Consider the following 72,089-nt stretch of genomic DNA (forward strand, 5'->3'; position numbering starts at 1 on the left):
ATAAAGAAAACTCTTTAAAAATATTAGAAAGTTTTTTAGGAAAATATTTGAAAATTTTCAAAATGATTTTACAAGGATTTTGAAAAATCTGAGAATGTTTTCAAAGATGATTTTTTATGATTTTCTTAATTTTTTGGGTGGGTGCGTCCTAATGATTTCAAAAAAGGTAAAGAGATATTTTAAACCTCACATGTATCAGCTTTAATGAGAGGTTTATTTAACAAGATTCCCTCATTTGAAGCTCTTATTAGACATTTCTAAATCTCATTTTGATTTTATTTATTTGTTTATTTTAAAGGAGTTAATTAAAGACCATCAAAATTCAATTTAGGGATAATTCATAGTTAATTAGGTATCGTTTGTAGAACAGGTGTGTAGGGGGTGTTAGTACCTTCCTCTCGCATAACCGAACTCTCGATCCCTATTCTGGTAAAACGGCCTAAAATTAGGTATTCTAACCATACCAAGATAAAGAATAAGTTAGTGGCGACTCCATTTCAAAACTCAAAATCTATTATCCCTTGTCATTCCGGACCCTTCTCGGGGACGTTGCGATAATAATTTTAATTTTTTTAAAAATATATATATTTAGGACTAATTTAAAGCATTTACAAATGTAAGTGGATGGAGAGGATAGCTTCAAATGGGTAAATATTTGATTTCATAAACATTTTTTTTCAAATTACTTGTATATTAACCTTATTTTGAATGTTCAATTTTGAGTGTCAATATGTGAACTACGCTCAAAATATAATGACCCAAAAAATATAAATTAAAAGTTACCTTCACTTATTTTAATTAATAGTAGGAATACATCCAAATATCTAGAGAAAAACTTAGGATGAGGCCCAATGTTACAAAATTAATTTATCTCTTAACGAGGAAATTCCTTCTACAATTCTAAACAATTTTAAATCCATAGTAACTCAACTATTAAACAAAAAGGTATTCTAATGTCTATTTAAATACCTAGAGGCAAGTTAGTGCATCATTTTCTTCTTTTATTCTTTTCTCTGCATTCATTTCTTCTTAAATTACTTAATGTGCAAAAATTTGTGTAATGTAAATAAAAATTTTCTTTATTTTGGAAGACTGAGTTTTATTTATCAACTCCCCTTAAAATATTGTCAAAAAAGCTTTAGCATTAGGAAAGTTGTATGAACTTGACAGACATAATTTGCTTGACCCAGTTTTCAAATGCACGTTGGATGATAATCCAGTCGGCCCACATATTCTAGATGCACTTTGGAGATATAAGCTTGCTTTTTGCTGTGAATTGGCATGCTGAGCTGCCGCTAGCCTATATATATATATATAGTGCTCTCTCTCTCTCTCTCTCTCTCTCTCTCTCTCTCTCTCTCTCTCTCTCTCTCTCTCTCTCTCTCATGCAAGAGAAATTGTTTTATCTGCCTTTTCTTGATTGCTGGTTGACTTTAGGACCTACTGATTGGACGTTCACCAACACGTCAGTCCCTGTCCACGGGTGATATAAATATGTATTGGTAGTTTAGTAGTAGGCAGCAGTGGGCACCAAGTGTTCTACAAAGTTCCCACAGAAGAGTGGGTGCTTTTCTTACCAACCAAACAGGAACCCCAGGATTTCTGCCCGGAAAAAGCAGATTTAATGGTACATGTGAATAGATGACCCATCCGTTCCTCGTTGTGTAAGCCAACCTTTTTGGACCCAAAAAAAGACAACGAACTTTTCCAAATTGCCGCCCATGTAATTCTCATATGGATGGCAAAACACAACAATACTACTTCCCATTCAAAACTAAAAATTTAATTATTGATTCTCAAGTTTAGTATGCTAAAATAAAAGGAATGAAGGATGTGATAAAAATATTTAAAATTATAAAAATCAATTTTATTTTTTTTTATTTTTTTTTTACACAGAACAAATCATCAAATTATATATCACATATTTCAAATCACCTAGATGATTGTTTACAAAAATGTAAATAAATGAAAAAGAAGTCTCACTGGCTAAAAAAAAAAAAATACAATTTAAAATGGGAGGAAAATAGTTCTAACGTCTTATGCTCAAAAACTAGATTTTTTTTTTTCTAAACAGGAGTTGTCGAGATTCCTAGAAAGACTTTACCAAAATCAGAAGTATGATCTCCATTGCTCGATTGACCTTTCCTTTTTCTTTTTTCTTTTTTCTTTTTTTTTTCTTTTTTGATTTCTTTGGAGACTCATTACACAATGGAAAATAGATTTCACCTCATACTTCTTTTCCATTTTCAAGTCTAAAACTAACAAAATAAAAACCTCAAACCCTAACCACTAAAATATTTTTGGGACACCGATCTGCATCATTTTCTTGTATACTAGGCAATCTGATTGAAATATCATCCCATAGATTTGTGAGAAATATTGACAAATAGATGATTTATCAAATCTATAAACAAAATTTCTATTTTACACATCATTAATATTTAGTTTTTCTTAATTTTTAATAATATTAAAGTAAATTTTATTTTTGATAATATTTAATTGACAAAGTAAAATATAAGGGAAAATGAGTTTCCTCCTTATTTTCCTTTCCTTTCTTTTTTTCAAGTAAAATTTTTTTATCCAAATGGACCCATATGCTACTCTGGAAGATATTAAGGAAGAAAAGAAAAATATCAAGAAATCCATATTTTCATGTTTGGTTGTCGAGGAAAGTAAGAAAGAAAATAAAAAATTCACCAAGTTCATGAACAAAATTTTGATGTTACACATTACTAATATTTAGTTTTTTTTTTTTTTCAATTTTAATCATATGAAAACAAACTTTCATTTTAATAGAATATAATATAGAAGAAAAATATAATAAAAATATAAATTTCCTCATTATTTCCTTTCCTTTTCATTTCCGAAATAAAGTCCTGGATATGAACAGGAATAGAGAACGTGAAAATGACCACCAAGCGCACAATCCGGCCCAATCCAAGGTTTAATAATCATAATTAATTTAGTCATATAAAATTAGTGGCATAATATTAGTTATATCTTCTTAATACTACCATACATCACACAAGTCTTTATATATATATATATATATATATATATATATATTCACTTATTTATTTATCAATTCAAATATGATAAGGCTATCTAACGTGCAATAGGCATCTATACTTATTTGACTTTTGATGGGAGAAAAATATTACACGCAACAAAGTTTTTTGACGCCGACTTTGATGAGATCAAATGCAAATCTTTTGATGCCGACTTCATTCTCTTAAGTTGTTTCAAATTCTTTGGTCAGCCAGTGATGCCTATAGCCTTATCGTCACTTTTGTAGAACATCATTGACTCTTGCTGGTGCTGTATTTCAACACCGGACTTAATATTCATAATATTGGTGTTAGGAATTAAGAATAAATTTTCAAAAATGCGAGAAATAAAATAGAGAAAGAATACGCGTCAAAGAAAAATCAATCACATGCATAAGACAGTACTTACGTGATTCGACAATTTTACTTACGTCCATAGAGTTGTAGGGATTTCACTATTATTATGAAGAAAATATAGAGAGTACGGTGGTACAATGCTCTCCCTCTCACTCTCTCGCGAAGTATGACCGCATCCCCTAATCACCAAAAAATAATCATTTTACATGTTACATACAGGGTTCTGAATGAGTTACAAACTAAGCCCAAAAAATTTTCCCGAGGGCACCCCCACGAGTACGGCTTGGGCCGCTTAGTCCATGGAGCGAAAAATTAGAAAATAGAAATCTCTCATTAAAGAAAGGTCGGGTCATCATCCAAATTTAACGCAACTAGGCTCCACAAAAGGCTAACAATTAGTAAACTATATGGTATACAAAGAATGGGAAAAAGACGTTAAAGTTTGGATCATGAATTTTACTTGAAAAAAAAAATTAAGAAGAAAATTCATTTTTCATTATATTTTCTCTCTATATAAATATCTAAGAAAATATAACTATTAAAGATACGTAAAATTAAAATTTTGTTTATTGATTTGGCATATTTTTATTTTCTTTCTCACTTTATTTGATAATCAAGCATGAAAAAGTGAAATCATTCTTATTTTCCTTTCCTTTCTCCAATATCTTCCAAGTTCCAAATAGACATTAACTTTTTTTGAGATTTGACAGGAAGATAGAGATCTTCTCTAGGTTTCAAAATTTTCATTAATCTCTCTTGAAATTTTAAAAATGTTACAAACATCCCCAAAGGTTTATCAAAAAGATACAAAGATCCTCTCAAAAGATTTGCTTTTTTGTAAAAAAAAAAAAAAAAGTTGTTTTTTGACAAACTTCGGGGAAGGGTTTTTGAGTTTTTGAAACCTCTTATGATAGTTTACCAATATTGCGAATATTTACAGCTTGGTGTCGATGAACAAGTATAGTGTAAATAATTTATCTAGGAAAGGTAAAGTTTTTGAAGCATTTAAAAACATGACAATTAGAAAGAAGGCAACATGTTGATTTTGGAACTCCCATTTTCATCGCATATGCCCTTTTCACCCCTCCGAAATTCGAACACAATATTTCTTAACGTAAAAGTTTCAAATTCAAGCAATTGAAATGCCATTATAACTATTGTGACTCCCATCTTGATGCAGGACGAGATGGTAACACCCCCAAGATATGATGGGGATCGGTGACCTAGTCCTACCAATTTCAACTCTCACAAACAAGCATACACACACTAGACACTTTAAAGTACGAATTCAGTTAATCAATATAAACACAATAAAGCATGCTATTTCACATATTTCAGGATTTTGAAAAGGTGTATGATGTTGTTCAAAAATAAGTCCCAAGAGTTCTTTCACAAAGGTGTTAAATTAAAATGCAGAAAGATGCTACTTCAATATTTTAAGAATAAAAGTTCTATGATTAACACAACAATATTCCCAGAATTGACTTAAAGCTAGCAAGTATCAATAATAAAATATAATGGCTCAAATGCAATTTTAAACATGGAAGTTTAGAATTTCAAGCATGGATTACACAAGGTTAAGCAAAGACTCAAACAATGTGAAATAATATTGAAAGTTCATATTTTGGGTGACTATAATCAACTGTGGATCAGGGTCAGTCGCCTATAGAATTCTAAGAATAGATTTCTGGAGTGGTAGTGTTGGGTTTGTCAATTGATGTAAGGGCCTCAGTCGACTACCTGAGATTTTAGACAAAATACCGAGTGTTAGTAGCAGGTTAGTCGACCGACCATCAGGGTGAGTTGACTGACCATCAGGGTAGTCTACTGACCTGCTACTGGTTTGAATAAAAATGCAAGGATTCAAGGCAATTTCTCACCCAAACCTTATGGGGCTTCGAGCAAGGGTTCTCAAGCAATTCAAGGGTTAAATAAAGAACAATCTTACCAAAAAAAATCGTTGAATAACTCAATTTGATTCACCACAAATCAAAACACACCTTGGAATTTCTTAACCAAGCTATACGTTGCAATTGGAACTGTTGTGCACTTGTAATGGTCCAAGAAAATAACGAAATTACCATTAACTATGAAGGATGTTGTTAACTCTATGAGTTCAATCCTGTTTTGATAATAACAAATCATTTGATATTTGACCTGTGCAATTGAGTTTGTGAACATGATAACAATTTAGAATGCACGAACGATAAACTTGATATGGAAGCCACGAGGAAACTAAAGTACATATCACTTATCTCAATCCATGGAACTAGAGAAATAAAAGGATGAAGAAGCAAGCTTGAAATTCAAGATCTTCAATGGGAATGAGTATTTAGAATTGAATGTATTTACATATGTCATATGATATAATTCGAAGTTCAAATATTCCCTAGACTAACCTTAGGACTCATGCATTTCATTAAAGATACATTTACATTAGTTTTAGGTTGAATAAATTTTCAGAGACAAAATTTTAGAGGCCTCGTCGACAAACCCCATGGCCTCGTTGACGAACGCATGAAGGCCACTCGGCGATGAACAATTTTTTTCTCGTCAACGAAAAATTATCGAAAGTCCAAAAAGTTCAAACAGTGCTCTCGTTGACGAACGAGTGTTGTACACTCGTCAACGAAAGTACCCATTCGTCGACAAAGGTCACGGCTCTGAACAGCATCTCAGCGAGGATACGCACGGAAATTACTTAATCAAATTGATCCAACGGCCAGAACTAATCTAAAGTCGAGAACACTTATAAAAATAATCTATAAACCCTAGAAGAATACATTTTAGCATATTTTTTAGAGCTTCGAATCCTACTGCTAAGAATCTTGGCTTGCATTCCGAAGAATACACATCTATCTGGGCATTCTCGTCATCAAGATTCCAACGAATACACGTACAACTTCTGCTAACAAACAAGTGGAACTTAACATATTTGGTTAAGTGATGACATTTCAGGACTCAACTATGAGAAAGCAAGGTTAAGTGTTCAGAAGGATTCATGAAAGCTTATATTTCAAAGAAGGATGATCATATGAAGGTTAAGGCATGAATTCAAAGATGATTTAATAAAGTTTGAAGAACATGAGAGCATGGATGTTACAAAAGGACTTGCTAAAAATTCAAAATATATCAAAGCTTGAAGACAAATAAGAGAACCAAAGAAAAGCAAAGCAAGAGAGCTTAAAGAAAAACAAGCATGAAGACTCAAGCACTTAGAATGTCAAATGTCCTAAGAAGTCTTTATGTAAGTACTTCATATTTTAAATATCTCTCGAAATATGTTGAAGCTCATTAGATAAGAGACCTAATTTTTAATCTTGGAAAATATTTTTTTAGTAAACAAAACAAAATTTCATGATTTGAGAAGCAAAGAGAGTTTTTAAAAAGAAATCTTAAAAACAGCATTTTTGAACTAGATAGAAGCCTGACTGAAAACCCTCAGTAGGCTGACATATTTAATGTTTTTAAGATGGACTTACAGAAGGTCGTCAGGTGATTGACCAAACCTTTATAAAAGTCTGACGAGGTAAACTAAGAAGCTTGACTGCATTTTGCCAGCTGACTGCCACCCTACTAATTTTCAAATTAAACTGAGATTTAAAGTGATAGGCGCCTGACCTAAAGTGATAGGCTCCTGCCCCACGGTAAAATTTAAATTTTTATAACAGGAAAGTTTTTAAAATTTGATTGCTTGAGGCTCAAACTTATTTAAAACTTGGGCACTACTCCAAGTAAACTTGGGGACCAGGTAAATTACTTTTTAAAATCTATAAATAGCCTCCAAGGCCATTGATTTTATACACCAAGAAATAGAAAATCTGATTGTAAGCTAAAAAGACTTGTTGTTCTCTCTTGCTCAAATCTTTGCTCATCTGATAATGCTGAATTTCTGAAAGAGTTGATCCATCCTAATCTGTTCTTACTACTTATTCTCATCTAAGAAGGAATCTTGATGAAATCTAATCTTGAGCTTCATCTTATTTCATATTGATATTTAAATTTTAAGTGCATAGTGATTGAAATTGTACTAATCTGCTTTGTATGAAAGCATCATTGTATGCAGCTCTTGTTTCTTGTTTTTGACGATTCCAAGTTGTTGGATCATTGACCAAGCATGGGGTATCGCTTGGAGAGGTGACTACTCTAGCCTATTGAAGGAGTGCCCAAGCGTGGGGTATCGCTTGGAGAGGTGATTACTCTAGACTACTGAAGGAGTGTGTGATGGTTTTGTTCCGCCCGGAAAGGAACTTGTATAGTGGAATCCTTAGGTTGCTTACCTAAGGCGAGGACGTAGGCTGGGGATAAGCCGAACCTCGTAAAAAAATGTGGTGTCACTCTCTTTCCCTTACTCTCTTTATTTTCAGCATAGATTAATTGCGTGGATGATTTATATTTCTTAATCATAAAAACTACGTGGATTGGATTTTAAATAAGCTGAAGTTTAATTTGTTTTTGGGATTGCGGAAACCGAAAGGGAATATGTTGGTTGATCGATAATTTGTGGAAACCTTAAGGGAGTACGTTGATTGGTTAACAACCCAAAACCTATTAACGGAAGGTTTATTTGAAATATGAATTTTGGAAAGAGTGTGGATGTTATATTGATTATCATATTGAAAGATCAATTACATTAACCACAAGGCTTGAATCAAATAATCATATATACAGGGCAGCATACAACTCAATATCTTGAATTCTTGAAAAGCTGTAAATTGCAAAAAGAAGTTGCATAGTATATCTTAATTTGAATATTGATTGGTTTGATTGGTTGATTAAGTTTTGTTGGGTGATTGTGGATTGAATAAAAAGAACTAAGTTTTTGTGTGATTGTTAAATCAAAAAAAAGGTCAAGAATTCATTAAAAGAATTAAAAGAGGTTAAGAATCTTAAAAAGAATTAAAATAAAATTTTAAATAACCCAATTCACCCCTCCCCCCTTTTGAGACTACACCTTAGTTTTCAATTGGTATCAGAGAAAGGTTGTAGCAAATCCTAACTAGAAGCTACATAAAGATCTATAAGGCACACTTAGACGTGACTCCCTTTGGAGATGGTCAATCCTCAACTAGGCCTCCCATCTTTTGTGGTTTAAATTATACATTTTGGAAACAAAGGATTAGAATCTACCTTCAAACAATGGATTGGAAAGCATGGAAGGTTGTCACACATGGTGACTTAATTTCTACTAAAATCGTAGATGGCAAGGAAATATCCAAAGAAGAAAAACAGATGACCGACAATGACCATAAGATGCTTCAAGTAAATTCGAGTGCTATGAATGCATTATGTTGTGCTCTTGACATAAATGAATTTACTAGGGTCGTGGCTTGCAAATTAGCCAAGGAAATATGGGATAAATTAGAAGTTACTTATGAAAGAACCATTGATGTTAGAGATAGTAGAATAGACATGCTCATAACCGAGTATGAAGCCTTCAAGATGAACTCAGATGAATCAATTACAAACATGTATACAAGGTTCGCACATATTATAAACTCTTTCAATGCTTTAGGAAAAACATACTCAACCTATGAGATTATCCGTAAAATTCTTAAAGGGCTGCCACCTATATGGGAACCAAAAGCCAAAGGAAGAAATTTGAAAAACACATCCCTAGATGAACTCATAGGATCCCTTCTTACATATGAAATGTCTATGAATGAAAGAAATGGAAAATCTAAAGCCCAGGAATCAATTGTTTTCAAAACTTCAAACAAAAACTTTAGTGATGAAGATGAAGATGAGATGGATATAAGTGAAATAGCCTACATATCGAAGAAGCTTGCAAAAATCCTTAGAAATAAGAATAAATTCACAAGAAAAATCCGGAACTCAAAATCCGAATCAGATGAAGAAGAAACTAGAAAGAAAAAATTAAGGGCTGATCCCCCAACCTGTTATAATTGTAAGAAAGATGGACACATAAAACCAGACTATCCACAACTTAAGAAGGACTCCAAAAAAAAAAAGAAAAAAGCAATGAAAGTCACTACTTGAGACAACATGAGTACAAGTAGTTCACAAAGTGAATCAAGTGACCCAAGAAGTTACTTATACTTGCTTTATGACATGGGACGATGATGAAGAACAAAGCTCTTCATCCAAATTGGTTAATGAATATAATAGTGATTCGGCTAATGAATCCAATGATGAGAGTATGTCATCTTATAATGAGTTACAAAATGAATTATTCAAGGTTCATAAGATTCTAGTCAAAGTAATTAGACGATATATTTCATTGAAAAATAAAAATAAAGCTATAATGAAGGAGTTAGAATCCCTTAAATTTACTAAAAGAGAAAAAGATTTAAAAATCAAGAAAATAAAAAAATAAGAATGAAGTTGTGATAAAAGAGTTAGAATCTAAAAATCTTTTCGAAAAAGAAAAAGATTTGAAAATCAAGAGATTAGAAAGCAAGAATGAAAAGTTGATGAAGGAATTAGAAGACTTAAGATCCCAATACTCTATGGAAAATGAGAAAGATCAATATATTTCTGAATTAGAGAATAAAATCAGAAAAATATCTCAAATCAAAAGAGGGCAAAAATATACAAAATTCAGAAATTTATGATCTTAAGAGAGAAATTGAGGATCAAGCCAAAATCATCTATAACTTCACAAAAGGAAAAGTAAATTTTGACAAAATGATTAGCTCACAAAGAATTTCTTTCAATGAAGAAGGCATAGATTCAATGGAATTGAGAATACAAAGAGAAAGAATATTTACACGAAATACTTTACAAAAGCCTCTAAAGATTATGCTAGCACCTCTTCAAATGTTTACACTCACACCACATACTTCCTATGTAAGAAGAATAGGCATATAAAGTTTGAATGTCCATTAAAGAGAAAGGGTATAAAAACTAAACAAATTTGGAAAGTAAAAGAAACATCCCTTGTTAAACCATCCGAAACCAAAAAAGTATGGGTACCAAGATAAGAAACTAGTTCTCTTGTTTGGAATTAAGAAAGCTAAAAACATGATAAAAATGGATTAGTAATAACTCAAAAAGAAAATTCTCGTTCAAATCTATGGAAAATTATTTCTTAATACAAGGATATTAAACTAATTGAAAATCTCAAAGAAGAGTCTAAGAGCTTATTGACAACTATAACATTGAGACAAATAAAAACAAAAATAATATTGTTAGCCTTAATCAATGAATGAATCATACAAGGCTTAACTTAGAAAGTATTAAGATTTGAAACGCAATATGAATTTTGGGTGTTCATATGAAATTAAAAGAAAAGAAAATCTGAAGTAAATTGAGTTTATTGCACGAGTATTTTAATGAAGAAGAAAGCTTGGCAGAGAAATTGTGAAAGAAACAAACTTTAAAAGAAAACAAAGGTCAGCTGACTGACCATAAGCTCAGCCAATTGACTGAAGGTAAAATTTTTAAACAAGTTTTAATAGAACTTAAATTTAATATGAAATATATTTGAGAATAAGAGATACTTGTGCAACATAAGAACAATTAAAGAAAAAGTGTAGTTCAATGCACATGATAATGATATACTTCATGCTTATATAAAATGTTGATATGCTATATACTTCTATGCTACATACTTACATGCTGATATCTTGATAGTTCCAAAGATATGAAAATGATTTGACTTATATTAATGATTTATGGCTCACTATATATTGAAAATTTGAGCATGAAGTTATTGAGCATGATTTTGAAGCATGAATTTTGATATGATATTGATATATGAATATGAAATTAATTCTTGATCATACATGCTAATGATGGATCACATGGATAAACTTATTTGTCTTGTACTAGACTACATGTGCTTATTCATAATCTTCTTTATGTTACTAATGTCAAAAAGGAGAGAAAGTTGAATTGAAAAATTGGCATCTAAATAATCTGGTATCCATGAGCAGAACATGATATGACATTAGCATTGGTATCTATGAAGTATATTGGTATCCATGAATATATCAATTGGTATTTGAGCAAGACAGCATAATTATATCCATGAGCATGTTATGATATTGATGATATTGACATGATATTGGTATTAGTATTCATGAGCACATGCATGATATGAATAAATATTTGAAGCATGGGATGATAAACTTAAAAGTATAATTGGTATCAAATCTAAATGTATTAAATTCAGGGGGAGTATTATGACTCATTACTTATATTATGATTTTTCCCTAATATTTGAAGCATGGGATGATAAGGTTTCATTTAATAAGAGATAAGAGAGAAGATGGAGATTAGATGGATGAGATAGGGACAGCCACATGATGATAATCATCTATTTATAACATAAAAGAAATTATTAGTCAAGCATGTGAACCTCAAAGGCAATTTAGATAGCTTTTCAAATCCAAGAGAAGCACTGCTACTGTTCTTAAAGTGTTGGAATATTTCTCCATTTAAGATATATATATATATATATGCATTTGGATAACTTGGCCATATAGCTCTCATGTCAAAATTAACAAAAAAAATAGTTAATTAGAATCAGGTTAACACTGTAAAACAAGTAATAGATAACATTAATAGCCCAAAAGAAATAGTGAGAGAGAGAGAGAGAGAGAGAGAGAGAGAGAGAGAGAGAGAGAGAGAGAGATTAAGAAAAGTCAAATATTAAGAAAGGCAAATGGTGATTCTGCACAAGTTCTCATTCCGAGACAATTGCCAGACATTTTTCCAAGTTGCAACTTGGATGCACATCTAGTGATGGCACTTTGTTTCTTGGATCACCACATATCGTTTCTAGTCATAGAAAATAAAAGGGCTATTAAAAAAAAAAGGAAAGACTTTGACTATAGACTTTTATCTATATAAAATTCTTAAACCTTCATATCTTCCTAGATACTTCCTCCTAGGAACTCTGACCCATTCTTTTCAATCTTCTTGTAACCAAACCTTGTGCAAAAGGGTCACGTTTATTATGGAAGTACTCTTATCTTCCATCACACAAAATCTTCATAAATAGCCTTCTATGCCTTACACTTCTCATTCCCACAAACCAGCCATGGCTGCATTGTCATTTGCTACCTTGCTATTATGCCTCTTCTCTCTGCTTCTCAGCCATGCTGTTGTTGAACTTGAGGCTTCCCACCATGTCTACAGAAACTTACAATCTCTTCCGTCCAACTCATCTGCCTATCAACCTTACAGGACCTCCTATCACTTCCAGCCTCCCAAGAACTGGATCAATGGTATTTCTTCACCAGCTGTTCTGTTTTTCTATTGTTAATGTTTTTTTCCTTCCTAAACTTATCGATTTCTTTTTATGTTATGTTAATATGTTATTGTCTCTAAATGCTTGTTTTCCTCTTGTTTGTGTCATTTGTCATGTCTGCTTGTGGAATGGACCAATGGGTGCGTGGTGACATTCACAGATCCTAATGGTGAGTTCTTTTCAGCTTTTAAGACTGTTTTATGGCTTTCTGCAATCAGATCATATGCCTGTCTCAATTCACATCATGAAATTAAAGAAAATTTAATAAATAAATAAATAAAAAGGAAATTCAGTCCCAATTACATGTAGAATAACCCAAGGTCTACAATGCAGCATATATGAACTTAGAATTAGAAATGAACATAAACACACTGGCCAATGGTATGTTTGGGTTTTCCATGACCTAATGGTTGGTTCTTTCATGTTTCTTAACCCTGCAGGAGTAATGATCTATAAGGGAATTTACCATTTGTTCTACCAGTACAATCCACTTGGAGCAGTTTGGGGCAACATTGTTTGGGCCCACTCAACATCCAAGGATCTCATCAACTGGATCCCTCATGATCCTGCAATCAGCCCATCGCAGCCGTCCGATATCAACGGCTGCTGGTCGGGCTCCACTACTATCCTCCCGGGGGACAAACCAGTCATTCTCTACACTGGAATTAACCCACAGAATCAGCAGGTCCAAAATTTGGCCATGCCCAAGAACCTATCTGATCCATACCTCAGAGAATGGATCAAGTCTCCTCATAACCCATTAATGGCACCAACTCCCATTAACAAGATCAATGCAAGCTCATTTAGAGACCCAACCACAGCCTGGAAAGGCCCTGATGGGAGATGGAGGGTAATTGTCGGCAACAAGAGGCGTAAGAGAGGAATGGCTATTTTATATAGAAGCAAGGATTTTGTTAATTGGGCTAAAGCCCAGCACCCACTCCATTCTTCCAATGACAATGGAATGTGGGAGTGCCCGGACTTCTATCCGGTTCAGATGAACAGCAGCAAAGGTGTTGATACATCCATGATTGGTTCAAACATTAAACATGTGCTCAAAGTTAGCCTTGATGATACTAAGCATGAGTACTACACAATTGGGACTTATTACCATGACAAGGATAACTATGTTCCTGATAAGGGATCAGTGGACAACGATTCGGGCTTGAGGTATGATTATGGGAAATTTTATGCTTCGAAGACTTTCTTCGACAGCTCCACAGGCCGGAGGATCTTGTGGGGTTGGATTAATGAATCGTCGAGTGAGAAAGAAGATATCAAGAAGGGGTGGTCTGGAGTTCAGGTAACTTGCGAATTCCACTCCCAAAAAAAATGAACATGCACATAAAATTACTGCTTGGATAACTGAAAAGAATTGTTCCATGATTAAGTTATAGAAAAAATAAATAAATGTTAGCTTGTTCAATTCTTAATTGTCATTTTACAGGCAATTCCAAGGAGCATCTGGCTTGATAAATCTGGGAAACAATTGGTGCAATGGCCGGTTGCAGAAATCGAAAAGCTTCATGAGAATCAAGCGAAGATGAGAAGCATTGAGCTTAAAGGAGGGTCAACCCGTGAAATCTCTGGTGTTAAGGCAATACAGGTGAGTTTGTTCATGAGTTCACAAATTAGCCAGTGGTGGATTTTACCAAAATATCCACAAAGAAAAAAATGAAATAAAGTAAAAGATTTCCACAGATGCCATCATTCAAAGCATGTCTAAAAAACCCATGTAAAAGATTGTAAGTCAACTGTCTTCTGTAAAAAATTCTTTGATAAGTAACAATGAAATGGAATTGGTTTTTTTACTTTTATTACACTCTCAATTCATTCTAATTCAACATAACAAATATTACGTAATGATATGCGTGTCTTTTGCATACTTTAAAAATTGGTTTGTTTATTTGTTTGGTTTTGCAGGCAGATGTGGAGATTTCATTTAAGATAACAGATTTTAAGGAAGCAGAGTTTTTGGACCCAAGTTGGAAAAATCCACAAGAGCTTTGTGGTCAGAAAGGTGCATCAGTGAAAGGTGGACTAGGACCCTTTGGGTTGCTGGTCCTGGCTTCTAAGGGCTTGCAAGAGCACACGGCTGTGTTTTTTAGAATATTCAGAGCTCAAAAGGGTTATGTGGTGCTCATGTGCAGTGACCAAAGCAGGTCCCTCTCTCTCTCTCTCTCTCTCTCTCTCTCTCTTTCTCTCTCAAGCTATCGGGTCATACCAAACTTAGGGAATTTTTTCATGTTGACAGGTCCTCACTAAATGAACAAAATGACAAAACCACCTATGGAGCTTTTGTGGACTTGAACCCAGTGCTCGAGGAAGTGTCACTAAGGAGCTTGGTGAGTTGATCTAAATATTATTTATATAATACAATATGTTTACGTGCTATATATATATATGCTTATTAAATGATCACAAGTTTTCAAGTCATTCTCACAGGATGGTCATGACCTTCCTTTGTCATTGCATTCATGTGATCAAATAAATAGAAAGGGGAAAGAAGATCGGCCAAGTGTGACCAAAGAAAACTCCCCAAACCAAACACCTATTGCCAATTTTTATTAGCCAATAACCTTGCACACTCTATCTAATTAAACTACAATAGTTTTCAATTTAACAACATGCCCAAGTGCAATGCTTAAAAATAATAATAATAATAAAAATAATAATTTTTACAATTTTTCAAATTAAATTATAAAATGATGCCGTCTGGAATCTGCTATGATGCCGTCTGAATGGAAAGTGGTTTGACTTTAGGGTAAAAGAATATTATTTCTGTCTTTGGTGAAGGACTGGCAGCCAAACTCCTAAGTACTGGTTGTTCTTGATGAGTTTGGGCCTCTGCAATATATCTTTCAAGATCTGCCCTGTGTCTTTTGCGTGGTTTTACTTATTAGCTTTGTATCTTCTAGAGCCAAAAAAGAGTCATCACCAGTGTGTATGGAGCCTGCAGTGTGGTAGAGAAGGTCATCACAGCTTTTTCTTTACCACTAAAAGTTTTGTGTTTGTTGAATTGCTGAAAATGGTGGTATTTCAATTTCCCACAGCCAAAAGCATTTTACTTGTCCTTATCCAATAAAAGAAGAAGAGATATAAGTGGACATTTGCACATGCAAATGCAAAAGTCCTTGGACCATGGTTAATTTACTGCCTTTGTGGGCTATCTTGACAAGGTCAATTTCCAACATTTGTGAAGGGCATGATTCGTGCTCCACTTTATAGGGTTTTTTATCTAATGGGTGAAGGGCTGATTCCGTGTGCAGGTAGACCACTCCATAGTGGAGAGCTTCGGAGGAGGGGGGAAGAGTTGCATCACTGCTAGGGTTTATCCCCTATTGGCTGTTGAAGATGAAGCCCACTTGCATGCCTTCAATAATGGGACCGCAGCTGTAACCATTTCAAGGCTTAGTGCTTCAAGCATGAAGAAAGCTCAGATCTCTTGAATTAATTAGGAAAGTGGGGGGTTGATGGATTTGTATTGAGTAAAAATGAGTCAGCATATTATCACCATTATTTACACTAATTAACAGATTTGAAAGTTACGGTCAACATTGTATAATGAATGCTTTCAGCATTATCCCTTTTTTGTTTAAGTTTCTTTTTAAAAAAACAATTTGGTCAATGCTTAAGTGCATTCATAGTTGAGTTTAGCAGTCTCTTAGTAGACACATTTAGAACTAAAATTTTCATGTTAAAACTCTCCCGTTGAATCTTAAAATGAGTGGGAAGAAGGGTATAAGATGGATAGTGTGAGCTTTCAATCAAAAGAATACTTGAGTTAACCCCAACAGAAGAGTGAGTCCTACCCAATGAGTGGGAAGGGCATAAGAAGGAAAATGTGAGCTTTCAATCAAAACAATAGTTGGGTTTAACCCGAATATAAGTGTGTAGACAGGCCAAATTGCTCCTGCAAACCTCTTGACTCACTGTCACCATCAAGAGATACATTTAATTAAGAGCGACAAATTTGATTCTTCAATTTCAAACAGTAAAAACCTAACAAAACGTAGTACAGAATATCTCGAGCTAATGGCAAATTCCCTAAGAGTTGGTTTATAGTCTTAAGTGAGTTCAACCAGAGTGCTTCCTCCCCTCCACCACCACCACTCAACCAAACCAAAGCTTTCGTGCTACAAAAACCTTTAAAGATTTGTTGGGTTGTTGTAATTAGTAAAAATTTTGGAAAATGTGCATTCTGAAGATTACAAGGAACCTAAAATTTCCACAAAATGCCCTTTTGTTTTTTTTTTTTTTTTTTAAGTAATTCAAATTCTTGTAAAAAAAATAAATATATAAAAACATAAAAATCCAACTTTCTACGCAACGATTTTCCAAATGTGCACAAGGGACCAAGTGTAACGGTCCTGGGTTCAACTCCGGTGAGGTATTGTCCGTGCCTCACGGGATTGCTTTATAAAAGGCACCTCATATAGATGGAGTCAAAATCATCTTTATAAACCCAAGATCTCCCTAATACATCCGACGTGGGACCCTAACACGCTCTCTTGTCCAATCTCTGGTGCCCTCGTTAGAATGGCTTACACCTCTATGTAAGATATGATTTTAAATCACAGTAGCAGGTAGCGTAATGCAACGGTAACAGGTGCACCGAGAAGCAGGAGTTGTGGATGTCACATAACGGGAAGCGGATGTAACAATAGTGATTTTTTTTCAAGCACTCACAACCTTGTGCATATACTTGCATCTTTTAAGTTTTTAACTCTTCTTAAAAAGAGTTTTAGTGTAGTTTGACCATTTATTTCAACTAAGTTATTTGATCAAGGCAAAAAGTTTATATTTGTTTTAAACCACCATTTATAGGAAAAATGTGTATGTGTGTGTGTGTGTATCTTTTTATACTTTTCATTTTTCTTATGTGTGATAAATTCTTATGTGTGCTAAATTAATTAATAAAAAAATACATTATACACTCCATTAATCTATTAGACACATAAGATATTCAAATAATACAACTATTAAATAAATAGAAAAAGATAAAAGGGTTGAAGCTTGAACATATAGAACATAAATATCAACTTACTAATATAATCAAAATAAAACATTTTTCTAACAAGTTAATATTTTCAAATTGTTAATTAATGCAACTCTTAAGTGTTTAAAAAAATAGTACATTTTGCATCATCATCATCCTTATTACAATTTTTTTCCCTTCTTGCCACATAATATATTGAGAATGATCTATGAAAGACGAGGAAAAAAGTAAGAAGAAAGTTAAAAATAAAATATATTTTTTTTGGCATAACAAAGCGATGCAGTACATAACAACTGCTACGACCGTGATTTTTCTTCCCATCGATTTCACGATGTGTAACAATATTAATAACCAAAAATTATTTAAAACCATAACATAAAATCCATCCACATGATAGCAAGAGATTGCTTCCCAAAATATTTGACGAGTATAAACTTCACGCCTCAATTTTGAGTCGTGTAGGATTGAGCAAAATTTAGTAGAAATAAGAAATAAGAAATAAGAAATGCACACAACCAAGAACACATCTCCAAACAGGAACGTATCACAAGGGCACAAAGGATAACCCACAACCAAAAAATAGACATATATTACATTAGAGCACAAAACAATTCCAGTTTCACAATTACGTGAGAACACACTTTCGAACCCATCATAAACTGGATTGACTGATCATCTAAAACCCAAAAAAGAGAAGTATAAATAGTTCCGCTGTAAATCCATGGCTCCGAGGAACTGAAGACACCACCAAAAGAATCCCAACAAATTTAGAGCTCCCGCAAAGAGAGAGAGAGAGAGAGAGAGAGAGAGAGAGAGAGAGAGAGAGAGAGAGGGAGACGAGGGAAAAAACAAATAAACAGGCTATGAATTATATTAATAACAGGGTGAGGACCCAAAACCCTGAACCAGGACACTGCTAATACCATCATAATTTTCATAAACCAGTGTGTTCTGAAATCATTTTAACACTACTGCTGCTTGCACTCTGGAGGACGCTCGCCTGTCTGACCTTCCCCAGTTTGAACCCTTCCACTCCTCTGCAGTTTGCGGAATCAAAATTCAAATTATATATTACATTATACAATAGAAAAGGGGATTTATAAATTCTGTGCATGAACCAACACCAACACTGAAACATCATCTCACCTTGGGTCCAGCAGAGGACTGCAAAAAAAGTATAAAAAGAAATAACCGCAAAGGAAAAGAAACATCAGGCACTTGAAGCACTACAAATTTCAATTCAAATAAAAGGAGAGAAGGAAATTTAAGAATCTTTCTAATAAATTCACCTTCTTCTTGCTCTTGCCTTCCTCCTCGACTTCATCCTCGTCGTCCTCATCATCCTCGTCATCCTCCTCATCCTCATCGTCCTCATCTTCATTTTCATCACCATCTTCATCTTCTTCTATATCTTCATATTCATCCCCTTGGACAGCCTCCCCCGTGAACCATGAAACTGCATGAGGAATAATTTTGTCCCTGATGGTCGAGCTGCATAATGCAAGTTTTATGTCAATTGAATATAAAAGCATAAATGACACCAGTGAAGTTGGATATAAAATTCCCCTTCCAATTAAAGTTACAAAGAACGTGTAGTTCAACCCTGCATTACACGAGGTTGTACAATTCATCTTTGCTTTGCAAACACTTGCGTTTATTTAATTTTGAAACTGGAACCTTATTTTCCCAAGAAAGTGCTACTAAAATTTCTTTCATTTCTCTGACTTTGTCACTAACCTCATTTCATAGAGTGCATTTATAGAGAGAAGTGGAAAGAATTTTATCCCAGGTCAAGGGCCTTATGGCTAAAGAAGATTACAGGAATATGAAATTATATTTTCATAACCTAGCTAAGGGTCAAAAAAGGGATAGGTAATGCACATGTTCAAATCAAACCTTAATATATCCTTAATCGCACTTATTCCCCAGGATATGTGGAACTAAGAATATGTAGGACCACCATCCAAACTAGTTGGTAGTGCTTATAAATTGTTGTCAAAGGTGTTGGTGAATAGGTTGAAAGAGGTGGTTGGGGAAACAACAACAACCACAAACCTTAAGTCCCACTAGGTGGGGCCGGCTACATGAATCCTTTTCCGCCAATTCACCTGATCCAGAACATTTTCCTCTATTAGATTTAAGGACTATTAAATCCTTCTTCACTACCTCCTTCCAAATTATTTTAGGCAATCATAACTAATTCATTCCTCCTCACCGGGGCTCTACTAAGTCTACGTTTCAAATGCTCAAACCATCAAACTCGCCCCTCCCTCTTCTTGTTTTCAACTGATGCTATTCCTATATTATTACGTATATGTTCATTTCTTACTTTATCTTTTGAAGTTAAACCACTCAATCACCTTAGCATACATATCCCAGCAACTTTCTTTTTCTGTACATGTTTCTTAGTTGCCCAGGATTCTGAACCATAAAGTAGAGCTAATCTTATAACTGTCTTTTTAATATTAAGGTTATTCTACAATCACACAACATACCTGATGCACTCCTCACTTTTATCAGGTGGTTGGGAAAGTGATAAGCAATTATATCAACATGCTTTTGTGAAAGGTAAGACACATGTTACATGCAATACTCTTGACAAATTTAGTAGTCACGACAAATTGAATGAGGACAAAAGGGGAGTTATTTCAAAGCAACATGTACAGAGCCTGCAACTGCGCAAAATGGGAGTAACTCTTCGGCGTTTGCTATGAAGTATGGGTTTTGGAGTGTTGGAGATCCTAGACATGAAGATTGCATTTCCAAAGTTAGGTTTTCAAGTATGGTGAATGGGGCTATGGCATATTGGCATGCCATTTTCCTCAAACCCATTGGTGTTAAATTGCAATCTCGCAACCCTATGATCCTACTTTAAAATGATCCTGATCCTAAATAGAATTGCAAATTGATAGGAAAGAATTAGGATCGTAATCAAATCATTATAGGATTGCAAGATTCTACATACATTTATATTTAAAAATCTTTACTGAATTGCATATCTTATGGGATTGGTTTTTGTCTGGTATACCTTGTACATGAAATGAATTACTTAGGTAGTGATTTGGCCTATGTTAGATTACCATAACCATGACCTGAAAATTTTATTTTTGGTTCTTTATTGATTATTAAGCAGTGCTAACATTAAAAATGAAGAATAAAGATAAATAATACATTGATGCAAGTGACAATAATAATGATAATAAAGGCATATTTTATTTTTGGTTCATTAGTTATTATTAAGTGGTGCTAACATTAAAAATTAAGGATATATAATACATTGATGCATATGGCAATAATGTTAATAAAGGTGATGATTTTAAGGATGCACTTGATGATGTCACTAATGATGATCTTAGTGATACTAATGAGACAAATTGTGGCTTGGATGCTAACATTAATGATAGAAGCTAGCTCAATAATTTAGCTTTTGTATTTTTAATACTACTTGAAAAAACAAAACTACTCATGTTGAATCGTTGTTTGTTGGTGATTGTATTAAAAAATTATGCTCTTGTTTTTTAATCCATACTTTTTATAAAAGTATCTTTAATCACAAGTAACTTTTCAGTTTTCATTCATCATTTGTATTTTTGAAAAGAAAAATCATGATCTTGTTTTTTAAAGTACTATATTTGTTTTCATTATAAGCCAGTTTGATTTAAGAAAGCAATAGTATGAGCTATCATCTTTTGTTGTAATATGAGGGATCTACCATAGGCTTAATTGTGATGTTTTGAGTCTTAAACATTTGCTAAAAAAAATTGTAGGTTTGTAATATAGAAAAACAAGAAAAAAATAACATATAGATGTGTTTTCCATATTTATTTATATAGTTAGCAGAATTTTACAATCCTCACTCCAATCCTACAATCCCCAAAAATGCTTACCATCCTAGCGATCTCACCTAGGATCGCAATTTTAATAACCTAGCTCAAACCCTAAAAGAGGATCCTTCATCCCCAACCCCCCTAAATTTTGGCTATGTAGATCCTTGGTTTAATGTTGAGAAATACAGAAGATCATGGGTCATTTCAGGGTTTCAAGGCAGAATATCAAGCGCCCAGGGGAGGGTAGGGAGAGGGGGTGAGGAATTATATAAGAGAAAAGAAATATATTAACAAAAAGCCAGAAAGTACAATGAGAGGAGAACAAAAAGTCCTCCCACAAAGGGCATATAACCAAAAACAATTACGAAAGCGCTGCCTGCCAATCCTTAACAAGATCAGGCAGTGTCAAACCCCTAAAGAGCCCAAAAGAATGGGCCAAACACAAGGCAAAAAAATACAGCTCTATCTCAAAACAAAATCAGGAGGTTATGGGATCATTGAATGTGTTCTTTTATTACTTGCAGATAATACTGCAATACTTAGTAATACTGTTGAAAAACAAATTTTAAACATGAGGTGTCAACCTATGGTTTTTTATGCAGCTTCAGTGCTGAAAATGAATTCAAGAGAACAAACTATCATTCAACTTGGAGAGTGGTTAATAGGCAGACAGTAGCTGTTGAGGTGCAAGTTGGACTCCCCCTTGGGTTGGCCTTGGCAGACAAGGTCATGTAGAATAGCAGATTGGAAAGGACAGTTTTTGTCTTCCTTTTTTTTGCACGGGTGTATGTTGAGGATTTTTTGTTTTAAGAGGGAGGATGAATTTGTTAAAGAGCACCCCATCAAACTTACACAATTATCATTATCTACTTTTCCAGTTCCAGCTTTGGTGCCTAAAAGGCGGTAAAGCATACAATGAAGATTTCTTTTGATTCAACAGTGAGTGGCTCATTCTGATTGGTTAGATGGTAAGGGGGCTGGGGGGCTGGAAATTTGCATCATGAACAAGGCTCTCCTTGAGAGGTAGCTCAGGAAGTTCATGGAGGAAAAGAATAATCTGCGGAAGGTGGTGGTGAATCACAAATTTTAGAGAGTTATGATGGGCAGACTGTTAAAAAACCAAGAGACCTCATGCCATGGGCCTCTAGAAGAATACAAGGATCAGGTCGGAGTTTTTTTTCCCTACCTTGCTTTTGTAGCAGAAGACGTAAGATTAGCACCTTTTTGGCATGATGTGTGGTATGAGGAAGACCTCTCTCAAAGAGCAGGTTTCCTATAATGTTCATGCTGGCTTTAAAATTTGAAAACTGCCAGCAGCTGGCTTTAGAGGAAGCCACGGCATAGCTGGGATTTCAGATTTAGAAGGGGTTTCATCAATGAGGAAATAAAAATTTGTCTAGGCCTTTTGAAGTTCCTCCAGGACAGATGAATGGGCGCAGGAGCGGTATATTTTACTTGGAAAGCAATTTTGACAAGCTAAGGTCCTTCCAATATGGACTTTTTCACTTGGGAGGCAGCATATAAAAAATATTACTCCAGATAATTTGATGAGAAGAGGATCACATACAGCTAAAAGCCATTTTTGGAGAAAAGAGCAAGCATTGACAGTCAACCATTTGCTTTCAACTGCAAGTGGATGAAGGCTATATGGATTTTGTTATGCGTGAGTGTGGCCTTGGGAAACAGATGAACGGCAGCTAAAATGGCGCAGCAGCTACAAGCTTGGAGGGCTTTTTATTGCAGGACAAGGGACAGTCTCTGGGATGCAGTTTCTTTGGCTGTATTCTAGCTGGAAACGAAGAAATTCCAAAGCCTTCAATGGAGCTGAAACTTCCTTGCAGAGATTAAGAAGTATATGGTTTGTCTTACAATTCAGACCAAGTGGTATTTTTCGTAGTACCTCTAATTTCTTTGTAGATTAAAACAGAGGATGTGATTTGTGGTTTATGAAGTGTTAAGCTTCTTACTCTTGTAGTTGTTTGAACACCTCCCCTGGAGACCTTTAGAAACATGACTATAAATACTTGCTTAAAAAAGCACCACATGGTTAATGGAAATAATTTTCCTCCAAACCAGTGCCACGTATTTGAAAAACTAATGACTTTATCTCCACATTTGGAGAATAGGATGGCCTCTCTCTATAATAAAAGGAATCAATGTCATCTCCACATTTGGAGAATAGGATGGCCTCTCTCTATACTAAAAGGAATCATTGTTTTGGCTTACCCAATGTCATAGTCTTGCTCCATTTGATTCTGAAGTTCTTCAGCCTGTTGCATACATTAAAACATAGAATACATCAGTTAAAAAATAACACTAGATGGCTTTGGTTGGAATATTAGTATATAGTGAAGCTAAGTGCTGAACTTACCGTGTCCTCATCAATATCGTCATCGTCTTCAGGAACCTGAGGAGGATTGAAGAAATTAAAGAAACTTTCACAATTTTCAGTCTTCATGATGGGTTTGGCATTCTTTGATCCCTTCTTTGGCTTCTTCTTTAGAAGCTTCAGCGTCAAGCTTTTCCCTGGATACCAATCAATCTCCGTCCTACAATGCACCCAACATTAAGAAAGCTGCGAATAAACGGAGCTAGAAATCCTCTTTAAAAAAATAAAAATAAAAATAAAAAATAAAAGGGAAAATACAGCTAAATTTGTGTTAAGAGTGGACCAATTACCCTATTGCTTTCTCTAAAATAGGTTCATCGTCATCAACCATATGGTACGTTTTTGTCAGAACAGCATTCTTGAAATGTGGATTAGGATCAAAGAAAAACTCAAGCTTGAAGCCCCTAGGATTATCAATCCTACACCACTTGATATCTTTGAGATATTTGAGAGCCCCTTCGTCGCGTTCTGATATCTAGACTCAAATAACAGAAAATCATGATTCCATCTAAATTCAATATCCCCAGGAAAGAGGTGAAAGATGTATGTGCACTCATACCTCCTCAGCCAGTACTTCATTTGTCTTCATCGCAGTGAGCCAAAAGTCAGGCACACCTTTCTCTGTGTTAGGAAAGTAATTTATCATCAGACTCAGAAAACCCAAAAATATGCAAATCAACTTTTGGACTCATGATACCTTCAGTGCTTTTGTCTTTGTCTTGGTCCATGTCAGCTTCGCTTTTAACTCCTTCAACATCAACAGTACCATTTACAATTTCATACCTCTGCAAGTAACAAATATAACTACCTTGAGTCTGCCAAACACCAAAACAAAAGAGCAAAAAACGGAAGCATACACTTGCAACCATTCAAATTGGCATCACAATATTTCCAGTTCTGAAAACTCATAAATGAAAGAACTTTAGTTTCGTAGAATTCCAAATAAGTAGAAGTGGTGATAATATGCAACATACTTTCATATAAAGTGGCTCATAAAGCTTCTGGTATTTGGCTTCAAGTGCCGCTCTCTCCTCAAAAAATTTGGCCTCCAGTTCATCATGTTGGCTCTGTGAAATTGGTCACATGTCAGAAAATTACACAGATGAAAATTTGGCACACTAAACACATGCAAACATGCACACACAGATAGCACCACCCACAGACAGAGGGAAACATGACATAATCGCTCAGATTATGGACGCTCATGATTATAATGCAAACCAACCATAAAAGAATCACATTAATGTCCAAGACAAACACAGAGAAAAGGCTTGAGAAGACTAGTCCAGCGCCAAGTACTCTAGTGGCATGGAATTTTTTCCTGACCTGGGCAAGTGCCTAGCATGCCATTTAAGCACCAATAGCAACCAAACTTCCAGTTCCTTAAGCTGAGTTCTGCTATTGCAGACTGATTATCAGTTCTAGGAGGCCTATAAACCGCAAAGCTTGGGCAAATCTCAAGGCTTAGACATCACCATTTGAATTTTGACAACTGACCCAAAGAGTTACCACCACACTCACCCTGTTACATGACATCATTCAATCCATTTCTCTGAACTAATGGAAAACATGCTAGATGGTAATCATATCTTGCTTTACCTCTTAGGAATTGTTTCCATAAGACAGTAATCAAGATGGTCCAATGGAAAACATGCTAGATGTAATCATATCTTGCTTTACCTCTTAGGAATTGTTTCCATAAGACAGTAATCAAGATGGTCCAATGGAAAACAAGCTAGATGTAATCATATCTTGCTTTACCTCTTAGGTATTGTCTCCATAAAGACAGTAATCAAGATGCTCCAATTGAAAACTTGCTAGATGGTGGTTATGTCTTGCTTTAGCCTTTTGAGTTTTTCCTCCGTGAAGATAGCAACCCAAATGGTCATACAGAACCTCAGGTAGAAGCCAAAGCAAAAGTATGCAACGCTTTCTAAAGGAAGGTCTACCTACTATAATTTCCTAATTGTCAACATCAGAGGATTCAAGGGTCTTCCGGAAAACAAAAACAGAAGGTGAGATGAAACCAAAGCAATTGATGGATGGCAGGGTGGTAATTGCACCTAGATTTTTTTTTTTTTTTTTTCTGTGCATCTAATTTAATTTAATCATAATTCATGCATTTGACTCATAGTCTAAGGGCATGGAGGACAAGAGAACTAGCCAGCTATATTGTGAGAACAAATCTAGGATGTGTCTGTGATACCAATGAAGAAACAAGGAGGGCAGAATCATTTGGATAAGAATCCTCCAAATATTACATTAAATAAATCATGCATGCTACATCCAGAGAGCATCTATATTATTGATATGGCCTAATAAAAAGTTATAACAATGATACCAAATCAAGAGCATACACCACACTTATAATACAATGAAATGAACCAGAGAATACAACTACATCAATGCCTCCGTAGCAGCAATAAATAAATATCAAGAGAAATCAGTGCAGTAATGCACCAATGAACCTATCTAATAAATAATTCGTGCATATTACATCCCAAAGCTCTTATATTATTGAGGTGGACCAATAAAAGGTTATCATAACAGTGATAACACATGTATGGTACAATGAATCAAACAAGAGAGTAACTAAATTAGACTCCCATTTTCATCTTCTTAGATAATGATCCAGATGTGTTCAGCATTAACATAATTTGGGAAATGCCACCTCCCAGGGGTAGTTCTTTGGACACATCTTTTCAACAAAAAGGTTGCCCTTTTGGAAGCATCCCTACCTTTTAGAGGAAAGAGTCATTTTAGTCTGTCTGGCTTTTTTGGAAAAATAATTTGCAGAAACTGTTTAAGTGCATACTCCTTCCCATATCCCTCCCCCATAACTACCAAAAACTCATGCTCATAACTATCAAAAACCACAAACGCTCACATTGCACATGCCGCAGTGTCACGGTCCGCCTTTTTCACACCGTTGTGAAGGGCCGTGCAGCGCTAGCTAAAGCACTCTTGCTTAACTAGCTAGCCTATCGTTTACCAACATTCATCCACGAAGCACTTTCATTAACATTCAATCAGATAGCAGCAGAAATAATAATCAATTCATGAAAGCCGTGGCAACCAAGCAGTAAACATTGAAGCAAACGTAATTCATTAACAAATCCTCCCTTGACATGTTGTACTTAGCGAGGGAGGCAAGTAGGCTAAGCACGTTGACAATTGCTAGTGAGTATTACAATGATTGATGAACACTCACCCTCCCCTAAAGAGCTTTCTGGACTATTCTCACTCTGGCACTAGGAAACATCAAAGTGACCGAGGAGTCATACTGCCTTATTTGGCTTACAATGAAATAAATACAGGAAAATAACCCTACACTAGTATTTACATGATGGAAACCCATCCCAAACACACGAGGCAAGCAGTCACAGGCAAGCATAATGCCCTGAACAAGCTTAGCACGTGACATTCTCCCCCACTTATGCGGTCGACGTCCCCGTAGACTTTGACGCTAGGTACACTTCAACTTCGTCTACGAACGGTTGCATGTCTTCCGCAAAAACCCAGCTAATTTCTTCATCACCAAGGCCTTTTCACTTTACTAAGAATTCCTGCCGCTTCTTCCTTGAGGATGTGAACTCTCTGTCTGCAAGGATTTCTTCAACATCACGTCTGTCAGGTTGCACTGTACTCACTTTTGCTCTGGCTGACTGATTTCTGCTTAGATCGTCGGCGTCGGCGTTGTACAGCTTGAGGCAGCTGACGTGAAACACAGGATGCACTTTCATCCAAGTCGGAGGGTCGATTTTGTAGGAGTCCTTCCCAACTTTGGCCAAGATGGGGACTGGTCCTTCATATTTGCGAAGTAGTCTCCTATCTCGTCCTCGTAGTAACCTGACTTGTTCAGGATTGAGCTTAACAAGCACCAAGTCACCTACGTTGAAGTGCTGCGGTCTTCTCCCCTGATCTGCCCACTTCTTCATCCACTTAGTAGCTTTCTCGAGGTAGGCTCGGGCAATCTCAGCATTCCATTTCCATTCTTTGGTAAAGACGTGCGCCCTGGGACTCTTTCCTCTATACGGCTCATCCACTGTGTGAGGTAACAGCAGCTGCTGGCCTGTAACAAGCTCAAAAGGACTCTTGTTGGTGGTGGAGCACTTTTGCGCATTGAAACAGAACTGAGCCACATCAAGTAGTTGCACCCAATTCTTCTGGTTGGCGTTGACAAAGTGGCGCAAGTACTCTTCAAGTAGCCCATTGAATCTCTCCGTCTATCCATCTGTCTGTGGGTGATAACTCGAAGAGATTTCTAGTTGTGAACCGAGGATTCTGAAAAGTTCTGTCCAGAAGTTGCCAGTGAATCTTGAGTCTCGGTCACTAACAATGTCGTGGGGAACACCCCAATATTTCACGATGTTCTTAAAAAATAACTGTGCTGTCTCCTCTGCCGAACAGTACTTTGGTGCGGCTACAAATGTACCATACTTCGAAAACCTGTCTATAATAACAAGTATAGACCCTGCGTCTCCCACTCTAGGCAGGTTGGTGATGAAGTCCAATGAGACACTTTCCCACAGTTTGGACGGTACTGGTAAGGGCTCCAACAGCCCAGCAGTTTTACTCCGCTCAACCTTGTCTTGTTGGCAAGTGAGACAAGTTCGGGTATAATCAACCACATCATCAAGCATGTGCGGCCAAAAGTACCCCCGCTTTAGTAAGGCCAAAGTGCGCTGCCATCCTGGATGTCCGGCCCGCATGGTATCATGACATTCCTTCAGCAATGTCTTCCTCAGATCACCTGCTCGTGGCACAAAGAGCCGGTTACCATGGGTTATCAGCAATCCATCTTCCATCCAAAACTGTCGTGCCTTCCCTTCTTCGGTAAGTTTCATTAAGTTCTGCGCAACTAGATCTTTGGCTAAGTTCTCTTTGATGCGCTCCCGCATCGTTGTGGTAACAGTACTTAAAGTCAGATGTGTTACCATTTGTAAGGCCACCAGTTCAGCCTTTCTACTCAGTGCATCCGCGACTTGGTTCAATCGCCCCGCCTTGTGCTCAAATGAGAAATCAAACTCTGCTAAGAATTCTTGCCATCGACCCTGCTTGGGTGTCAGCTTTGGCTGTGTGAAGAAATGGCTAACACCTGAATTATCTGTTTTCACCACAAACCTTGCCCCAAGTAAGTAATGCCTCCACACACAGAGACAATGTATCACCGCTACCATCTCCTTCCCTTGAGCTGTGTACTTCCGCTCCGCTTCACTAAGCTTACGGCTTTCGTACACAACAAGGTGCCCCTCCTGTACCAAGACTCCTCCGAGGGCGAAGTCTGATGCATCTGTCTGTACCTCGAAGGGTTTCATGACATCCGGAAGAGCTAGTACTGGATCTCTCATCATGGCATCCTTCAAGTCATCAAAGGCTCCCTGGCACTCCTCTGTCCAGTTCCACCCATGACCCTTCTTTAGTAGTTCTGTCATAGGGGCCATTCTCCGTGAATACCCCTCTACGAACTTCCTGTAGTAGTTGGCCAGGCCAAGAAAGGAACGCAACTCATTCACTGTTGTTGGGATCTTCCATTCTTGAATTGCCCTTACCTTCTCCATATCCATTCTGATATGACCTTGGTCAATCACATAACCAAGGAATTTGATGCTTTTCTGAGCGAAAGAGCACTTCTCTTTCTTTACATATAGACTGTTCCCCTTCAGCCTATCGAACACCTTCCGCAGATGCTCTTTATGTTCCTCCAGAGTGGAACTGTAGACAACGATATCATCCAGGTACACCACAACAAACTTGTCAAGGTACTCACGGAAAACCTGGTTCATCAAGGTACAGAATGTTGCAGGCGCATTCGTCAACCCGAACGGCATCACCAAGAATTCATATGCCCCATACCGTGTCACACATGTAGTCTTCGGCTCATCCCCATCAGCAATTCTCACCTGATAGTAACCTGACCTCAAGTCAAGTTTAGTGAAGTACTTGGCGTGACTCAACTGATCCAATAAATCAGCAATCAACGGAATAGGATACTTGTTGCGCACTGTCACCTTGTTGAGCGCATGGTAGTCTACACACATCCGCAGGCTCCCATCGTGTTTCTTCTGAAATAGCACCGATGCTCCACATGGTGCTTTGGAAGGGCGAACATATCCTGCTTCCAATAATTCATCAAGTTGCTTCCTCAATTCTGCCAACTCTGGAGGCGCCATCCGATATGGCCCTTTTGCAGGTGGTTTCACCCCTGGAAACAACTCGATCTCATGCTCCACACCCCGTAGTGGAGGTAATTCGTGAGGTAACTTATCTGGCATCACCTCCTTGTACTCATCCAACACCGCTTGGATAGTCGTAGGCACCAGCTCTTTGCCTACTTCTTTATCTACCACCACCGTGGCTAGATATGTCTGCTCTCGCTTCCTCAGACCTTTCTTGAGTTGCATGGCTGAAAGGAACTTCCCATCGTCTCCTTTCGTTGCAACAACTTGTACCATGCACGGGTGATCTCCCATCAGGCATAGGGAACCAGCCGAAGGCATCAGCACTGCCTTCTTTCCCCTTAGGAACTCCATTCCCAAAATGACTGGAAAGTCATCCAATGGGACTGCTGTGAAATTCACATGACCTTCCCACTGCCCAAGCTTTACAATAAGTTGCTTGGCTACTCCCAGAGTAGGCTGGGCTACAGAATTAACTGCTTTCATGCGTCCTGTATCCTTCTCTAAGGATAAGTTGAGTCTCCAAGCTTCTGGTTGCGAAACAAAGTTATGGGTAGCCCCGGTATCCACCATAGCGCGGGTGCTCTTCCCATTGATTCTCAAGTCCACAAACATTAGCCCTCTAGCTCGTGTAACCTTTGGTACTTTCGCCTACTTTTCCAATGCGCTCACCTGCCGCATTGCACCCATCCTCGGGGTCTCATCTTCTTCCCCATCGTCTTCCCCTGCCTGTTCGGCAATGGAAGCCTGTAAAGCATTAAGTGATGCCTTGTGAGGGCACTCAAAGACTCTATGAGGACTTTGACACAAGAAACACTCAAGTTTACCCTTTCCCTTGGGTGTGTTGAACCCTCGAGACGACGAAGCTTCCTTTGAGGTTGATGCTTTATAATCGGCTCCCCCACTCTTAGGTTTGCCTTTCTTGAAAGACTTTCCATTGTTTCCCTCTCCGCCAGATCCTTTGGACGAAGTGGTTTTCTCCCCAGCGTAGTCAGTCAAGCGTTCTGCAACAGCTTGTGCGGTAGGCAAGTCTTGAACTCTTTGTCTATGAAGTTCAGTTATTGCCCACGGTTTCATCCCCTCAAGAAAATAGAACAACTTGTCCTTCTCCGACATATCTCGAATATCCAACATTAAAGTAAAAAATTGTTTCACATATTCGCTGATCGACCCCGTATGCTTGAGATCTCTCAGTTTTCTCCTTGCATTATACTCAACATTTTTAGGAAAAAATTGGACCTTGAGCTCTCTCTTCAAGTCTGCCCAACTATCAATTACACAGTTTCCATTCTCAATGTCATAGTACTTAGCACGCCACCACAATTTGGCGTCACCCACCAAGTACATGGTTGCAGTATCCACTTTCACCTGTTCCGAGGGCATCCTCACAGCGCGGAAATACTGTTTCATATCAAACAAGAAGTTCTCTAACTTCTTAGCATCACGGGCACCCCCATACGTCCTAGGTTCTAGCACCTTGGTCTTGCTGACTCCCGGAGTATTCGAGTTCCCCATAGCAAGAACCATCAGATTCACCTTTACATCCAGATCAGCCATCCGGGCCTGCAAAGTTTCCACAATGTGGTGAAAGTCCTCTGACATTTCACTTGTCAAACTTGCTTGATGTTGTTGTGATCCCATCACCTCATCAACAAGTCCCCTCAGTTGGGCCATCTCGTTGGCCATATTGTTGGTTGTCTCTTCAACCTATGCTTCCAGTGCACTAAGTCTCTCAGCATTGTTTGGTGCCATGGTCAAATACCAAAGCTTCCAAAATCCCACAACGAAGGTAACTGAATTCTCGTAGCAACTGAGCCTTAGCTCTGATGCCAAATGTCACGGTCCGCCTTTTTCACACCGTTGTGAAGGGCGGTGCGGCGCTAGCTAAAGCACTCTTACTTAACTAGCCAGCCTATCGTTTACCAACATTCATCCACGAAGCACTTTCATTAACATTCAATCAGATAGCAGCAGAAATAATAATTAATTCATGAAAGCCGTGGCAACCAAGCAATAAACATTGAAGCAAACATAATTCATTAACAAATCCTCCGTTGACATGTTGTACTTAGCGAGGGAGGCAAGTAGGCTAAGCACGTTGACAATTGCTAGTGAGTTTTACAATGACTGATGAACACTCACCCTCCCCTATAGAGCTTTCTAGGCTATTCTCACTCTGGCACTAGGAAACGTCAAAGTGACTGAGGAGTCATACTGCCTTATTTGGCTTACAATGAAATAAATACTGAAAAATAACCCTACACTAGTATTTACATGATGGAAACCCATCCCAAACACACGAGGCAAGCGGTCACAAGCAAGCATAATGCTCTGAACAAGCTTAACTCGTGACATTCTAGTGTCTTTATATCCAAACATGCTTCAAGGCGCAAAATTCAAAGGCATTACCTTTTTTGTGCTAATACTAAATAAATATCGGACCATCTATATTTTTCCCATATGAAGATTTCACAGAACGCTCGCGTTGTGCATGCCACAGCTAGTGTATTTATATCCAAACATGTCTCAAGGCTCAAAAATTCAAATATATTACCTTTTTTGTGCTATTACTCAATCAATATTGAACCATCTTCATTTTTCTCATATGAAGATTTCACAAACCAAGTTTGTTAGTCCAACATGATAGTTATTTCAATATTAGCAACAAAAGACCAAAGTTTTCCATGAACATCTTACAAAGTTATTCAACTAAAAATATCTAAGTACTTGGGACTTTACACAACTCAATTTCTCCAAATTGCAACAACTATGACATTATGGACGACTAATCATGCAAAGTGCGTATTCTCAACTGGGCTCAGCTTAAAGTCTTAATGTGTACTTCACCAACAAAATTGATAAGGACTCCGTAAAAACTAAGTCAACTCAATAGTTTTGTAAGCTAATAAAAAGAAAGACCAAGTTATTCTCAATCCTTACTTTGACCATATCTTGCACAATTATTACAATCTAGTATCAACACAAATTGACAAGAGAATGAATCCCTCCATCATGGATCCTGCAAGATGAATACGCAAGCATGTTCTTTGCACAAGGCACAATAAGAAAGACAATCCTGCCCATCTTGTCTCCTGTAGGCTAAAGCAAAGCTGTTTGAGGAATCCAAGTATAACTCAACAAATTGACAATCAATACTTGTGTAACAGGTCTGCTACTCCAATATTCCATAGGGTAATGCACAAACAGCCAAACAGGGGAATCTACAAACTACTAATGACAAAGAGAAAAACAGAGGACACTACAGATAACAGGTGTGCAACCATAACAGAGATTCCAGTACAGAAACAAGTGCCACTTCAAGGAAATGCTTTTGCTATCCATCATGATCACACCAATATTTCACAAGAAACATTAGCTGTCTTACTACAAACAAGTGCAGAACCATGATTATCAAGAAAACCCTCAAGTAGAGCCATCAATATTCGTAAAACTCCATGATATTCAAACTTTAAACAAAGTGAACTACATCATCATACAGAAAGCAATCTCCATTAAAAAAAATTCTACAAGAAAGAGACAAATAACTTGAAGAATAACCAACTTAGAGTTAAAAGTAGTTGAAGAACTAGGAAATATCTCGCTTTACAATCACGGCAACAACTCAGCCGCGCATACTTGACTATAAGGAAAGATCATATCATGATTACGAGTAAGATCAATTGCAAATTAAACGTCGCAGTACCCACGAAAAAAACAGATCACAAGTAAAACCTGAAGCTCTCTCAAAACATCAACGCGTTTTCGGACGTTCGGCGATAAAGACTCCAAAACATCCGAGTGCTGCCCAGCCAGATTCTGAAGCTTATTCTGCAAAACCCCAAACCACACCATCAGCAACACAAAACCCTAGAACACGAACCAACCATCTGACCCCTCATAGACCAATTACACAACAGCAAGCGCAGAGAGAACACACCTTTAGAGCATTCACAAGACCTGCGCGATCCTCCTCACTAAGAGCTGCGCATAAACACATATTAGTAAGCAATACTTCAACGGGTACACAATCAGAGAGACAGACGCGGGTTTAAGCAAGGATTTACCGGGGGGGACGCCAGGGAGGGCGGCACCGAGATCGGACATGTCGAACTGATCGTTGTCGTTGGTCATTATGGGAGAAGATTGCGAGTGGCGGGAGAAACCCTAGAGGACGAGAAAGTGAGAGAAAAGGAAAATGGAGAATGAAGATGATTTATAGGGGAAGCGGGGGGAGGGGGGAGAGAGACTGGAAGAGAAGATAGGGGAAAAGAGGGGGCGAGTTGGAGGAGGCAGTTCTCTCTCTCTCTCCTCTTTCTCTCTCTCTCCTCTCGAGCCTGAGATTATTATGACCTAAAAGCGCTGCTTATATATTAATTGTGTGTTAGTTCTGTCACGCGATTCTGAAGAGCGTGCGAGCACAGCCCAATGAGCTTCTTGAGAAGTGGTAACTTTTGGCCCCTACTACGAAAACTGCCCAACATGTGACAGACACGCTCTCAAATAAACTAAAAATAACTAGGAAATTACAAAAACAACACTCCCCGATGAGGAGTTTGCTTTGTCACTAATCACTAGCCGTGGGTTTATTATCTATTTTACTATTTTGTGTGTGTGTGTATATATATATATATATTTATTTATTTATTTAATAAAATTAGCTATGAACGCACGTAAATACTTCAGTGTTTCTTTAACTTTTAAATTTAAAAATAATAATAATATACATCGCAATTGAGATAATTTAGTTTGATTAAAAGAGTAGTTATGGGTTATTTTTATTTTTAAAAATAAAGTGAGAGAATTTTCTTTCTAATTGTATTAATATAAATCGATAACTTACTTTAATGTGGAAAAATAGTTATAAAGTTTTGAAAGTATTTTCAAGAATTAAAAGATTATATCAAATTAGAGAATTTTCTTTATTTCTTAAGACTAGCTATGAGTGCGCATTCACCCCGTATGTATTGGATAAATCATTATTTTTTCTAAGTCTTAAAAATTACTTAAAATATTATTGAAAAATAGAAAATTAGCAGTTGAGGTTCATATAAATTTTATATAATATGATTAATTTAAAAAAAAAAAACCAACTATCAATGATGCACAAATTCAAAATGTCATTTATCCATGTATTTTATTTTTATGACTTTTTTAAGAATTAATCATAAAAAAGAAAAAAAAAAGTGAATTATTTTATATATTTTTTAGTATTTCTTAATATCTTTCAAGTAGGGGTGGTAAAATGGGTTAGTGGGTCAGATTTGGACGGATCGTAAACGGGTAGGGTTAAATGAGTTCGGGTTTGGGTTGACATGTTTATAAACAGGTAACTAGCATATAAACTCAAACCCCACCCGTTCAATAAATGAGTACTCATTAAGAACCCGTTTAAAAATATAATTTATTTATTTTTAATTTTTTAAAACATTTTATATAAAGTGACATATTTTAAAAAAATAAAAATAGCACTATTTTATTTTGTTTATCAATATCTTAACAAAAAAAACATAAAATATATAAACTAGTACATCTCAAACTAAACAAGTCACCCAGCGGGTACCCAACCCAAACTCGTCTAACCCGTTTATTAAACAGGTCGGGTTCGAGTTGACCCATTTATAAATAAGTCACCTTCTACTAAATTCGAACCCGATTTAAACGGACGGGTCACTTGTCGGGTTCCGACCCGATTTGTCACCCCTACTTTCAAGTTGTAGAGTTCAAAATTTTACTTCTCCAATTTTTTTATTTGCAACAAAAGATCCTTTCACTAATAACTTTTTTAGTACAAAGGAAAAAAAATTATCTAACAAAAATTTATATTACATATAAAATTATGAATAGTGTAAATTATTTTGTGTATATGAATATCTTTATTTTTTTTAAGTAAGACTAAATATTCTTCAAAGAATTAAATTTCTATATTACCAAATAAATCGACTAAAATTATATTAAATTATATTTAAAATGTCTAAATCTCGTTTGCATTTGGACAATCTCTCGTAAGATGAGTAATGTCGTATTACTTCGTCCATACCTCCCACAATTCCCATTATTGTGTTGACACTGCATCTTGAATGAATATCATTTCTCATAGCCTCCCCCTATTGAGTAACCAAATATAGACTTTACCCATTTATATCCACTTCCAATTCTTCCCATTTGAAATATAAGAACGTTAATTTAACTAGAAAAAGATATGCAAATTTTAGGCAACACACACAATTACCAGTTGACGACCAAAAAATAGTGTCTTTTTGTGATACCCCGTGGAAGAAAGGTTTAAAAAAGATTTGATGTTATTACTCGTATCAATAAGGTGCATATTTCTTTTTAGAAGCCTTCTCATAAGAACTTCACGGTTAAGCGTGCTTGACTTGAAGTAATCTTGGGATGAGTGACCTTCTAAGAAGTTTTCTCAGAAAGTGTGTGAGTAAGGACAAAACACACTAAAAATGACACGTATTGGTCTGCAGGGCCAGTCATTAGTCCGATATGGCTCGTTCCCTATTACCAGGTTCAGGTGGAGGAGGAGAAACGCAGTGCTTCCTGTCAGACCTAAGTTAGGGCGTTACAAAATTTTTATCAGAGCAATTTACCCAGCCGGAAGTGTGATGAGATTCACATCGCCTGAGTTTGAAAATATGAGTTCGCAACGAGAACGTTGCGTTCTGTAAGTGGGGGAGAATGTAATACCCCGTAAAAGAAAGGTTTAAAAAGGATTTGATATTACTACCCATATCAATAAGGTACACCTTTCTTTTCGAGAGTCTTCCTATAAGAACTCTACGATTAAGCGTGCTTGGCTTGGAGTAATCTTGAGATGAGTGACCTTCTGAAAAATTTTCTTAGAAAATGTGTGAGTGAGGACAAAATACATTGAAAAGAACACGTGTTGGTCTGCGGGGCTAGTCATTAGTCCAATAAGGTCCGCCCTCCTATTGTTTGGTCTAGGTGGAGGAGGAGAGACATAGTACTCCCTGACAAACCCAAGTTGGAGCGTTACAATTTTCATTGTCGTCATGTTAACTAATGAAACACCCTTAATTTAGCCTTTAGATTTTAAAAATAAAAAAAATAAAAAAAATAGTTGAGACATTATTAAATAATTAGTTTTCCCAATAATGAAATGATTGTTGTATCGTGTAATAATCCAAAAATAATAATAATAATAATAATAATTAAATATTAATTAAATAGTAAAATATATGTATTATAATTTATTAATAAACATACATATATATATATATCATTGAAGGATCAGGAAGTTCCTGATCCTTCACGAAATTTCAATACCCCCCCTAGTTATCTCTCCCCCTCTCTCTGTACTCTCTTTCTCCATCCCTGAACCACACTCTCTCTCTCTCCTTCTATTCTTCCTCTATAAAAAATTTTAGATCTCAATTTTCTTGTTCTTCTCTCTACAAAATTAAAGAACATAAATCATCTCTGGGTCCCAATTCCGCTCTCTAAGGATTTGATCGTGGGGATTTCAACTCTTGCACGCCATAGGCACCACTCCAGAACTATGGTAAGTGGGCTAAATTATGTCAGGTTTTATTTTAAAATATGTTTGATTTAAATTTATTATTTTTATTTTAATTATATCCATATGCTTGAGTTAAATTATACTGCAGGGATTTGATCATATTTAGGTTTATCAAAATATATTGGGGATTAAATTTAAATATGGGAGTTGATCATACCCGCGTTTTTATTTAAATCTACTGAATATAAATATATATAAGAATTTCACAAGCAAGTTATGAAATTATAATTATTATATAATTTGTGTGGCATGAGTTTATTTTATTTTATTGCATAATTGATCAAGTTTGAATTTTATGGTATTGTATTAATCACATGTTTGATTGGGAATAATGATGAGATTTACCACAAGTTTTACATTGGGAAAATGATGAGATTATTATACTGTTGTATTGCATAAATTGCAATTATATGTTTTAAGAACCCTGATGGACTGGATATGGTGAATGTTCGGTACCGTAGTTACAAATGAATATTAGTGTAGTCTTACTGTTGTGCAAGTGTTGGTGGTGGATAGTCAATTTGGCCTGAGCAGAGGTGTACACGCCTGTTTCTGGACCAAGATGTGATAGGTAAATCGATCTTATAGACGTAATATTTTGATTTTGTTAGCCCTAGTGGCTAATGTTCCTCACTCTAGTTTTTGTTTATGATAACAACCCATTAGTGGTTCTTTAGTTTACTAATATCTTTCCTCAAGTCAGTGCAGATAACCAGGTGAACTCTAAATCTAGCATAAGAATCAAATGAACCTTAATGAAGTTATAAGCAAAGACTTACACAAGGAGTACTAAAGGCATAACCAATGAAGTCCACATTTTAGGATTATATGTACTGGGTTGTGTGTGAGGTAGGAATCCATTGTAGCTTTTACGGCATGATATTGGCAAGAACACTTAGCAAGAGTTTGAGCAATTGCATATGCATGCTAGTTCATAGGATTATCAGACTTAATTAGTATTCAAACATATCTTTGCAAGATATCCTACAACTAAACAAACTTTTATAAGGACAAGTTTTTTTAACCAGTTAGTATTTCAACATTTTTCAAACTTGGTCCTCATTTTACTTAAACACTGGTCAAGCACCCAAATAAATGTTTTTAAACAAGTGCTTAGATGGTTTTCTAAAAAAAAGGGGCTGGCTATAGAAAATCGGCGACGGTTTTAGTGAAGATTGCTGTCCTCACAGAAAATCGGTGACGGTTTGGAGAGTGCACAAGAAAACTGGCGACGGTTTGAGTTAAGATCGCTATCCTTATAGAAAATTGACGACGGTTTTTGGAATGATGAGGAAAACCATCGACGATTTCTGGCAGAGACAAAATGCACTAAATGAGTCTAAAACGGCAAGTTATCATTTTGTCTTGACTCAATAAATGTCCAACGGCTACCAAATGGCTAGTTCGTCTCCTTGGCTATAAATATAGCCCTTCAGCATTTATTTAAAACATTGATTGAGCACTTATTGTTAGTGAAGTTAGTTGAAGAATTCATTCCCATCTCCACTTGCTCAAAACTCTCTAGCTATTTATTCTTGTCTACATATCACTTGCTGAAAGAGAGTAGTGTGAGGTTTATACTTGTATCATCAACTCAAGTAGGAGCATTCTACATTGTATCTACTTGCTTTCAAATTATTGGGAGGTTTTTGTGAGCAATTAAAAGGTGCTTCTTGGTGAACACCGCAATACAGCTCTTGGTGAGCAACTAGATTGTAAAGGCTTCTCCGCCAGTGAAGGAGGGTTGCTTAGTGGATTTGGGGAAACCTTGAGTTGGTCTCAAGGCATGGACATAGGCTTGGTGTCAAACCACATTAATATCGCTGCGTTAAGCTTTTCTTATCCTTCCACTTTCATATTGCTTGCTTGTTATTATTTGCCTTGAATATAAATTGTGAGATAATACTCTTGCATCTTGCCAAGATAATTTTGAGATTGTAGAAAATTTTCAAAATCTGTGAAAATTGCGCAGAATGTCTATTCACCCCCCTCTAGACACGCACCCGGGCCGACAGTAGCTTTGGTTGGCCAACCAAGCTAAATCCAGTTTTCAGACCGCACAACCCATCATGGGGGTTAAACATGACATGCATCGGTCAAAAATGAGTCTTTTATACATATTTGGGTATTTATGTAATTATGGCCATTTAATAGGCCTAAATGATGTCTTGGAATAAAGTACGGGTACTTATTTATATATGTGATTGACAGATTACAAATGAAATTTTTATTAAAACAAAATGATGATTAAATTATTTTTTTCACCAAAGCTCATTTTAGCCACACACTGACAATAATATAGTCCTTACTTACTGTGTAGAGACCCGAACCCGTATATAAGTAAAATAAATAAGAAAAGGGTAAAAAGGGAATTACAACAGGGTTTGTCGACGAAGGCAGTATGTCCATCGACGAAATCCCTTTAGTTCTTCGTCGCCAAAATTCAGAGCGTCGTCAACAAAGAAATATCAAACGAGCCAAAGGAAATATCCGGATGGGGTTTGTCGACGAAGGTAGAGCTTCATCCACGAACTAAGTGGCTGGTTCGTCGACGAAGGCACCGCCTCATCGACGAATTTGACTCGTCCAAAGGCTCTATAAATATCATTTTTGGTTGCTTAAAGGTTAAGAAAATCCAAAAACTATCTCTCACTCTCTCTCTTTAGAACTAGCGAGTTCTCTCTCTCTCTCTCTCTCTCTCTCTCTCTCTCTCTCTCTCTCTCTCTCTCTCTCTCTCTCTACTTTCATTTGTCGTTCGTCGTCTATTTCTATGATCGGAAGTTTCTGCGTGGATCAAGAGAGGAAATTTTACAATTATAGCAGATCAGATCGTCGTTTTAAAGATTTTTGGGATTGTCCCTAAATCGAGGTAGGGATCTGATTTTGTTTCTGATTCAGTAGTTACATAATAGTCGAGATTATAGTAAGGTATCATTCTTCGGTTTTAGGTTTCGGGGATCCTGGGTCGTTGTTTTGGACCAATCAGTTCGTGTTTCGGAATTTGAAATTAGGTAAGGGGATTTGTTTACATCAGTCATTTTTAGAAAACTAAACCTCTAAAAAGTTAGCTTATATATATATATGCATGTATTGACTGCTTATTTGCAAAGTTATCACCAGGTAAAAATGTCGGTTTTATGATTTTGGTAAAAATGAGGGTTTTTACGTACGATCTCAAAACTTTTCAAAACTTTTTTATTTGCATAAATCTTAACATATGAGATGTTTGAACCCTTTGTTTTCCATTTAAATGATATTTATTGAGTTATATACTATATAGCGTATTTTGATCAAATGAGTGTGACATATGATATGAAATGGAATATGTAAATATGTTTAAATACATATATGAACTATGGGAACTAGAGTTCCATTTTGTTATTTGAAAATGTGGAAAGCAGGTGCCGGTTGTATACCAAGCTATATACGTAAAAAGGGTTAAACCGAGAGGGTGTGTGCCAGTTTATACCACAGTGTGATTGAATGAGTTTGTGAAAATACTGGAACTGTACAGGTGATTTGTGAATGTGAAACAACGTTTTACAGTAAATTGTATACATGATATTTGGAAACCGCATCTTGTTACTATTAGAGCCCTAAAAAGTTCACCGTTATAAGAGAGCCTTAAAAAGCTCAACGTTAAGCGTTGTTCCGTTGCTTTATATATATATTGGATACAATGCAACCACACATATGATTTTCAGTGTGGGTATCAAGATAGTTGGCTAGATATTGGAGTGGCCACTGGTGGATTAATGGATCAGGTGGTACCAATTGGATTATAGTAAATTGCACAACTCGTAGGCCAAGGGGTAATGTGTTGGTAGTTGTCCTTATTGTATCTAAGCTGGACATTGATCTAAATATGCATATTTATGATTTGAAACTAAAATGGGCAAAGTCACAAGTTTGAGTACTGGGCGAAGAGATCGTACAATGTATGGGCCTGTACCCTACTCTAACCTCGGGAACTCTCTCTTGTTATGATGCTAACCATCTATCATAGGATTTATGTCTATATATCTCCTATATTATAGTATTGAGAATATTCATTACATGTATCTATTTTCAATTGAAATAAATGCGTGTGGTCACACACTGATGTAATATCTTACACCTTATTGAGAAGTGTCTCACCCCAACATACAACCTTTGTTTCAGGTCTTACAGGGCGTCGGTCCTAGTTGCTAGAGGGACTTGGAGGGTCGTTTTGATTTTAGCTTACGTAAGTGTTTTATGTGTGTAATAAACTTAGTTCAGAATACCCTTTAGGAGATTGTAAAAACTGATTATGTTCTAAGTATGGATGTATGTATTTGAGGATACAGTTAGCAAACTTTGGTATGTTTTTTTAAATTTCCATATGGATGTTTATGTTTTTCGTTGTGCATGAAATTGTAGATCAGTATGAAACACCTGTATCTCCCTATTCAGGGCAGAACATATATGTATGCTATCAGGGACAAGGTATTAAATAGGTGTCGTAGCACTCTGGGGCCGTATAACGGGCTGGGGCGTTACATACTGAGAGGTGTCCCACTCTAATAATTAATTTATATTTCAAGATGTACCGGAGATCAAGCCTAGAAAGCTTTTGGGTGGGGTTAGAAAATATAATTTAGAGTAAGTGTTTGTGTAATATCAATTAAATATGTTTGTATGTTTCACGTGATGTAAATATTGTTACTTGGAGATACCCATGTAAATTTGGTGGTTTAGTACTCTAGTATTATAATATTTGAGGTTTTAAATTATTTTCGCTGCTTTTATTGATTTTATTTATGGAAAGTTACACCTTGGACCCCACTGGGTTCGGGGCGTCACATTTCGGGCACCCCACTTATTTATGTTTTTTTTTTTTTTTTACTAATTTGGTCACGACCATGAAGGATTAGCTTGAACAATCGAGATGGGGGAAAACTAACATCAACTGCCCCAGTTTCAAGATGGACAATACCAATTTGGACTAAGGCTAGGGTCTCATTTTCTAAGCAGATGACTTGATATGGGCCTAGGTCAGGTGCCCCAGTTTTAGAGTAGGCAATGCAATCGGACCTGGGTCAGTGCCCTAGTTTTAGAGAGGATGATTGGATTCAGACTAGGTCAGTTGCCCCAGTTTCAAAGCTGATGAATCAATTAAAGCCTAAGACATCTGCCCCAATTTTAACAAGGATTTCTTAAACCAAGATGGAAAACGGATGCACAAAATTTTATTAAAACAAGTGTGAAGAGATGATGCAATGCGGTGTATGTATGTTGCTACCTAGGATGCAAGTATGCAAGGTGTATGCCTATTGCTATGTGTATAAGAATATGTATGTTTTTTTCTTTTTCTTTATGCAATGCATGAAATGTACGATGACATGAAGGTTTTCTTTCCCCAATGTGCTCATAATCGACAAAACCAACTTTGAATTTTAATCCGGTATAGATGCCCCTGAATCAATTTCGTTGCAATTCGTCGTGGAATCTGCCTTAGTTACCTTCATTTGTGACTAATCCTACCCATCTTGCATTCCACAAAAATGACCTTCTTTGGATCGGATCCTTAATGCTTTAAAATGAATATGCAAACAGACAACCTAATCTCAGAAAGGAATGCTCAAACTTGTTTGTTTTCACTTGACTTTCTGTTCTTGCTTAACAGGAAACAATTTTACTAGTACTTTGTAACTTTTGTTGTTGGCTTAGCGAATCACATTATTGGGCAAACATATTTTCTTTTTTCTTTTCTTTTTCATTGACCCCCTAACTACAGGTTCTTTCTCGCTCATATCAAATTTTATGTCTAGTGTCTTATTGAGTAATCTGATCAGGATCCCGATCTCAAGGTGGGCTTTGAGACACATGATGAAATGTAGGCTAGGGATTTAGGTTTTAACAAGAATAAGGAAACCAAGGCTCAAAAATCTCATCCCATAACAAAAAATTCTGCCCCAGTTTGGGACGCCATATTCGCAAAGTATTGACCGAACTTGTTATTTGAACAAGCTGCCTATTTACCTTTTCAAGATCAGGTCATTACGTAATTTAGACTCAACATTGAGTCTGACAATTCATTTAAGACAATAATGTGTATACCAATCAGGTCAGGTCTTTTATCTGGACTGTAATGTAGGCTTAGGGGTATAGGTTAAAGAAGAAAAGGGTACAATACGACTCAAACTTTGCTGAACTTAAAAAGGTAATCCTTGGTTAAAGATCACATATTAAGCATGTCCCTTTTCATTTTCTTTCTTTTTCTTCTTTTTCTACATTTTCTTTTTTTTTCTTTCCTTTTTATAGAGACTTTTTTAGCATCATGTTCATAGGGAGCTTAAGTGAGACTAATTTTTTAAAATTACCCCAGTGTGGGGTGTGATCATTTGACGGGTTAATCAAGAATTAAATTCTTTTAGGCTCAAGGTGTAACAACCCACAATTCATACCATTTTTTTTTTATAGTTGTAAACTATATTACTCTGATACCCCTGTAATACTTATTATAGCATCTCGGTCCCAAAGTGGGTACTGAGGAATCCCTGTTCATAAGATAATATACCTATGCAGCGGAAAACATAAGATCATATAACCATAATACAATACCAGAATTCAGTATCTTCCCAAAACATATATAAACATCACTCCAGCATTCACCACTAGATCTTCTAGTATCTACACCAAAAATGCATCTCCCAACATACACTTACTCTTCTGATAGGGTAGTATAAATGTCCCATCTATCTCCGAGCCTGATCTGCTCGTCTAGTTGGATCACCTGAAATATATTAAATTACTGAGATGAAACAACTCTCAGTAAGATGAAATATACTATTACCAGTGTGTGGCAACTAAGTTTACTTGAACTACATATATATATCTGTAATCAACTGAAATTGAGATAACATATAAAATAAAATACAGTATGACTCACACCTATGTGGCTTAAAATACAATTGTTTCTAAACTTTCTATTTAATCATACTTTTAATATCTGTAGGTATATCTGTTGTTTTTTGTACATTTATATATATAATTGTGAAAAACTTCCCTAGATGGTTGTATGTCATGATTTAACCCCTCATGACAGGGTTGTGCGACCTGTAGGCGGAACTTAACACTGGTTGGCCTACCAGGATAAGTCAATTGAAACCTCTACCATCAGATCGGTCGCCTCAACTCGGACTACCGAGGAGTCTGCAAGCTTTCCCAAGGCACGATCGACTACTAATAAAATCCACACACTATCTAAGATATGTGATTGCACTCTATACTGCAATAGCTACGATACCGTGCTCCGTAATCTGATCTATCCCATTAGGGTTTGATACTATATAATACTGTTATATATCTTACTGGTTTACCATGATTCTGTAAAACTGTATTGACTATAACGCTGTAATAAACTAATCTGTATAAACTGTAATAACTATATGTTATGGTTCTATAATATCTGTATGTCATGGTTTTGTAATCTATATATCATGGTATTGTGAAAGTTGTATATCTGAATAAATTGTAATATCAGAATAAAATGTGTAAATCGTAGTTCTGCAAAACACTGTATAGTCGTAGCTCTGTAAATGAAACTGTATTTTGTGTGTAACATAATTCTATAAAACTATATAATCGTAATTCTGGAAAAGTTGTGTAGAATACTATACTATACCAATAATTCTCACGCCACACCACTAAATAAATTCATTAACTATAATCTATAAAACTATATAATTTCTTACTCTGAAAACCCATAAACATATACTACACTTTTCTGGTAAAAATTTCTGATTTAACTAGCATATTATGTTTTCTTTACTTAACTAACTGGGAGGCTTGACCTCAACTTTATCCTCACGCTCGCAGCGTACCAAACTCAAAACCCTGAAATAATGTATATTTCCTAATTCAATCAACCCAAACTCAGAATAATAACTATACTCGCCTTTTTCCCCAGGCTCACATATATCTTTATCCATGAAATTCTAAACTGCTAGTTATTTATCAGCGTTACCTGAGTTCCTGAGAAAACACCCGTTGGGATCCTCAACCCATGCCTGTGGTGTTTGGAAACCCAAACCCTAAAATCACAACATCTTAATTTAATAAACTCAAACTTCAGTATATCTCCACCTAATACAAAATCTAGGTTCAGAATAGCCAGATAACTACAAAAATCCTAAAATAACCTACTTACAATGATTTTGGGATGGTGCATAACTCCTCAAACCAAATATCTGCTCGGCTAAGTTGTAGAGAATCTTTGTGGGATCATCGTGGTAACTTCTGATCATCAAACTGGAGAAAAACAGGGCCGAAAACTTAGAGAGAAGGTAAGAGAACCGGATTTTTAGAGAGAAACAAAGAAAAGAACAATTCTCTCACTAAAAATTCAATTTTCGATTTTATATAGGCAGTTGTCCAAGTGGCTTCGTCGACGAGCCACGTGTACTTGTTGACGAACCGAAGAAGGAAGTTTGTCAATGAAGATCATGGGTTCGTCAACGACAGTGACTGTCCCGAAATCCTGCTCTTGGTATTTATTTGTCGATGAGACACATGTCCTTGTCGACGAGTCAAAGAAGGTAGTTCGTCGACGAAGCCCTATAGATTCCCCTTTATAATTTCTTTTTCCTTATTTTCTCCTTTCTTTCCTTTCCTTTACTCTTTTCTTTCATTAATTTCCATAATTTAAATCTTCCGGGTCTCTACATTAGGGGGCTTACAAGGGATTTCTTCTTCGATCTTCTTATGGGTAGCAAAAAAATGGATTGCCGTCATTTTGGTAGTGGCCATTGCCTCAAATGACTTGTCAAGCTCCGTGAGACCCAAACCCAAGTTAAATTTATGGTAAACTGATTTTTGAGAAAAAAAAAAAGTTGGTTTTAACATATACGTTCGGGTTCCAATGGGTTAGCAAGTCGTAAATGACAATTTGGTTTTTTCAGAGAAAACTGGTCGACCAAATATGGCCACCCTTCATTTGATCGGGGCATAATCATCATACTTTTAAAACACCAATTTGTTCATCGACTTGAGTAGATGTGAAGCTTGATAAGTTGTTTATGTCTTCTCAATCAACAAAACTTTTTGTCCCTATTTTGTAGAGGGGTCCTTGACAAATTTTGGCTTAGAGACCTTTTTTTTTTTTTTTTTTTTTTTTCATTTTTTTAATTTTTCATTTTTTTTCCTCTTTTTTTTTCCTTTTTTTTTTTTTTTTTTTTTTGTTGTTGCTTTTTTTTTTTTTTTCATTAATTAAGACCCCTTTGTATCAGTGAAATCATTTCCTATGTTACCGCACAGTTTGCAAGCTAACATAGACAAAGGTCATAAGGTGATGTGATGAGATTAAAATGCATTTCATTCAACTTAAAACGCCAAACAATTCAAACAACTTGATTTGTCCATTACACATATCACTCCTTTGATTCAACCTTTCATGCATTTGCATTACATTTCCAGAGTGGATAATCAGTCGGTCTTCCAAACTTGTGTGCTTCCTTTTTACTCATGCTGCTTTCCTTTTCCTAGATGATTCAACATGGGTATGCACTAAATTACCAGGTGTATTTTCATCAAAAGGCAATCACCCTGGATTTCTTAAGGCTTGTACCTTATACTTAAGAGGCCAACATTTTTCAACTGAGTGACCTATTATTCCAGCATGATACTCGCATCGAATGTTTGGATCATACCATTTCGGGTAAGGGGGTTGTATCGGCACTCCTAGTATTTGGACCACCAAATGACTTGTCATCAATTGCGAGAGCAATTCTACATATGTCATCGAGATAGGCTGGATTTCCACTTTTTTCTTCCTTACTGGAGGCATCCCCTTCGTGTTTCAAACATTTTGCTCTCTAGGAAGAGGCACAAGCACCGGGGAAACTATTTGGGATTGTGCAACCAACTGCACTACTTGATTTACCGTGGGTTCTTAAGCAGTATTCCAATTTATCCCTTGAGTCTTGCTTCCCTGGCTGGGATACGTTTCGATCATCTGGGCTTCCCCTGCCTCCCTTTTGTCGGCCCACTTTTTGTTTGAACCTGAGTCTAAATCCGGACCTTCAGTTTTGTCTGTCTTGGTGGCTGCCTCAATTCTTCGTCCAGCCGAAACAATATCCATGAAGTCGTGGGGGGTTGATCCCAGAAGGTGTTCATTGTAGGGGTCCTTCAGCATATTCACGAACAAGGATATCGCTTCCCTATCGTTTACCGGAGGGATCGCCTAAGTGGCCATATCTCGCCATCTACATGCGGACTCTCGGAATGTTTCAATGGACCCCTTCTCAATCGCTTGCAGGGTCATTTGGTCTGGCACCATTTTAGTCAAGTGGTAGTATTGGGCCATGAAAGCATTGGCCAAGTCTTTCCAAGAGCCGACCCGGGTCCTGTCTTGCTGTGTGCACCAATGGATGGCCAACCTAATTAGACTGCTCTGGAAGTAGTGCATCATCAGTTTCTTGTCTTTAGAGTAGGCTGCCATTGCTTGGCAATACAATCAGAAATGAGTTCATGGACATCGGGTCCCATCAAACTTTTCAAAATCCGGGATCTTGAATTTTGGTGGTAGGACCACCTTCGGTACTAGGCAAAGGTTTGCCGGATCAACAGAACCGAGTGCATTAGTTCCTTCGATGGCTCTTAACCGCTCCTTAAGCATGTCACAGTGACACTCGATTTCTGATTTATTTACTCCCACACCTGTTATCAACATTGGAGATATTCCCATTACTAGAACTCCTGGTACTGGTGCAATTGGAATGAAGGGGGAGACATTCGGAAGAGAGCCTTCTGTGACGACAGGCAGTTGAGTCGAGGTTTGTCCTTGCATCGAGGTAAACCTCGGAGCATGGGTGGGGTCTAAATCATCTTGTACTTGTACCGCCTTGCCTTTTCCCATTAAGAGCTTCAAGATCTTACTCATTTTATCTCGCATTTCTTCTTGCACTTAGCCCATGCTCAGGACCCTACGTTCTAGTTGTTCCACCATAACCCTTGTTTTTCCTTCTGGTGTTGTAAGAGTGGGTATAGCGGTGGGTTCAATGTTGGAATTCTGAATTTTGATTCCGCCTGATTTTACAGGAAATTGGAATGTGATTACTGGCCCATTGGAGATGAAACCTGATGCATGGATTATATGTGAATTTATGCATGGATGCATGCAATGCCTAAATAATCATTTGGCCAGAATTTCGGAAAAAACCTCATCCATTAATGATCCAAGGAATGATCCATTTTTCCCATAGCAGGGTACGTTAGGAGGAAAAATTTGACTTTTTGATAAATGAATTGGATTTTTCTCGAAATATTGGCCAAGTGATATGAATGCCTAAATGGATGCAAAATGTACAACACAACACAAAACATTTGTCAACCATATGTACAACAAACATGGATTACAACCTGTGGGGAAGGATGTGGCTCCTATCCCAGCCCCGGGGTAAGTTTGGATAAACACGGGGTTCTCTGAGGCTCTACCCTAGGCAAGGGATCTTGGACAATCATGTGTGGGTAGGTTCTAATCCCTATAAACAACAGGTTCTCAGATTGAAACTTCAATCCTCCCCCATAGGGGTCCGAAAAAATTTCAAACTAAGCGGAGTAATTCACGCGCCCCCAAGGATCATGCTGAGACCTGAACCCGTAAAATAGGAAAAAGGGTGAAAAGGTAATTTTGGCAGAATTCGTCGATGAAGCCAAGGTTCTCGTCGACGAAGGCCCTTCCGTGCTTCATCACCGAAATTTTGAGCCTCGGAGATGAAGAGATCCCGACTGATAGGAAAAATATTGGACAAGGGTTCGTCGACGAAGGAAAGAGGTTCGTCAATGAAGAGCCTTCTGTGGCTCGTCGACAAAGGCACCATTCTTCGACAAGTTGGATCGGGTCAAGGGGTCTATAAATATCACTTTTGGTTGCTTAAGGGTTAAGAAACTCAAAATTCTCTCTCTCTCTCTCTCTCTAGAACCGGCGAACTCTCTCTCTCTCTCTCTCTCTTCGATCCTTCGATGTTCATCACCCAAATCCACAATCCGACGTTACCACATGGATTAGGGGGAAAACCTCTACGATTATAGCGGATTGGATCTTTGCTTTGAGGACTTCTGGGTTTTATCCCGAAATCAAGGTAAGATTCTAAGTTCATTTTTGGTTCGGTAGATCAGTAGTAAATAGGATTGTATTTAAGTAATGTTCTTCGGTTTATAGGTTTTGAGAACTCGGTTCACTGTTTTGGGAGCCGTATAGTTTGTGTTTTGGAATTCAAAAAAAGTAAGGGGATTTGTTTACATCAGTTTTTTTAGAAAACTAAACCACTAAAAAGTTAGTTATGTTTATATGCATGTATTGACTACTTATTTACAAAGTTTCACTAAGTAAAAGTGCCAGTTTTACGATTTTACGATTTTGGTAAAAATGATGGTTTTGGCATATGATCTCCAAACTTTTCAAAACTTCTTTATTTGTATTAATCTTAACGTAGGAGATGCTTGAACCCCTTATTTTCCATTTAAATATTATTTATCGAGTTATATGCTATATAACGGATTTTTACCAAATAAGTGTGCATAGTATGAAATGGAATATGTGAATCTGTTTAAATACGTATATGAACTATGGGAACTGGAGTTCCATTTTGCTATATGAAAATGTGAAAAATAGGTGCTGGTTATATACCGAGCTTTATATGTGAAAAGGGTTAAACTGAGAGTGCGTGTGCTAGTTTATACCACAGTCTGAATGAATGAATTTGTGAAAATACTGAAATTGTATAGGTGATTTGTGAATTTGAAACAAGTTAATTCGTTTAATCATAAATTGTATATATGGTATTTGAAACAGCAACTCGTTACTATCAGAGCCTTAAAAAGCTCACCGTTATATGAGAACCTTAAAAAGCTCACCATTATAAGAGATCGAGTCTTAAAAAGCTCAACGTTATATGAAGCCTTAAAAAGCTTAAGCGCAGTTCCATTGCTTTATACTCGATACAGTGCAACCACACATCTGATTTTCAATGTGGGTATCGAGATGGTTGGATTAGAGTGTGTCTATAACAACTCTTAATAAAATATAACATAATAAATAAAAATGGTCATCCCGAACCCGTGGTTAACCGGGACTCCTGTCAAACACAGTGGAAAACCTAGCAGCAGTAAAGTAAAATCTCAACATCCAATCATAAAACTTAATACTAGAAACATAATACTAGAGTTTACTACATCTCCAATATACTGTTTATATGTACAATCTCCAAAAAGTCAAAAACAACACTAGGACCATACAACAAAAATCTCCTAGTCCTAGTTCAACGCTTACCTTTCTAGTAGGGAAGCACCAATAACTCAACGGCGGCCTTGACCCGCCGGTCTCTCTGGGTTTCCTGAAAATCATTTAATGTTGGGGGTGAGACACTCCTCAGTAAGGGAAAATAAACTAAATACAATTGTGTGGCAACATGAACATTTAAAGTGCTTATACATATACAATACATTTCATAACTCTGAAAATAATCACAATATCATACTAGATAATCATGTACTTTTATACTTGTTAATAAATCATAACATACATAAGCATCTGTTATAACTGTAACACTGAAAATATACCCAGGATGAATTGCTAGCTAATGTCATATATTACCCCCCATGACGGGTTGTGCAGCTCCAAGGCGGGACCCGACAATGGCTGGCCGACCACTGCCGAATCAAATATGTCTGTAAGTACAATGAGCCCGCCACACCCTAGTCCGGACTGCCAGGTGGACGTCCACACTCTACTGAAAGCCACATCGACTATCCATCTCCCATCCCCTCGTGGGATGGTTAGCACTAATCTGACGTAGATATCTGATCTACACATATAACTACGGTACTAAGCCCTGAACTGAACTAGACTTATATCCTGGTTGTAATAACATATAATACATGAACATACATAAAATCATCACGGCCTCGTGCCGAAACATAAATACGGCCTTCTGCAGAAATCATAAATACATGGCATCGCGCCAAAATCGTAAGTACGGCCTCGTGCCGATAATGTAAATACGGCCTTGTGCCGATAACATAAATATGGCCTCGTGCCAAAACATAAATATGGCCTCGTGCCGATAACATAAGATACATGGCCTCGCGCCAACATTGTTTCAGGTATATATATTCTGAAAATAATTCATTCATCATACATTTGTCAAAATGATCGTAACATAACATATCTTTTCATAATACCTGAAATCATACTTTGTTCATAAAATCTTTCATATCATAATATGTTCACATAAAATAATATTCATGCCACACGTGCACTGTATAAAATCGTACTTCTTATTCTAAAATCGTAATTCTCTGGCAACTTATACATATATATATGTTTCATCATAATAGCAGTATCTCCCAAACGTACATTTCATCTATAATATACTAGTATAACATTTGCTTTTTTGAAAATAAATTTACTCATAATTAATAATAAATTGCGTGGAAAATAACTGCTTTAGTTTATTCCTGTAATAACCCAAATATATATATATATATATATATATATATTAATAATGGTCATTTAGTTAATATCAAAACGAAAGTGTTTCTCTGTTAGGATCCTTGATTTCATGCTTGATGCTTAAGAAAGACCTTATCTAAGCGAGTGCTCAGAGACCATTGCGGCTCAGTCGCTCCCTGAAGGTCGGTCTGGTCAAAATGGAATTTCATAGAATAAAACAGGGTAGACACTGTTTATATACGTAAATAAGTGCATAAAATAATGTTTTGACTGACATAATCTGTAGAAATATATGATAAAATAATAATAATTTAGGTATCCAATGCGGGGCCCACAAGACTGTATGGGGCCCACATGAGTCCTGAAGCCATGTAGAGATTTACACGAGTGTCGAAGCTATGTAGGATGCATAAAATCGTATGAGGATTATTCGAGTTACGTAAGATCCATTTGGGTCTCGAAGTTGTGTGGGGTCCACATGAGTTTTCAAATTCAAATTTAATTCTTATTCAAAAATAAATAATAAAATAAATAAATACTAAAAATAGTTTAAAAGTAATAACAATGATAATAATAATGATAATAATGATTAAGAAAAATAATAAAATAATAAAATAATTAATTAACTAATTGATTAATTAATTAGGTAAGTAATTAATTAAAAATTTATTTAATGAGAATGGTGGCAAACACTCCCATATGGCCTCCATTCCCATCTCATACTCAACCCATACCTTGCCCATCCCTTGCCTATTCTTTAATTTAAAAAAAATTACAATTTCAACCCTTTCCCCACACTTTTACAAATTCCATTTCTTCCCCAAAATTTTCCTATAAATAGGGAGCTCTTAACCTTCGTTTTTCACAACAATTTTCCAAGGAAGAGATGGATTAATGAGTGAAAGAATTTGTGATGGAAAGAGAATTTTTGAGTAAGTTCTCACTCACCTACTCTTTCCGATCTCATCTCTTAGAGATAGTTACAGTGTTCGTAGCACAAGGTAAAATAAGAAGGTAAGTAAATTTGATTATGTTAGGATTTTTATTTAAATTTTTATACCCGAGTTTATTTGTAAGTAAATTTGATTATGTTAGTTTTTTTTTATTTAAAATTCATACCCGAGTTTATTTTGTAAGTAAATTTCAATTATATTAGTTAGTTCCATAAAATTTCCACGAGTTTATTTTTTTTACACATATTTAATTATACTAATTCTATCTTTAATATACTTGCATTTATTCTTTTTAGTTAAGAAATGTTCTAATCCCCTCAGGTAAATTTTCAGCATTTCTTTCTATTCAAAACAAAAATTATATATATTTTTAATACAAAAATTGTGTGGCATGAGTTTATTTCTACGTTATATATATTTTTTATGAAAATATGAGTAAAGATGAGATTTTCACGAGATTATTTTAAATTGCATAAATTATAATAAGATGGTTTTAAAATCCCTTATGGCAAAGGAAGTTCAAAGTTACAGATGTTTGGTACCACAGCTTAAAGTTTAAACGGATCAGAGTGCACTCACACTGTTTACAGAGCGGTTATTTATGTTAGTGGATTTCTCCTGAGTGCACACCTGGTTTCGGATTAGAACTTAATAAGGAAAATCTCACTTAAAGTTTACGTACGTTGATTTAGTTTGGTCAGCCAGCCAACTAAGTCTAGTCTTCGGACCGCACAACCTGGTCATGGGGGTAAACATGACTTACGGCAAATGGGCCTAAGGGTGGTTTTTACAATATATGTTTATACATATTTAATTACGTGTACAAAGTTACTGATGATTTGAAGGAAAAATGTAAGTTTACATGAAAAGGATCATTCTGGTACTTAAATGACGATCTAAGGAAAACGTATAAGGAAAAGTATATGTATGTTTATTATTAAATATTTTTACAGTTTTAAAGTTAAAAGTTTAATTTAACAGTTATAGTATATGATTATAAAATTTTTACTGTTGTAATTGATGGTAAAAGTTTTATGCATAAATTTTTAAATTTACATTTATTTAAAAAGCAATTTTGAAGTTATAGTATTAAATATTGTTTTATGAAATTTTTAGAAAAACTCAATTTGGCTACACACTAATAATAATTTTATTTACTTACTGAGCGTCATCTCACTCCAATCATATTTTTATTTCAGATAACTCTGAAGGGCATGTCGGAAATCAGGCTTAGCAAGCATGCAGGTGGGGATTAGAAAAAATAAAGATTGATTAGAAATATTAGTATGATTTCAGATATTTATGTTTGTGTAATTTTTCTTCTTTTAAAATAAATAATTGTAATATGGATAATTAGGGCTTTGATTTAATAATAATTGAGTTTATTTGCTTCCGCTGTAAATTAGTAGTAAAAAGTAAATATCTCATACCCTTCGGAGTTGGGATGTTACAATTCCCTTACCTGACTATTGAGAAAGCCCCTAAAATATCCTAACCTGACCCCCGTATGACTTCCTGATCAATACCCTGAAATTCAAAACTCCCAGTATTAAACATCAGTATTTTCATGTGTACATCAATTTCTATGACTACCATAAAGTCTAGTTTGGCTTAAAAAGCCTTACCTCAACTAAGGGATGATTTCCAACTTCATTTTCCCCACGATCCGCTTCGACAAACTCGTAGAGAATTCTGCCAGGAGCATCGTGGTAGCCTCAAATCTTCGATCTGGCGTAAAACTAGCCAAAATCGAAAAGAGAGAGAGTGAGAGGGTCGAAGAGGAGAGAGAGAGAGAGAGAGTGAAAAGGAAGCTTGCAAATGAAATAAAAATCGGATTTTTCATATATATAGACAGCAGAATTCGTCGACGAGCCCGACCTTCGTCGACGAGCCCGACCTTCGTCGACGAGTCCTTCACAAATTTCGTTGATGAAATCCACTCCTCGTCGATAAAATTCAGTCAGCTCCGAAACCCCTCTCGGCATTTTCTCGTCGACGAAGTCTTGTGTTCGTCAAAGAAATCTTTAAAGCCTTCCTCAACGAAATCCTGTATTCATCGACAAAGCTTGGCAGCTTCCCTTCTTTTCCCATCTTCCATTTTCCTTTTCTTTTATCATTTAAATTCCATTTTATTCGGGTTGTCACAGTGTCTCTAGTGGATTAATGGACCAGGTGGTTCCAGTTGGACTATAGTAAATTGCACAACTCGAGCCAAGGAGTAGTGTTGGCATTTTTTATTATTGTTTCTATACTAGACAGTGTTCTAAATATGCATATACATGATTTAAAAGCTAAAATGGGTAAAGTCACAGGTTTGAGTACCAGGGTGGAGGGATCATACAGTGTATAGGCTTGTAGCCTACCCTAACCTCGGGAACTCTCGCTTGCAACAATGCTTAATTATCTATTGTTGAATATATATATATGCTATACATATGTAACTACTTTCTACTAGTTTGAATATGTATGGTCACGCACGGATGTAATATCTTCCATGCACTTTACTGAGAAGTGTCTCACCCCAACATACAACCTTTGTTTCAGGGCCTACAGGACGTCGGTACTAGGTGCTAGAGGGACTTGGAGTGTCATATTGTGTTTAGGTTACTTAAGTGTTTGATATATGTAATAGACTTAGTTCAAAATATCTTTTGAAGATTGTAAGAACATGTTATGTTTTAAGTACGATCGTATGTATTTGAGGATACAATTAGAAACTCTGGTTTTGTCTATTAGATTTCCATATGGATGTTTATGTTTTCTGCTGTGCATGAGATTTCAAATCAGTATGAAACACTCATATGTCCCTATTAAGGGCGGGTGATATATGTATGTTCATTCAGAGACAGGTGTATTATACAAGTGTAGTAACACTCCGGGACCGTATAAAGGGTCGGGGCGTTACAGACCATGTCCCATGAGGGCTAATGATACTGTGCTCCTTTTTATTCCTGAAGGGTGAAGCCCGAGTAGAAGGCTAGTGAAAGTGTGTGAATTCATAAGCTCAACCTAAACTCACTATCCCCAAATTTATTTACATGTTTTTCAAACAAATATTCACATTTAAACTAAAATACTCACATGCTTATTCAAACAACTATGACAACAAATATTCACGTGCTTATTCAAAAGTATGAAAGCAAATATTTACAATTTAACATGCTAATTCAAAGAATGTGGAAAATATTCACAATTAACATGCTTACTCAACAACTATGGAAACAACAATCAATCAAACATATGACACATATGTACATCATAACAATCAAATATTAACACTATGTGCAAAACATGGTGGAGTAATCAAAAGGCTTATTAGATTTGAAATTAGGATACTTCTCGATTAATCACTAGCTTGACTCTCAACGTCCCCAATGGAGTCGCCAAGCTGTCGCGACGTCCTCCTGCGCGGGGCGGGAACACAACAATGTGTGTTGCCCCGGGGTACGTAAACTAGAAAAAGGTGGTTTCAAAATGATATTTTCGTAGAAAACATGATGTATGGAGTCGTCACTAACCTTTTGGAGTGTGGTTAGAACATTTGATTACTACCCAATTAAGGGTAGAATTGGTTTGTGTCACCAGAGTTGGGCTTGGGAGTATGGTTACATGAAGGGAAGGTCTTAGCACCCCCTACACGCCCGTTCTTATGAACGGTACCTAATTAATCGAAAATTATCCCAAAATAAATTTAATAAGATTTAGAAAATTACTCCTTATCAAAAGTGTAAAGAAAATGTACAAAACAAATACTATATAGATATTCCTTCAGAATTAGGGCATACCATACTCCGAAGAACTCAATGTCTTCCATTGCAATCATCGGGATAGAAAATCGAGAAAATAGTCTACAAAAATACACTCTCGGGGTTTTGAAATCTTTATAGAATTTTCTACGTGAAAAGTAATATTCCGGGAGGTTTTGGAATTTATTCAGGATGGAAACAATTTTCTGGGCCTCAAAACAATTTTTTTGATTTTTTTGGATTTTTGGTGATTTTTCTATATTTTCCTGAATTTTTAAAATAACAAAAAGACAATTAAGCAAAAACAATGAAAATCAAGTCCCAAAAATATTTTTACAATTTTCTCCAAAGTTTTCTAAATTTTTTTGTAATTTTTCTGAATTTTTTATGAATTTTTATGGGTTTTAAAAAGTTTAAATATAAAAGAAAATAAAAAGGCTAAACTGGTTTCATATCGGTTCAGAGGACCCGACCGGTTCGAGGAGAAAACCTGGCCAAAGGGGAAGGGTCAACTTGTTTAAGGTCTGATCAAGACCATCAAGTCAAATGCACATTGCCTTTCACGTGGATGATGCATGGTGTATGTATAAGCATGAATGCATGGATAAGAATGGACATGTATGTAGGGCGTATAAATGGGCACGCATATGCATGCATGTATGAATGAACAATGACATAGGTGATAATGTAATGCATGAACATGTGTATGCATGGATAAGAATGGACATACATGCATGGTGTGGGAATGGGCATGCATATGCATGCACGCATGAATGAATAATGACATGATGATGATGTATGTGTGTATGCATGGATGTATGTATATATACATGTGGGTATGTGAAAGTGTGTATGGCAATGAGTGTAAATGTGCACATAAGTGTGTTCAAAGACTAGCGTGTGCATGAGTGTGTGTAAGTGGTGTCAAACTCTACTTCACAACTCAACATTTCTCTCTGGCATTTCATCAAACAGTTTGCATGCATCGGACAAATTCCTACATTATTAGTGCATGTGAATCAACATTGTAATACCCCGAAAAAAAATTAAAAACAAATCAAATTAAAAAAATTAATAAATTAAAATTATTAATCAATTAATTAGTTAAACATTATTAAATTAATGTATTAAATAAATAAGTAAAAAGAAATAGTATAATAAAAGGTTAAGAGTAATTATTAATTAATTAATTAATTAAATATTATTAAACTAATTAATTAAATAAATAAAAAAGAATAGTAAAAAATTTCTGGAATAAAGATATATATATATAAGTTTATTATAATTTGTTTATATAAGTTAAAGTATATATATAAGATTTAATAATATAATAATAGATATTATATAGGAAGTAAACTTTCTGAGGAAGAAATTTCCTTAGGAAGATCGCTGCTCTCAGTCTTTGCTCTTCGTCACTCCTCCGTCTCCATCTCTTTCTCTTCTCAATTTCTCGATGGATGTTCGGCCGATTGAAAAATAGAAGGTGTCGTTGAATTCCTAACTCCGCCACCGACATTTTTACAAGAGCAGATTTATAGTGGGAGCGGCATAGACACCATTCCTGAGGTAAAGTAATTTTTCCCTAATTTCTCAATTTCTTGTTAAATCTGTTGTTAAATCAACGATCAAGTACCATCATAGGATCCTAGTCATGATCGTCGTCATTTTGGCATGAATAAATTTTCAATTGAAATTTTCTAGGCCCCACTCCAAAGCGAGAGTGAGATTTGAGAAATTTGACAAATTAGTTATATTTAAGGGTACAATTGTTTTTTGGTATTTAAGGGTCTAAGAAATATTAAAATAGTATTTTATTTAGTATTAATTTAATGGAATTAGGATTTTTTATTCAGGATCCAAGTGAGCGCCGTAGGTATTTTTTGGGGTCCCTATTGGCGTAGTTCAAGAAACCAGGTAAGGAAAAAAATATATATTAAATCAGAATTTTTATGAATTTAATGAAAAATGAATTGTGTTATAAATACGTGTATATATTTCGGTATGTGTTTAAAATGCCTACCATTTAAATTATGTTTTTTCGAGTTTAGGGCTGTTTATTAGATACGTATATGCGAAAATGAATTGATGAAAGTGAAAAATATTCTCAAAATAATTATGTAAGAAATAAAATGTATTTTCAGTATATAAACATTAAATGTTAGTTGGCTTATTTTACAGGCAGTGTATGAATTTTATTATTAAATTGTGTGGCATGAGTAAATAGGAATGCTGTGTGGAAATATATATTAAATATATGAGATGCAGGTTAAGTAAGTAATGCATTGAGAATGAAATATGATATGAACTATACTTCTTGTGTATGTTAATGCAATCATGTAAACAGCTGAAAGATGTTAGGTAAAACAGCTGAAAGATGTTAGGTAAATATATGACAGTTGAAAAATGTTGGGTAAAATAGTTGAAAGATGTTGTGTAAAACAGCTGAAAGATGCTGGGTAAAACAGTTGAAAGATACTGGGTATGAAATGAAATGAAATGAAAATGGAAACGAATGAAACAGAAATGAAATGTGAAATGTGAACAATGTAAAATGAAAAAAAGCCACGTAAAGTGAAATGAAATGAAAAGTAAAAGATGCAAACATGAACAGTTGAGAAATGCAGAATAATGGCAAACAAAATAATATTTTATGGTATTATCAGTATTTATGTTAGTAGAACATGTTACGTTTGGGTGAAACAATTTCTTCGCCAGAGGGCTTGCTGAGAAAGGCAAGTACCCTGGTTATATCAAGTGTAGCAGTATGCTACATAACGTGCTAGGGTAGAGGGAAACTACTTGTATGGGCGGGTAGATTTTCATATCCTTCGGGCCTTCGCTGACAAACCATTGTTTGAACTGTGTGAGTACGAGATCTATCTAACACTAGAGGGCTTACTGAGTAAGGTGAGTATCCTAATATGCTTCAGTAGTGACTTTCTGGTTGTCAAATATATTAGAGCAGAGGGGTGCTACTTCTATGAGCCGGTAATCACCCCTATCCTTAAGTAATCTCATGGGTTAAATCTTTTGCATGTGATTGAATAAAATTAAAAATTGATTTCAGAAATTTTGTTAACGATTTTCAAATGTTAAATATTATGTTGTTATATAAACTCATGTTAGCCACACACTATTTTAATATATTGTTTCTTCTCTTACTGAGATGTGTCTCACCCGAATATGAATTTATCTTTTTCACGATTTACTCAAGATTGAACTTAGACAGCTTGAGGTTTTATAACATTTTGGGAGATATAGGAAAAAGGGTATAAACATTTTAATGATGTTTGAGAATATAATTATTTTATGTTTTATATTTTATATTTTAAGTCTTCTAGATTTTATGAATGGTTGTGAAACATACTGGTGTTGTGAATACTGGAACTGTAGGTTATGTTTTTGGAGATATGTATATATTTGAATACAGGTGGATGATTAATTTATTATAGATAGGAATAGTAAATTCTGGTATTATATAATTGAGAATTATAATTATGTTTTTCGCTACGTACATGATATTAGAATATGGATTATCAGCTAAATGGATGGATTAGTAGCACTCCGGGCCCTCGTAAGGGGTCAGGGCATTACAAACACATTTTCCAAAAGCATCAACAAAGCATTGAAAAACTATATATCAAACACGTGATGCAGCAATTCTAAGAAAACCCATACAAGCACAAGTATCGAGAATGCCAAACACTATGAACACCAAAGAAACATAATTAGACAAGTCTAGTTCGGGCATTTATCAAATAGGTGGTAGGTGCTAATGTGTGTGTGAGTGGTGCATGCATGCATGTGTGGTGTGTGTGTGTTCGTGAGTGGGTACGTGTGCGCATGAGTGGGTGAGTACATGCATGAGTGAGTTGGTGTGTGTTGTGCATGTGTGTGTGAAACATTGTGTGTGTGTGTGTGTGTGTTTGAGTGCATGAAACAGTGTGTGTATGTGTGTGTTTATGTTCGTAAAACAGTGTGTGTGTATGTGTGTGTTCGAGTGCATGAAACAGTGTGTGCGAATAGAGTGTGTTTTGATCGTGCAAACAGTGTGTGTGTGAAACATTGTGTGTGTGTGTGTGTGTGTGTTTGAGTGCATGAAACAGTGTGTGTGTATGTGTGTGTTTATGTTCCTAAAACAGTGTGTGTGTATGTGTGTGTTTATGTTCCTAAAACAGTGTGTGTGTATGTGTGTGTTCGAGTGCATGAAACAGTGTGTGCGAATAGAGTGTGTTTTGATCGTGCAAACAGTGTGTGTGTGAGAGGGTCTTAGTGTGCGTGAGTTAGTGTGTGTAAAAGTTTGTTTACTAGTTTAATAGCCACTTCAAACAGCCACAAAGTCAAGTTAACCATCCATCCTGGCTATGTCAAACCCAACTACTACCATTACCTTAGCTTCAATAAACTGGAGGCAGCATGGGAATCAAGCAAATCCTTTTCACTGCAGTGCCTACCTTCAAGCCATCTTGCCCCTATGGAGATCCCTCATTGAATTCCATGCCATCATCAAACCCCGAGAAGCTGCATCTCTTTGTGGCATTTCATTAAACATCTTTCCTTCAAATCAGATTTCACAATAACAACAACCAGAGGAGAAAACTGAAAACCCAAAATAGCAATCAGATACAATAGTGTTGTAGGTCTATTCTTCCTCTCTAGAACATTCGCATAGGAACAACTGATGCAAAGGTTCACGGTGAAGTGAACGCAACCAAAAGTTTGAAATGTCTTGGGGAAGAGAAGCTAGATATGAAATAAATCATGGACCATAGGAATAGATTCAAACAAACTGCGATAATGCTCAATAATGAAGCCATAAATTGTAGTGGTTGTGGAGATCTTGAGTATGGGTTAAGGCTCTGATGATCCACGGTGGTGAATAGCAGGTGGTCATGGGGTGCTCTGGTCTGGGGTTACCGGAGAGTGGAGATGAGAGAGAGAGTTTTATGCTTATATATCAAGATAACTAGCTGAGAAAAAAAAAATCAGGGTCAGTGAGTCACTCTTCCACAACATTCACTAGTTCATACTCCACCAGAGAGAGATTGTTATCCTCTTTAACCACAAATTTTGCAGCGTCGGTGAGCTCAACGCGCCCCCATTTGTCAACTACTAGCCTCATCGATCCCTTGAATAGGTCTATCTTTGCATTCTGCACAATGATTGTCGTGTCGGGCTTCATCAGATCAACTTGATCATTACGTGCAATGAATACTATGGTGCCGGTCTCGTCCCCGACAAGGCACTCTGAGATTCGAGTTTGGCGGAGGTGGATGTCTGGCGGGTGTTGTGCGAGTGGTGTGAGTGATTCTCACGGCTGGTGCTTGTAGGTGGCCGCGCTGGGCCGGAGCTGCGAACGGAGGCGAGGCGAGGACGGAGGCCGAGAGGGATGGTCGTGAGAGGTTGAGAAGGAGATGAGGGAGAGAGCTGGGGGAAATGGAGGTTGAGAGAGTGGGAGAGTGAGATCTGTAGAGGGACCACACGATGCCGAGGGGTGTCGACGATTGAGGTGACGAAGCCGAGTGAAAAGGGCGATGGGTGAGAGCAAGGCTGGACGTGGGGTGTTGCTGGAGTTGTAGGTGAGGTGGAGATGCGGCTAGTCTTCATTGAGATGGGAGTGAGCTGGAAACAGAGGGTGGTGAGAGAGCTTGTGCGTAAACGTGTGAGAGTGAGAAAATAGGAAAAGTGAGGGTGACGGTGAACAGTGGATGGTCGAATCCTCCCTCGTGTCCGATCCTTCAGCGCTGATCAGATCTCTCTTTATAGAGAGTCTGGAAATTCAATTCGCGCCCAAAATCCGTTCCAACAGAAGAATATTTTTTTTATAGGCATGCAGTTCTATTTGGGAGAGAAAATATCTCTCTCACACGTGCTTCCCCTTTTTATTTTTAATTTTATATTTATTATTGTCGCGACGTCCCAGAGCGCGGGTGCCCCGGTGTGGCGAAATAAAAATTATAATTTTATTTTTTTAGAAAAATAGGAATGGAATTGCCACTAGCCTTTTAGTGTGGTTAGAACACTTAATTACTACCCAATTGCAGGTAGAATCGATCTACGTTACCAAAGCAGGGATCGAGAGTTCGGTTATGCGAGGAGAAGATATGAACGCCCCCTACACGTCCATTCTTATGAACGGTAGCTAATTAATAAAAAATTATCTTACCAATTAAATTTAATACATCTTTAAAATTACTTCCTTTCGTGAATTTGTGAAATACAATCATAGGAAATTGAAAATGAAGCTCATACCCTTTGTCATAATCAAAGGAATTGAAAAATCAAGAAAATAATTTGAAAAACACACTCTCGGGATTTTTATAGAATTTTCTAAGTAGGAAAAATAATATTTCAGGTTTTTTTTTTCGGATAGAAAAAGTGCCATCTTCAACTTCGAAAACATTTTTCTTAATTTTTCTTCCATTTTTATGAATTTTTCTTTTTTATTTATTTTTTAAATAACAAAAATACAATTAAGGCAAAATCATGAAAATCAAGTCCAAAAAATATTTTTAGAATTTTTTTCTGAGTTTTCTTATTTGTATTGTTTTTCTGATTTTTTTTTATTTTTTGTAATTTTTCTAATATTTTTGTCCATTTTAAAACCCAAATTAAATAAATAGGAAGACATAGGAAACTAGTTCAAACCACTAAACATACCTAACACGAAATAATCACAATAAAAAATAACAAATAAAAAAAAAACTTAAATAATATATAACAATAAACATGTTAAAAAAGAAAACACTAAACATTAAACATACCACATGAACATTGCCTATTTAAATAAATACAACGAAATCCTAAATATTAAACATGCAACTTGAATATCGTCTATTTAATAAATACAACAAAACTCTAAATATTAAACACGCAACTTGAATATTACTCACTTAATAATATACAACAGTAAACATTATCATTCTTAAATATTAAACGATAGAATTCTTACCTCCGCAATAAAAAAAAAAAATCCTACAATAATGAGAACAAACCGATTAATATTTACTATAAAATATAACAAAAATTCAAGCAAATATTACAACGAAAACAATCTTACGATGATAATATGGATTAGTTAAAATGTAAACACATACAACAATGATATATCAACAAACTACATATACAACAATGGCGACACCCTACAACGGTGCCATAAAGATAACAAGAAACCTAAACCTGATGATTAAATATCAAATTACAAGTTACCACAATAATTCTACAATAATAAATTTTAATCTATACAATAATAAATACAACAAAAAAAAAATACAAAACTGAATATCACATATTATGACAAAAGAAGAATCCTACCATAATATTATGTATCAAAAATTTAAACTTTAAACATATAAAAAATACTTCTACAATAAAAAAAAGGTATGAGCATGAATATTAACTATAAAAACAAATATTGTATCATAAAAACAAATTTTACGGCAATATTATATAATTATTTGGTATACACAATAGAAAAACTTAGGCTTAAAATATTAAAACAAAACGTAACAAAACAACACAAGAAAGAACAAAAAAACCAAACATATATGTGTATGTGGTGCGTGCTTCCGTGTGTGTACAGTGTGCATGCATGAGTGTTAAAGCGTGTGTGTGTGTGTGTGCGTGTAGTGCATACATGCAAGGGAACTCACCAGGAACTCACGTGGGGTGTGTGTGGCTGTGGGCGAGACAGAGGGAGGCTGGAGGCTGTCTGGTGCGACGACGGTGGCGAGGAGACGACGGAGCTGTGACTGGCGTTGCAACAGCGTGAGGGTTGTGATCAAGTGACTTCGCCGGCGGTGGTGAAGGTGACCTCAGTCGGAGGCGTGGTGCGGCTGCAAAGTGCTGCTGATGAGGGGCCTAGGAAGACGAGCACGGGGGTGTTGGATGATGGTGCCGGAGAGTACTAGAGATCCGAGAAAGGGAGAGGGGTGTGCGTGAGTTATCTGTTTCAGCGACGGTGACGGGATGGGGCTGTGAGGGGCTGCCGGAGTTGATGGGGGTGGTCGTGAGGTGAGCAAGGGGTGGCTGGAGATGGAGGGAGAGGGCTGCGTGGGCGTGTGAAATCGTGGGGGAGCAGTAGCAAACAGAGACGAGAGGGTGAGGGGGTCAGATGCGGCTGCAGCCCAGTTGTGAAAGGAGAGGGAGAGAAGCTGGGAAGAAGATGAGAGAGATGGAAGGGAGAAAGCGGTTGCCGTGCGTTCGGCTAGGGTTGCCGCGTGAGGATCGAATGGGAGAAAGCTAGGCTTTTTTTCCTTTTCTTTGGTGAGCCCCCCTTCCCGTCGTGCTGCGCACACAGCTTTATAAGGTGCTGTGGCCTCCTCTTTTCTTTTTCATTTTTTTCTCGTCTCCAAGGCAGCCCCTTCTCCCTGGTTTATAAAACCCTAGCATAGGCCTTTATAATTGTAAGGCCCATGTATTTAATTTTAATGCCCAATAGGGGAGAGGCTCGGTAAAAAAAATAAATTTAATCTCAAAAATAAAAGGGACTGGGACTCAATTTAAAATAAAAGGACTCGAAATTCGAAAATAAAAGGGACTCAATTTTCAAGAAAATTAAAAGACTTAGTTTAAAATTTAAAGATTCAGTTTAAAATTAAAAAATTCAGTTTAAAATTAAAAGACTCGATTTCAAGATAATTGGAACTTAATTTAAAAAAATAAATGGGACTCAATTTTAAGAACTCAATTTTGAAATTAAAGAAGTCAACTACAAATTAGAAGAACTTAGTTTTAAAAAGAAATTAAAATTAAAAAGACTTAATTTTTAAAATACTCAGTGACTTAATTTAAAAATATTGGGACTTCAATTTTAAAAATATCGGGACTCAGTTTAAAGATACCCGGGGCTCGATTTTGAAAATAATCGGCATTCAAGTTTGAAAATACTGGGACTCATTTAAAGAATAAAAGAAATCAATTTTGAAAAGGACTCAATTAAAAATAACCTAGACTCAAATTTGAAATAAAACGGGACTCAATTTTAAAATAAACTAGGACTTAATTAGATCCTTCCAATTCCCGAGATACAAAGTCAACTTTTATCACGCCGGGTTTTGTAATGACTCGAATAATAATGGGATTTAAATAATAAAGAGGAAGGGAAATGAAGACCGTAACAGAAGGAGGAAGTCGACTTCGTCGACGACATTGCACTTTGGAACGAATAACCAAGGGGAATCATCAGGGCTTTGTCGACGAATACAGGGGATTCATCGACGAAGGTATAAGAAAATTCGTCGATGAATACAGGAGATTCGTCGATGAGGGTATAAGAGAATTCGTCGACGAATATAGGGGATTCGTCGATGAAGAAATACCGAGAGAGGTTTGAGCTGACTGAATTTCATCGACGATGACTGAATTTCGTCGACAAATTTATTAAAGGATTCGTCGACGAATGACGTGGCTCGTCGACGAATCTCCTGCTCTATAAATATCAAAATCCAGATTTTTACTTTCAAATTAAGAAATCTCTCTCCTCCCTCTCTCCCCTTCGGTTCTCTCTCTCTCTTTCATTGATTTCGGGCTAAATTTACGTCGGATCGACAATCCGAAACCACCACGACACTCCTGGAGAAGTTCTTTCCAAATCTGCCGGAACAGATCGTTGGTGAAAGTAAGTTGGAAATCATCCCTAAGATGAGGTAAGGCTTTTTAAGCCAAATTTAATCTTGCGATAGTTATAAAAAAGGATATACAAGTGGAAATACTGAAATTTATTACTTGGAGTTTTCATTTTCAGAGTATTGTTAGGAAATCCTACGGGTGTTAGACTAGAATATTTTGGGGGCTTTCTCAGTAGTCAGGTAAGGGAATAAACTAAACTAGTATTTTATGAAAAATGTATGTATATTATTATATAATTTGATTTTAGGGAAATGAATATATTTATATATGATTTATATGTGGGAAAATACGGTTAAAATGATGATATGTTAAATATGCGAAAAATCTGTTCAGTGTGGTATGAGTATAAAATGTTATGAAATACTTTTTTCTGGAATGGGATTATGATACAGATTTTTATAATGAGGAAACCGGCGTACGGGCCGAGATTTTTATATATGTTTGCCAGCGTACGGGCCGTGCTATGATGTGATTTACCAGCGTACGGGCTGTGCTATGATGTGATTTGCCAGCGTACGAGCTATGCTATGATGTGATTTGCCAGCGTATGAGCTATGCTATGATATGTTTGTCGGCGTACGGGCCGTGCTATGATGTGATTTGCCAGCGTACGGGTTGTGCTATGATTTGCCGGCGTACGGGCCGAACTATGATAAAATGTGAAATACCGGCGTATGGGCCGATGATTTTCATGATATACGTATATATGCAAAATGATATGATTGATTTGATAATTAATGATATGAGATATTCATGTATTACAGTTTCAATATATGTTATATGATATCAGAACCTAGTTGGCTCGGTCTGAGCTAGCACTTGCACGGTATTGTTGCTATGTGTTCATGGTCCTCATGATCATGATATTTGTATTAACGCCACTGTACGGAGTGGTGTGAGATTGGATGGTCGATGTGGTTTTTAAAAAGTGTGTGATTGCCCTTGGTGTACGGTCCAGGTGTATTATGATCTGCTGAGCTAGGATTTGTGACATTGAATATAAAAAAAAAGAAATGTTGAAATTATGCAGGTCGTCACAAGTTTTCCAGAACGACTTGGTTAAAATTGGGGTGTCTACAATTATTTTTGTTACCCTATTTTGTTTTCCACAAATGAGAAACCCAATTTAATGACACTGGATTCCTAAAAATTAGAAGGACCCAAAATTGACTACTTTAATTCAACAGGACTTATTTAAAATATCGAGACTCAATTAAAAATAACGAGACTCGATTTAAAACACCGGGACATTGTTTAAAACACCGGGACTCAATTTAAAACATCGGGACTCAATTTAACACATCGGGACTCAATTTATAACACCAGGGCTCAATTTAAAATACCGAGACTCAATTTAAAACACCGTAACTCAATTTAAAACACCAGGACTTGGTTAAAAACATCAAGACTCAATTAAAATTACTAAGACTTAATTTAAAACATTGGGACTCGGTTAAAAACATCGGGATCAGACTCAATTAAAAATACCAGGTTTTTCAAACAGGGTCCACCAATTTTTGGGATTCGAAGTCAAGTTTTATTACACCAGGTCTTCTCAAAATGACCTGGTTAAAATTAGGGTGTCGACACCAATAGTAATTAGAAATACTCTAGAGTACAAATACTATTTGTAACTCTACAAATGGGAGGTGTTTTTACAAATGGTGAGCGAAGTTCCTTGTATACCCTCAAGCTAAAGGTTTAAAATAACCTTCCCACCGATGTGGGACTAAAAACCAACAAATCTCCACCTTCACAATAAATTCAACAAATTTTTTAGTCACAAACATTTTCTAGAGTTCCACATCATCGGTGGATTCAATGTCTTCCAATAGTATTCAAACTTGCAGGATATTGATGAGGTCCAAACAATGCTTGAAATTGATTTGTTGTAACAATTTTGGTCAACATATATGTTGACTTTTTGAGTCCGATCTCTGGTTTTGATTATGACAAACTACATATTACTAATGTGTGTGCCTAGTACTTGAATAGGTCATTAATTCAATGCACACACATGAGAAATGATTGATGGAAGCCTAAAAGTCTTAAATCATACTCCTGACATATTCAATGGGAAAATGAAGGGCAAAATAAGAAGACCTGCTTATGCTTCATTTGTAAATGCATTTATTATATTTGGGTTTGTAATAATTTATATTGGTCTGTAATAATCTCTGCATGTCATGCGTGCAGGTAATTATAAGCTCAAAATGACCACAGATTGACCATAGGGAACCGGATGTCATTAGGGCATCCTTCGGTCGACCTGTGGTCAACCGATGCCAAGTTTTTAGGTTTAATCAAAAAACCTAAACCATAGACTGACCCTAGGTCCTTGCACATACACTTAAAATAGTTCCCTAAATCATTTGCATTATCAGGAGAATCAATTAAAGTGAATAGGACATAAACGCTAAATCTGTGAAAGGTCGGGCGACCGAACCCGTAGTGTTCAAAACACTTTGGGCAACCAAACCATTGACCGGTCAGATGTTTGACTTGGTTTCAGGCGGCTGAACTTAAATGATTGCATCGTCCACGTGCGACCGAACCATAACTCTAACGTTTCCCCACCAACTCGACAGCCTGAACTTCACGTTCAAAATGGCCTCGAGCGACTAAACACATGAGTTCGATTAACCGAACTCTAGACCAGGTGATCGAATAACGGACCTTTTAAAAATCACCTTGATTCAGCCAACCGAACCTTAACTTGGGCACTCGAACCTTCAAAAATAACTTTTATGACTAAGTCTATTCGGGCGACCGAACCATGGTTTAGCCACCCGAAAACTCTCGGGTTGTTTTATTTTTACCATAGTTAAGCACAGTTAAATGAGGTTAATTTCATTAAACAGTTTTAAAACAATTTTAATAAAGACCTCTATATCACTAACGGTCATAATTTAGCCTACTTCTATATATACGGCTTCATTTGCAAGGATTAGTAAGTAATTAGCAAATTGATTAGTGAGAAATCCTCTGAAAATTTCCTAATCCTGTTCTCTCCTACTAAGTTCATAACACTCAAATACCTTCATTCCATTAAGAAATCTTACATTGTGAGTGTTTTATTCATCATTTTAAATTGCTAGAAACCCTCACTTGCTTTGTGCTTGTGGTTTTTAATGGAGGGTTAAGCAAAAAAAAAATTTCCCTTTGATTTTATCAATAAATCTTGGGTTGGGAGAAATTCCTACAACTTAGTGGGTCTTTGCATTTGGATTGTAAGATTCATTAGGCTTATATTTTTGGTGTGCAAAATATTTTACAAGTTATATTTTTTAAACAACTCTTGTGCTTATTTCATTGAGAAAAATATTTTGAATTAATTTGAATATTTGATCAGCATCTTTGAAACCCTAATCTATTATTGAGATTTGTTATATCTTGTTTCAAAGAAATAGCTTGTTAGAACACTCTTGAGCATATTTGTGATTATATATTGTTGAGTGTTTGCTTGCACAAAATCACATCACTGAACTTACAATTTCTTATACTGTTGAAGTGTGGTTGATTGATTACATTTGATACATATCTACTTGATTGAAAAGCATAATCATTGTACCCAGTTATTATTGTGAAATATGTTGTATTCTAGGCATGGCCTGAGGGAGCATTAATCTAACCCGTAAGGATCGGTAGGGCCTTCTCTGCCCCGCAAGGAGAATTTGTAAAGGTTGAGGTCAGTCATGTGCTAATTGACTTGGTTGTGTTTAGGTGCCGCTCCACCCGTTAAGTGATCCTATAGTGTAATCCTTGTAGCAATCTTCTGAAGAAGTATTTCGTCTTCATCAATTATGTCTCGCATAAAGTGAAATTGAATGTCGATGTGCTTCGTTCGTGCATGGTAGACTTCCTTGTTTGCCAAATGAATAGCACTCTAGCTATCACAGAATAGAGTAATGTGCTTCTAAAATACTCCCAAATTTCTAAGTAAACCCTCCAACTAAATAGCTTCCTTAATAGCCTCTAAAGCTACTATGTACTCTGCTTCCGTCGTAGACAAAGCAATAGTAGACTATAAGGTAGATCTCCAACTCACTGGACCATTACCAAATGTAAATACATATCTAGTAGTTGATCGACATTTATCTATATCACTTGTAAAATCAGAATTCACATATCAAACAACATATTGATCAATAGTATTATTTTTCTCTCAAATGCTATACCAACATCAATAGTATTTATACTGTATTGGAAAATCCATTTCACAGCTTGTCAATGACCTTTACCCAGGTCATGCATATACCTGCTCACCATACTAACAGTGTAACGCCCCGACCCGTTATACGGCCCCAGAGTGCTACTACACTTGTATAATACACCTGTCTCTGATAAACATATATATACAACCCGCCCTGAATAGGGACATACGAGTATTTCATACTGATATGAAATCTCATGCACAGCGGAAAACATAAACATCCAGATGGAAAATCTAAAAGACATACCAAAGTTTCTAACTGTATCCTCAAATACATATGATCGTACTCAAAACATAACATGTTCTCACAATCACCCAAAAGATATTCTGGACTGAGTCTATTACATATAAAAAACACTTACGTAAGCTAAAATCAAAATGACACTCCAAGTCCCTCTAGTAACTAGGACCGACGTCCTGTAGGACCTGAAACAAAGGCTATATGTTGGGGTGAGACACTTCTCACTAAGGTGGAAGATATTTATAGACCCCCTGATCCGGTCAAACTCGTCGACGAATGGTGCTTTCATCAACGAGCCACAAAAAGCTCTTCGTCGACGAACCTTTGTCCTTTGTCGACGAACCCTTGTCTGATATTTTTCCTGTTGGTCGAGACCTCTTCGCCGCCGAGGCTCTGAATTTTGGCGACGAATCGTAGAAGGGCCTTCGTCGATGAGAACCTTGGCTTCGTCGACGAAGCCTGCTAAAATTACCTTTTTACCCCTTTTCTTAGTTTACGGGTTCGGGTCTCTACAAACAACTTGTGAAATATTAGGTCTTGTACAAACCATTGCATACATCAGACTACCAACTACAGTTGCATAAGGAACTTGTGACATATACTTACGTTCCACATCTAAATTAGGAGATAAAGATGCACTAAGTTTGAAGTGAGGAGCAAGCAGAGTGATAACTGGTTTTGACTGCTCAGACATGCCAAAATTTTGTACTACCTTCTTCAAATACTATGTAGTAGGGACTTGAAGAATTATAGTAATTTAATGATAAAAGAAAGGAGAGAAATGGAAATTTTTAAGGGGGTCACAGTAGGGTCTCGTCGACGAACAGGCTTCTTGGGATCATCGACGTGGACACGTATCTCGTCGACGAGAAATTACTGAGAGGTTGGGCTTAAATTTCAACGACGATGTGTAAGTGTTCATCGACGAACTCTCTTCTTAGCCCCGTCGACGAAGGCTGGTGTATAAATAGGCTCAAATCCGATTTCTGCAAGGAAAATTCATGCAAAACCTTTTCTCTCTCTCTGAACTTTAGCACCCTCACCTTCTCTCTAGAAATCCGGCCTCGTTTCACGCCAGTTCGACTATCTGAAGCCGCCACGCTACTCCTGGGAAGTTTCTCTTCACATCTGCTGGAGTAGATCGTTGGTTGGGCTAACTTTGGAACCATTCCAAAATTTGGGTAAGTTAGTTAATTTTAGCTTTATTGGGTATTTGGTGTTTCTATACTAAGGAAAATATGTTAGGAAAGATAATACTAAAGTTTT

The 72,089-nt window shown here is 36.3% G+C and overlaps 2 protein-coding genes across 2 annotated transcripts; one reads left to right on the plus strand and one right to left on the minus strand.

Annotated features, from left to right (window-relative positions):
* The first annotated feature begins 12,302 nt into the window (after positions 1–12,302).
* On the plus strand, positions 12,303–16,249 carry LOC131164934 (beta-fructofuranosidase, insoluble isoenzyme CWINV1-like). The gene is made up of 6 exons (XM_058122495.1): positions 12,303–12,598; positions 13,062–13,924; positions 14,069–14,227; positions 14,545–14,783; positions 14,876–14,966; positions 15,891–16,249. The coding sequence occupies exons 1-6, from the start codon at positions 12,379–12,381 to the stop codon at positions 16,068–16,070; spliced, it is 1,752 nt and encodes a 583-aa protein (XP_057978478.1). The 5' UTR covers positions 12,303–12,378; the 3' UTR covers positions 16,071–16,249.
* A 1,933-nt stretch (positions 16,250–18,182) lies between these two features.
* On the minus strand, positions 18,183–34,360 carry LOC131164935 (nucleosome assembly protein 1;4). Its single transcript, XM_058122496.1, has 12 exons — positions 34,080–34,360; positions 33,953–33,996; positions 33,748–33,843; positions 24,811–24,903; positions 24,534–24,621; positions 24,396–24,457; positions 24,127–24,311; positions 23,819–23,996; positions 23,674–23,717; positions 18,910–19,111; positions 18,767–18,784; positions 18,183–18,657 (listed from the first exon to the last, which is right to left on the minus strand). The coding sequence occupies exons 1-12, from the start codon at positions 34,144–34,146 to the stop codon at positions 18,589–18,591; spliced, it is 1,146 nt and encodes a 381-aa protein (XP_057978479.1). The 5' UTR covers positions 34,147–34,360; the 3' UTR covers positions 18,183–18,588.
* Between the last annotated feature and the right edge of the window lie 37,729 nt (positions 34,361–72,089).

Source organism: Malania oleifera, chromosome 9, assembly GCF_029873635.1.
Source record: "Malania oleifera isolate guangnan ecotype guangnan chromosome 9, ASM2987363v1, whole genome shotgun sequence".
Taxonomy (NCBI): Eukaryota; Viridiplantae; Streptophyta; class Magnoliopsida; order Santalales; family Ximeniaceae; genus Malania; species Malania oleifera.

Bases quoted from the DNA above. Each gene is read 5' to 3' on its own strand.
- LOC131164934 (XM_058122495.1), top strand. From the start codon at position 12,379: ATGCCTTACACTTCTCATTCCCACAAACCAGCCATGGCTGCATTGTCA. The intron at 13,925-14,068 runs GTAACTTGCGAA...GTCATTTTACAG, and splicing joins AGGGGTGGTCTGGAGTTCAG to GCAATTCCAAGGAGCATCTG. The intron at 14,228-14,544 runs GTGAGTTTGTTC...TTGGTTTTGCAG, and splicing joins CTGGTGTTAAGGCAATACAG to GCAGATGTGGAGATTTCATT.
- LOC131164935 (XM_058122496.1), bottom strand. From the start codon at position 34,146: ATGACCAACGACAACGATCAGTTCGACATGTCCGATCTCGGTGCCGCC. The intron at 24,312-24,395 runs GTATGAGTGCAC...ATTTGAGTCTAG, and splicing joins ATGAAGTACTGGCTGAGGAG to ATATCAGAACGCGACGAAGG. The intron at 23,997-24,126 runs GTAATTGGTCCA...GGTGCATTGTAG, and splicing joins ATTTTAGAGAAAGCAATAGG to GACGGAGATTGATTGGTATC.